General features: G+C 35.2%; 8 protein-coding genes across 14 annotated transcripts in view; 5 read left to right on the top strand and 3 right to left on the bottom strand.

Moving 5' to 3' along the window:
• LOC140979237 (uncharacterized) overlaps positions 1–242 on the bottom strand; it is a 2,125-nt gene extending 1,883 nt beyond the window's left edge. Inside the window, exon 1 of the mRNA XM_073444565.1 lies at positions 102–242. Coding sequence (XP_073300666.1) covers positions 102–169 — 68 coding nt within the window. The 5' untranslated portion in view covers positions 170–242. The remainder of the gene's footprint in view (positions 1–101) is intronic.
• An 11,899-nt stretch (positions 243–12,141) lies between these two features.
• On the top strand, positions 12,142–13,186 carry LOC140978002 (uncharacterized). Its single transcript, XM_073442713.1, has one exon. The coding sequence runs from the start codon at positions 12,144–12,146 to the stop codon at positions 13,002–13,004; it is 861 nt and encodes a 286-aa protein (XP_073298814.1). The 5' UTR covers positions 12,142–12,143; the 3' UTR covers positions 13,005–13,186.
• Positions 13,187–16,292: 3,106 nt separating this feature from the next.
• LOC140979021 (bZIP transcription factor 53-like) lies at positions 16,293–17,612 on the bottom strand. Its single transcript, XM_073444377.1, is given in 2 exon segments — positions 16,293–16,768; positions 16,770–17,612. Coding segments are annotated over 2 exon segments (420 nt in total). The 5' UTR covers positions 17,094–17,612; the 3' UTR covers positions 16,293–16,672.
• Positions 17,613–19,220: 1,608 nt separating this feature from the next.
• LOC140979019 (DNA replication licensing factor MCM7-like) lies at positions 19,221–25,451 on the top strand. The gene is made up of 15 exons (XM_073444370.1): positions 19,221–19,356; positions 19,445–19,512; positions 19,671–19,730; positions 19,825–20,048; positions 20,828–21,005; positions 21,113–21,235; positions 21,314–21,403; positions 21,755–21,897; positions 22,462–22,639; positions 22,907–23,098; positions 23,176–23,348; positions 23,552–23,755; positions 24,073–24,238; positions 24,565–24,786; positions 25,150–25,451. The coding sequence occupies exons 1-15, from the start codon at positions 19,326–19,328 to the stop codon at positions 25,252–25,254; spliced, it is 2,157 nt and encodes a 718-aa protein (XP_073300471.1). The 5' UTR covers positions 19,221–19,325; the 3' UTR covers positions 25,255–25,451.
• LOC140979020 (uncharacterized) lies at positions 25,249–27,589 on the bottom strand. 7 transcript variants are annotated; one of them, XR_012175695.1, is made up of 8 exons: positions 27,269–27,515; positions 27,104–27,175; positions 26,433–26,503; positions 26,202–26,331; positions 26,063–26,149; positions 25,879–25,977; positions 25,533–25,683; positions 25,249–25,384 (listed from the first exon to the last, which is right to left on the bottom strand). XR_012175695.1 is itself a non-coding variant. In XM_073444374.1 (7 exons), exons 1-7 carry the CDS (start codon positions 27,404–27,406, stop codon positions 25,645–25,647), a joined length of 636 nt encoding a protein of 211 aa, XP_073300475.1. In that variant the 5' UTR covers positions 27,407–27,515; the 3' UTR covers positions 25,383–25,644. The 7 variants fall into 7 exon arrangements, 5 of the variants coding, with proteins under 5 accessions (XP_073300475.1, XP_073300477.1, XP_073300473.1 ...); XR_012175696.1 differs by having other exon boundaries at positions 26,063–26,094; XM_073444374.1 differs by having other exon boundaries at positions 25,383–25,683.
• A 4,563-nt stretch (positions 27,590–32,152) lies between these two features.
• On the top strand, positions 32,153–34,153 carry LOC140978435 (small COPII coat GTPase SAR1A-like). Its single transcript, XM_073443453.1, has 3 exons — positions 32,153–32,409; positions 32,495–32,626; positions 33,584–34,153. The coding sequence occupies exons 1-3, from the start codon at positions 32,281–32,283 to the stop codon at positions 33,902–33,904; spliced, it is 582 nt and encodes a 193-aa protein (XP_073299554.1). The 5' UTR covers positions 32,153–32,280; the 3' UTR covers positions 33,905–34,153.
• A 1,722-nt stretch (positions 34,154–35,875) lies between these two features.
• On the top strand, positions 35,876–37,789 carry LOC140979806 (small COPII coat GTPase SAR1A). Its single transcript, XM_073445385.1, has 3 exons — positions 35,876–36,132; positions 36,218–36,349; positions 37,307–37,789. The coding sequence occupies exons 1-3, from the start codon at positions 36,004–36,006 to the stop codon at positions 37,625–37,627; spliced, it is 582 nt and encodes a 193-aa protein (XP_073301486.1). The 5' UTR covers positions 35,876–36,003; the 3' UTR covers positions 37,628–37,789.
• A 7,898-nt stretch (positions 37,790–45,687) lies between these two features.
• LOC140978678 (uncharacterized) lies at positions 45,688–48,213 on the top strand. Its single transcript, XM_073443874.1, has 3 exons — positions 45,688–45,918; positions 45,989–46,407; positions 46,495–48,213. Exons 1-3 carry the CDS (start codon positions 45,877–45,879, stop codon positions 47,735–47,737), a joined length of 1,704 nt encoding a protein of 567 aa, XP_073299975.1. The 5' UTR covers positions 45,688–45,876; the 3' UTR covers positions 47,738–48,213.
• The last annotated feature ends 18,710 nt before the right edge of the window (positions 48,214–66,923 follow it).

Genomic DNA, 66,923 nt, shown 5'->3' with positions numbered 1-66,923 from the left:
AAAAAAAAAAAAAAAAAAAAAAAAATCAACACACACCAAACTCGTAAAACTTGCTCTAGCTAGATCTCTGTGTGTTTGTGTTTGAGAGAGGTCTAAGTCACCTCTTGTTTGATGCATAACTACTCCCTGTTGTTGCGGAATTGGAATCCAAACTGGTAAGCAGATCCATGCTAGTAATTTCTTCTTGTACCTTGAAACTTTTGTTTTCTTGGAAATATTAATATAATATGGATCAAAGCTCTAGTAATGGAGAAGCAGAAATCTCAGAGGTTGAATTGATTACGAAAGAGGAGTGGGTAAGCTATTTAAAAAGAGATGACAAAAATGTTGGATCTCGGTTTTCTCGTGCTCCAAAAGCAGCGGAAGTTTTAAAATTTTTTATTTTATTTTGACAATCAAAATATATTTGATTGGGCGTTCGTATGGTTTTCTGAATCAAACATTCATAAGATGTAAGAAAATTTTACCTTTAGTGAAATTTTCACTTGGCTCCAACTACACCGGTATTAGCGGACGTAGCTCTTGTTGTAAATCCCTACGAACGTTCTTCGATCTCCTTCTTTAAACTTCGAGTCAGATCCACGATCGGATTACTTGTTCCTCTTCTAATTTGCATTAGAAAATCAGAAAATGTTTTGCGTAGAGATAGAACTGGAGAAGAAATCAACTTCTTGCAACATGAAAAATTTTCGAGAGCAGCTTTTTTTACTCATGGGAATAGCCAAAAGTTTTCTTGTAAAACTCAAAGAAAGCTTCGAATCCTGGGTATGCAATAAGAATAAATTATTATTATTGTTATTTGTATCCATCACTAACTTAATTAATCTAATTAATTAAGTTAACTATGTATTCTATTTCCCGAGATGGCCCGAATGAATGCCTTATTGCAATCTCTATTGATTCCCTCAAATGCATGCATTATAATGATAATAAAAAAATCATTATTATATTTTCTAAATCTTTTCTTTGCTTAATTAATCTCATTAATTAAGTTAAATAAAGATTCTAAAAATACATGCCAATCTCATAGCTAATCTCGATTTTATTTTTGCTTTGTGTGTAAGTTTCTAAAATTATGGTATCATGAATATTTTCATATTACATAAATCAATACCATATTTTATAAAAATTTAATGGGCTATATTTTAACTCAATTAAAATATAATTAATTATTAAAGCCCATTTGAACTTTAATAAATTTGCATGATGAGCTTATACTCTTACAAGCCCATGATCCATGCTCCCATTACATTAACCTCATCATAATCCCGATCGACGATCCAAAATCATCGATGTGACAAATTCAACTTATTTATTATTATGATGCACACTTTAATTTCGAGATCACCAATGTCTAAATAAGGTAGATGTACTCCTTTGACTGTCTTAACAGTCATGCTCTCAAAATTTCTATAAGCGTTTATAAACTTTATTTATAAGCTTATCGATTGATCATATCAAACTTATTTCTTATAAATTCAACTCATTGAATTTATTATCTTAACAGGAACAAGATAATCCAGTACTTGTGTGACCCTCAATGGTTCAGAGATACAGCTAGCCGTGGGTTCACAACTCTTTGTGATTCAGGACAATTTCCTTTATTCGGGCTTACCCTAGTTATCCCCATTCTTTTCATCAACACCTTGATCAAGAATGTCAAAACTCATTTCTGATATCACCCATCGGATCATGGTAAGAGAGTCTAGTAGCATCATCCCATGATCCCCTAGGTATCACTGATAGTGCCTGTAAGAACCAGTCGATTATGATTAGGGTACAGTACGGTCCCTTCATCTCATATATCCCGATCGAATCTGTAACCATTGGTTCATCGAGGGTTGCATATCAATTCGATAACTATGTGATACATATAATAGTGGCATCACATGTACTATTGGAGAACTCCTTCTCTAACGCACATCACATACTCTGGCCAGAGATTCCACGCACTATTATTTCATCAGATCACATAGGATATCCACACCCATAGGTGAGCGGTGAATCCCCGACTACAATGCACTGGCTCCTATAAGTGTCGCAACTGTACCCAACCTCGCCACCTGATGACTCTCCTGGAGCCGGTAAACGAGTCAAAGCACAGCTCTAGCATATAGAGTCTCAGTGTTGTCCCAGGTCGTAAGGACTAATGGAGTACAATCATAACCAAGACTTATCCACTCGATGAATGATAACCACTTGGAAAGTCCGAGGGAGGGTTGTTCGGTATAATCATCATATGACTACCAATCTGCATGTTTGGAGATCTCTATGCCCTTACCAAGAAACGTGGTACACCACATCACAGATGCTAGTCTCGAGCTCAAGCGACCTTTATCCATGTTTTAGGCGGCTGAATCGACTAGGAACGCATTTAGATTACACAGTGTTTACAAATGAGTTTCAACATCGAATTACGATTCATTTGTGTTAAAGTATAATCAAGGACTTTATCTATGCTGATTGCATGTGTATACAGATAAAGTAAACTGAAACCATGAAAAGTTAAATTATATTAAAATAAAGATTGTTTATTACACTTGAATCAATAAATTCCCCAGCCAACAGTTGGCTTACAGGACATCTACTCTAACAAAAAACCCACAGTGCAACTTGCTCTCCCTTCCCTCCAAATAGCTAATAGTAATAGTACTAGGTCTTGTCAGTATACAAATTTTGTCCATCATATATTGTGCTGCATGGTTTTTCTATCTATAAATATTGCATAAAACTGGATATATTTATATGCATTTTTTATTTAAAATGCAGAATTAATGGAGGATTTTTGTATTTGGAGACCAGTACAAACACGTTTTGAATATGAACGTATGCCAACTTGTCGTATATATAAAATAAAAACAATTCTCTGCCAATAACGAAATTCCAAAAAAAAAAAATTTGTACGCATCTCCTTCAATTTGCCAACCACTCCTCTAGTGAATTAGTCTTCCCCACTTTGTGAATAAAATTGATCTCTTAATATCACGTGGTGGGCCTGGTGGCAAAATGAATTAATAACCTTAACTCATAGATAATTATTTGTTATTATTTATGATATAGTTGTACATTAATCANGGTAAAATTTGAAATATACACCAGTTACAAGTCATGATTAATCACACTCTATTACTAAATTGCAAGGAAATATACTTTAATATTAAATGTAAATTTTTTACTATATTCAAGTATATATAACATCTATACAAAGTACAGATCATGAATCAGAGTTCAGTTCGATCGAATTAGACATTAATATAATTTGATAATATTAATGCTGCAAAATTAAAACTTATATAGTAAAGAAAATGTTGGATAAGTGGTGAGTAGTGAATGAAGGAAGTTGGAATTGTTCCATATTGGAAAATGAGGCAAGTAGAGTCTTCTTTATTAGCTCTAAGTTTGAGCTAAGGGTTTGGGTCTCAAAGGGCACCAGAAGTTTTTGTAAAGGAGAAGACGCTGCTAGGCTGAGCCTCGGTGAATCACACACGTGTGCCGCCGGCTCGGCCCTGTGCGTCCAAAGTTTGCACCCTCCAATACGAACCAGTGCGTCCAAAAATTCCAAAAGTTTGTGCACCCTCCAATACGAACCAGTGTGTCTCATGTGACTGTCCTTTGGCGTAAAACCGTGCGTCCCTTGGCTTGTGCGCGTCCCATAGCTTATCACAGAAGGGTGCGCTCTTTATGTGGTACCGGTGACTCACTTATATCTTCCTTCCCTCTGCAAGCATTCGATACTTTTTTTTTTAATTCTTCACATACATTTCTGAAACTTGAAAGTTCAGACATATACATTGTTCGCTGACATCCAGAACTTGAGGTGTGCAATTCTGGATCGGAGTTGTTGTATATTGAGGACGATTGTCATTCCGCATAGCACTTAAAAACGGGCAAATTCGTCTTGCGGAAAAAAAAATTTCATTGCCTCAACTCATACTACTCGTTGTGCACCGAAGACCGAGAAGAAAGACCAGTAACAATCGCAAGACGAATTTTTCTTACTGATCTTCATTCTGCCGATATGTCGACTGGATCATTCACTCATGTGCTTATTACCCCTACTGCTCCCGCTCACGACGAAAATCCTCCTAAGTTTTCTGGTGCCGACTTCAAACGTTGGCAGTAGAAAATGCTATTCTATCTGACCACGCTGACTTCCTCTGCCGCAACTATGTCCTGAACGGACTTGACGACATGCTTTACAGTGTCTGCTGCTCTATCAAGACAACCAAGGAGTTTTGGGATTCATTGGAGAAAAAGTACAAGACAGAAGATGTAGGGGTCCAGAAATTCGTTGTTGGTAAATTTATAGATTTCAAACTGGTGGACACCAAATATGTAATAAGCCAGGTACAAAAAATTCAAACTATTATTCATTACTTATTGGCAGAGGGGATGGAAATTAATGAACCATTCCAAATAGCGGCTATTATTGAGAAAATGTCATCAATGTGGAAAGACTTCAAGAACTACCTTAAGCACAAGCGCAAGGAGTNATCATAGATAATTATTTGTTATTATTTATGATATAGTTGTATATTAATCATTTTATATTTAATCCACGCTTACTTTCCTTAGATTTAGAAATATTCTTAGTCACGCCTAATTTTTTAGATGGAAGATTTCACATAATNTCAGAGTTCAGTTCGATCGAATTAGACATTAATATAATTTGATAATATTAATGCTGCAAAATTAAAACTTATATAGTAAAGAAAATGTTGGATAAGTGGTGAGTAGTGAATGAAGGAAGTTGGAATTGTTCCATATTGGAAAATGAGACAAGTAGAGTCTTCTTTATTAGCTCTAAGTTTGAGCTAAGGGTTTGGGTCTCAAAGGGCACCAGAAGTTTTTGTAAGGGAGAAGACGCTGCTAGGCTGAGCCTCGGTGAATCACACACGTGTGCCGCCGGCTCGGCCCTGTGCGTCCAAAGTTTGCACCCTCCAATACGAACCAGTGCGTCCAAAAATTCCAAAAGTTTGTGCACCCTCCAATACGAACCAGTGTGTCTCATGTGACTGTCCTTTGGCGTAAAACCGTGCGTCCCTTGGCTTGTGCGCGTCCCATAGCTTATCACAGAAGGGTGCGCTCTTTATGTGGTACCGATGACTCACTTATATCTTCCTTCCCTCTGCAAGCATTCGATACTTTTTTTTTTAATTCTTCACATACATTTCTGAAACTTGAAAGTTCAGACATATACATTGTTCGCTGACATCCAGAACTTGAGGTGTGCAATTCTGGATCGGAGTTGTTGTATATTGAGGACGATTGTCATTCCGCTTAGCACTTAAAAACGGGCAAATTCGTCTTGCGGAAAAAAAAATTTCATTGCCTCAACTCATACTACTCGTTGTGCACCGAAGACCGAGAAGAAAGACCAGTAACAATCGCAAAACGAATTTTTCTTACTAATCTTCATTCTGCCGATATGTCGACTGGATCATTCACTCATGTGCTTTTTACCCCTACTGCTCCCGCTCACGACGAAAATCCTCCTAAGTTTTCTGGTGCCGACTTCAAACGTTGGCAGTAGAAAATGCTATTCTATCTGACCACGCTGAGCTTGTCTCAGTTCCTGACATAGGCCCATCTTGTCATCTTTGAAGGCGATATAGACTTGCAACGAAGGCTATTGTTGATGCATGGAACTATAGTGACTTCCTCTGCCGCAACTATGTCCTGAACGGACTTGACGACATGCTTTACAGTGTCTGCTGCTCTATCAAGACAACCAAGGAGTTTTGGGATTCATTGGAGAAAAAGTACAAGACAGAAGATGTAGGGGTCAAGAAATTCGTTGTTGGTAAATTTATAGATTTCAAAATGGTGGACACCAAATATGTAATAAGCCAGGTACAAAAAATTCAAACTATTATTCATTACTTATTGGCAGAGGGGATGGAAATTAATGAACCATTCCAAATAGCGGCTATTATTGAGAAAATGTCATCAATGTGGAAAGACTTCAAGAACTACCTTAAGCACAAGCGCAAGGAGTTAAAACTTGAAGATCTGATTGTCAAACTTCGAATTGAGGAAGATAGTCGAAACTCTGAAGCCAAAACATAAAAAAGGGCAATGGAGGCCGAGGTCAAGGCCAATCCGACATAATCAAGCACCAGTCATAAGAGAAAGCGCCCTCAAAATGATAAGAAAAGAGGGCAGACCAAAAAATTCAAAGGATCTTGCTACAACTGTGGCAAAAAGAATCATATGGCCAATGATTGTTGTTTTCCGAAGAAAGACAACAAAAATCAGAAACTAAAGCAAGCCAACATCATCAAGAAAAGACATGTACCAATAGACCTATCGGAACTTGTTCTATCCGCAGTTGTGTTTGAAGCCAATTTGGTGGATAATACAAGGGAACGGTGGGTAAATAATGACCCCACTAGCCACATCTGTGTTGACAAAGAAATGTTCTCATTCTACACTTCTGTAAGTGATAGGAAACTGTTTATGAGAAACTCTACGACTTCTGAAGTCGTAGGGATTGGCATAGTGGTACTGAAGACGACTTTCAAGAAATAGATATCATTGAGGAATGTACTGCATGTGCCATACATTCGAAAGAACTTAGTTTCTGGATCCTTGTTGAGCAAGGCCGGCTTTAGACTTGTGTTTGAATCGGTCTAGTTTGTCCTTACTAAAAATGATAGGCAAATAGTACCAAGATAATGGTCTCTTTAAGATGAATGTAATGAGTGTTATCCGTCTCGAGACGAAGAATAAAGTTAATGATTCTGTTTACATGTTTGAAAGTTCTAATTTATGGCATGAAAGATTAGGACATCTTAACTTCGACAATTTACAAAGACTTGCAAATCTAAATGTACTACATGCATTTAAAATAAATCCACGAGATAAGTGTGAAATTTGTGTTGAAGCAAAGATGGCCAAAACTCCATTATATTATGTGACAAGAAGTACTAAGTCATTTGAATTTATTCACACTAACGTATGTGATTTAAAACATGTGAAAAATCGAGGTGGGAAAAAGTATTTCATAATATTCATTGATGATTGTATAATGTTTTGTTATGTCTATCTATTGAAAAATAAGGATGATGTTTTAGAAGTTTTCAAAAATTATAAAAATATGGTCAAGAATCAGTTCAGTTCAAAAATCAAAACAATTCGAATTGATTGAGGTAGAGAGTATGTCGCTCCATTTGAAGAATTTTGCTCTAATTCTGGCATAATTTATTAAACTAAAGCACCATACTCACATCAATCCAATGGAGTTATAGAACGTAAAAATCGTACTTTTAACAAGATGATGAACGTGTTATTGATAAATTCCAGCTTACTTCAAAACATGTGGGGAGGAAGTAATTTTATATGCAAACCAATTTCTTAATAAAATACCACACAAAGGGAAAGATGAAACTCCATATGAATTATGGAAGGATCGAAAATCATCTTACAAATACATAAAAGTGTGGGGGTGTTTGGCTAAAGTAGAAATATCTAAGCCAAAACAAGTTAAAATTGGACCCGAAACTGTTGACTACATTTTTATTGTATATGCGTATAATAGCAGTACATATCGCTTCTTAGTGCACAAGTCAGCCATTTCTGATATTAATGAAGGAACAATCATGGAATCAAGGAATGCAATATTCATTGAAAGCAACTTTCCTTGTAAGGAAAAGAAAGAAGGTTCCAACGAACGATCCTATAAATCTGCAATTGATTCCATTGAAAGCAATGATGAACCAAGACGTAGTAAGAGAGCAAGAGTTGAAAAGTCTTTTGGTCTTGATTTTCTGACTTGCATGTTAAATGATGAACTAATAACTATTCAAGAAGCTATATCAAATCCAGAAGCTCATTTCTGAAAAGAAGTAATAAAAGATGAAATTGATTCTGTCATGCATAATCATACTTGGGGAACCGAGGAGAACCTATCTCACATATCCGAGTTCATTGATTTAGATAAAGTTGGGGAAGAAGTCGAATGACAGTGAAATTTCCTAGAAGATATTCATTGTTGGAATAAGCCAGTACCTTCTATTATTATTCATTGTGACGATCAATCGGCAATAGGAAGAGCATAGCGCAGTATATACAACAGTAAATCTAGACACATTCGACAAAGACATAATACCATAAGACAATTGATCTCGAACATGGTTATTTCTGTTGAATATGTGAAATCAAAGGAAAACCTAGCGGATCCATTTATTAAAGAAATAAATAGAGATCAAATGTACAAATTGTTAAAAAGAATGAGCTTATGACCCACAAAATAAAATATTTATAATGGTAACCCAACCTCGTGAACTAGAGATCCTAATACCTTAGTTTAATGGGAAAATTAAATATTATTTTGAGTACTTGGAATAAGTAAAAGATCATTCTTATTAAAAAAACCAAGTAGAAAAAACCTGCAACATGTGGTAAGGTTAAATTTTCTTTTAATGATTAATATACCTAAGATGTAAGGTATGGTAGGATACTCTAGATAGTAGATCATCTATATAAGTGAGAAGTAACGGTCGCTTCAATACAAAAACACTTGTGAATCTAAGATATGGTCCAGGGCCGAAATGAAAACAACATGAGAACAATAATATTTTAGAATCATTTTTTTGTAAGTACTATTAACTTGGTTTACATAAATGGTTGGCTAGTTCAAGAAATCATGCCACTAAACAACTAGTAAATCCGATATTATATTACTAAGGAATTTTCAAAGTCAAAAACTACATATTCTGATGCAATAATAATTCACAAGAGCTTTCAAATGAATCTGCGTATATGCATTAATTTTATTCATATGGAGGATTATTGAATAAGTGGTGAGTAGTGAATGAAAGGAAGTGAGAGTTGTCCCACATTAGAAAATGAGGCAAGTATAGTCTTCTTTATTAGCTCCACGTTTGAGCTAAGGGTTTGGGCCCCACCACCAGAAGTTTTTGGAAGAAAGAAAACACTGATAGGTTGAGTTTCGGTGAAACACATGTGCGTGTGGCAAGCCGGCTCGAGCCGGTACGGTGAGGTTTGGAAAATAATTTTTATTTTCAAACCAAAGATTGCATTCGGAAATTTTTTGTGTCCCTTCCGAACTAGTGGTACAAGTGACTCACGACTTATATCTTCCCTCCCTTTGCAAGCATTCGATACTTCTTTTTATTCTTCGGATATATTTCCGGAACTTGAAAGTTCAAACATATACATTGTTTGCTGACATCCAGAACTTGAGGTGCTGCAATTCTGGATCTGAGTTTTTGTATCTTGGAGACGATTGTCAGTCCGTATAGCACTTTCACTGGAAAATTCGTCATATGGAAAAAGATTTTCCTTTTCTCAACTCATGCAACTCGTTGTGCACCCAAGATCAAGAAGAAAGACCAGTAACAGAAAAATATTGAAGAATTAAAAAATAATAATATAATTCTTTTATATAATATGGACTATATTTTTTTAGTTGAATGATATTCTAAATTGTTTTTTATATGTCTGTAGCGATGGTTTTAAGTTCCGTCGCTAAAATCTTTGGTGAAACTCCATTTGAAACTTGAAGCTAAAGAAACTGAAAACATCTCGATCATATCTTGTTCGATTGAATTACTGAAAACACAACCTCTTTGTTGGAAAAACTCTCTAACCCGTCGCAATAGCCCAGAAGCCCTCGAAACTGTAAATATAACCGCAATTGAAAATATATTTCAAACCGAATCGGACATATATCCACAGTATGCCATCGTTCAAAAAAACTAATTAATAAAAATATGCATAATGACGGCATTCAAATATAATTAATTCGATTAGTTCGTTCATTTTGGTTGCATGACTTGACATCTTGGGGTGGTTGCATTGCATGCATACAATGACAGATTATATATTAATATAATTAAATTAAATATATATTTTCGAAGAAGCGAAGAGAAATATAAGTACTCTACTTATATTTTGGAAAACATATAAAATTCTATGTTAATAAAATAAAAATCATGAAATACATAAAATAGAAGCATGTCGGTTGTTAGAGATGAAGGAATTAATATAACTTGATCCTAATTGTATAGAATATTATGATCAAATGGCTAGTTTTTATTGAGTAAACCTCTTGTGATACGTTTTCATAGATTTTTATTCATGAGACGAGTTAACTTTATCCATATTTATGATAAAAAGTAATATTTTTTCATGGTTAATCCAAATAAAATATTTGTCTTACAAAATTGACCGGTAAGACTGTCTCACAGTTTGTTAAAAAAAATGAGTTTTGTACTCATTTAGAATCGATAAAATAATTCAAACGAGCTGCGTAGCGAACATAATTATTTCTTGATTACCAATTAAGGTGAATGAGAAATTAATTGAGTTCAAATTTTATCGAGTAAAAAGATTGAATCGAAATGATTATATATATATATATATATATTAAAAAAAATGAAATCACATGCGTGTGATTTTGTGAAGATTGGCCGAATAGGTAATTGACTTGGCCGAAACAATGTCTTTTTTTTAATAGTGAAATGGTGTATCATTTCATGAAATGACATGTCTCTTGATTCAAGGTTTTTCATCTTCTGTAAATAGGACTCTTTCATTTGCATTCAACACACCAATTTATCTTCTTCTTCTTTCTCTCTAAGTTTAGTTCTATATGCGAATTTTTAAGCATTATCGCTTAAAGTTCAAATTTCCACATACAAAATCTTGAGTTTGATTTTCTAAGCTTATACGTTTAAATTCGAACTTTATAATTAAATTCGAGATTTGTTTTCTAGTTTTGAGTTTTTTAAGCATTTGAACTTAAATCCAAGTTTTGCAAGATTTAGACTCTTGGAATTGGATTTTTAAGTTTAACGCTTAGAATTCAAAATTAGAAAATTTGTATAACATCTTGATAGCATTTAAACATTTTCAAGTTTTCGTGACTTTAAAATTTATAGTGCTACTATTTTGAAGCCGTAGTCGTTGTATCTTGAAAAACGAATTGTCAAGAGCCGTGAGCATCGGGCCGGGCCAATATCATTTTGAGAAAAAATAGTCAAACTCTTGTTTCGACTATTTTCTCATAGCTTTTTGGATCACCAATTTTTTTCTGAGATTTCTCAAGACGAATAAAAGAATACCTACAACAAAATTTTTGTGTTTTTTTATTCATGCATGAGAAGTGTGTACATTTTAAAATTCTTATTGAAAGTGGTTTCATATATATAGAGAGAGAGAGCCCGATCATTATCAAAATTGTTTTTTTATGAAATTGGATGGAGATAACAAACAATATATTCTTTTTATTATTATTATCATTATCATTATTATTATTATTATTATTATTATTATTACAACAAACAATATATTATGGTTGGCAGCGTGTTAGGACGAATTAATAAAACTACATATTGATCAAGTCAAATTCTTTCGGATGTGATAATCGTAAACACGTTTAATCACGAGTTTAATATTGGACCATTTTTAGCTTAGGAAGAATAAATCAATTATCTTGTTTAAATTCTCACATACATTATAATTATATAATTACTCGTTTAATCGATTCGTTTGGTTACGGATCAACTCGAATCGCTAAAAAAATTGACTAAACAATCCTTCTAGAAACTGATATACTTTCTCAGAAAATAATAAAATCTTGAAAAACAATAAAAAGAAAATCCAATATTTTTAGGAAAAATACATAGTGACAAGTTAATCATGTAATAAAAATTTTCTGATAAATCAATCATGAAATAAAATAAAATTATTCAAAATCATTATAATCAACATGTCGGAAAAAAAGATCGATGATTCAAAATTTCCAGTTGCAAGATCGAACCAAGTCTAGCTAAAACCCAATATTTTCAAAATGAAATTAAAAATTACCAGCGAACTGAACTAAATCTTGAAATACATTGGTTTGTCGGGAAAAAGAAGAAGAAGAAAAAGATCTCACCCATCAGAATAACCACTAAAATATACATAAATATCGATGCATGAAATATAAATAAATATATTAAGATATGTATTTCAATGGCGACCATGTCCTATGTCAACTCACTCAACGACCAAACCAGGTCGTGACATCCACTTTAACCTCCATGTTCCTATTCGATCTCATTATTCATCCTTGTATATATATATATATTTATGCAAGCCCAGACCATGTGATCTTGTTCATTCAGGGGCGTTTAATGGAGTTGACGATGAATCAATCACAAACCAATCATATGATCAGTGTCGGCAAGAAAAATGGCGGCGGCGCTGTCATCCGGGATTCTTTCCATATACTCACCAACACCCTCCTCAGTCTTCTCCTCCCTCTCTCGTTCCTCCTCCTCGCCCGAGTCGCCGCCGCACAATATTTCCTCTCCGTATCTAACTACGCCACTCAGCATCCCACTTGTTTACTATGCTCCCTTTTCTTGAACAAGACACACACGATTCTCCATCTTCTCGTCTCTGTGATTAGTGCATCCACTCTCGCCCAAGGACTTACAGGAAAAATCACATTCCTGAGCCACAGCTCCTTGACACGACATCGTCTATACACCGCGTGGATTTTCCTTTGCATGTTACAACTATGTGTCGGGTTAGGTATTGAAGGGAGCATAGCCTCTGGTATAGACGGTTCGAGTTTCGGTCAAGAAAAGGGTCTGCTCTGCAGAGTGGTTTTCTTCTTCGGTCTGCATGAAACGACGCTGTTTTGGTGGAGGACCGTGGTGAAGCCCGTGGTCGATGACACGGTGTTCGGAGTTTACAGGGAGGAGGAAGGATGGTTGGTGAAGGTGGTGATGGGGGTGGGCTTCGGGTGGCTTTGGTGGTGGCGCGTGAGAGAGGAGGTGGAGGCGCTGGCGCTGGCGGCTGATGTGAAGAGGGAGCTGATGATGGGGATTGGGGTGGTGGACTTTGTGGGATGGTGGCTGTATTACACAACGGTGACAATTGGAATGGTTGGAATTGTGAAGGGATTGATTGGGGTATTGATGTTCTTGGCTTGTAATTGTAGGAGAAGGGAGAATTGCAAGCCAACTCCAAATGACGAAAAGGTTTGACTTTGGGATTAGGTATGAATTTTAAGAAAAATTATTCAAAAGTGTTGTATTTTTTAAAAATCAATTTGTTGAGATTCTTTACGTGGTCGTGGATACCAATCAAGAGACCCCGTCGATTTAAATGCTTGTGTTGAATTGTACTCAATCAAGCTATAGAAATAGACAACAAACTAAATATTTGTTCTTCCAATGCGTGGTCATTCTTAGATGAACTAATAATGCATCTGAATAATTAAAGCATAGTTAATTATACTTGGACACAATCCACATTAGTATATGCTATATTGGGAATGTTTTTCTCTATATTATTATATTAAATATGAAAATTGACATATATATATTAATGATCTAAAAGCTAACATTTGACCCTATCATTATAGCAATAAAATTATATGCCTAGTCCGCCAGAGGAAGCCTAAAGATTTATGCTCCACAACATGCGTATTCCATATCCTGCAAATTGTTACGTGTATGCTAACACAAATGCATGTATCCCAACAATAAGCATACATTTACAGTGATAAACAAATCAAGCCAATAAATTTGAATTCAAAGCACATCATTTTTTACAAATAAATAACACATGTTTTGTGTTAGTAAAAAATAGTTGGTTTAATTATGTAAGCAATGAATTCATATTTTTTGTTTTATTTCTATAAACTTCACCTATAAATACTTATTCATTCTCAAATCACACCAAAATACAAAATTATCTCATCTACAATCATAAGTATAGAAGCGAGATAAATGATTTAGTGTGAAATTTCTTAATGACTGTTTATTATTGGAAGTAATAGGATTAGTGGAGAGAATGTGAGTGATAAATCAGAGTGTTCTGAGTGAAATATTTTGTATTCTCAATTCTCTTGTCTTCTTTGTTATTAATAAAGAAGTGATCTATTTGAAATGTTTGGACTGGATGTAGTTTAATTTAGGGGTGAATCACTATAAATATTGATGTCCATCATCGTTTCTTTCCTCAATATCCCAACAATTGATATCAGAGTGAGGTTCTCAAATACTATAGAAAGTTATCGTATGCTATGTGGTTATAGTTTAGTCTGAACTTCCACATCAGAAAAGGTTTTCTAAATAGTATTAAAGAATTTGTTCTTTGGTGTTCAGGCTTTGACAATTAATTTGTTGGTAGCAGTCACAAAAGATTGAGGTACGTACAAGTAAGATGATTAGTCTTAATGACTCTAATTATCAACTTTGGAAAAGTAAGATGCAAGATCTTCTATTCGTCACAAAAATGCATATATCGGTGTTCAGCGAGTCTAAACTAGGTGATAAATCAGATGCCGGATGGAACTTTGAGCACGAGCAAGTATATGGGTATATCCAAAAATTTGTTGATGACATGTACAATCATATTTGTAACGAGACACATGATCGTATGCTTTGGATGAAGTTGGAGACACTATATCTGTCAACCATTGAAGCGTGGTTCATTGCAGCAACTGAGGCATGCAAAGAGCCGTTATGGATGAAAGGGTTTTTGGAGGAATTAAGTTTTGTAGAAAATGAATACTAGTTGTTCTGTGACAGTCATAATGTAATTGATCTTGGAAAGAATCCTTCAATGCATTTAAGATCTAATTATATTGATGTTCGCTATCGTTGGACATGAGATGTATTGGAGAAGAAGTTATAATGGATAAGATTCATGCATACAAAATGAAACTAATATGATGACCAAGATATTGCCGAAATGAAAGTTGGAATGGTGCAGACCTGTTGCAGATCTGATTGAATTCACAACATGTGCTTGAGGAGAAGAATTGCAAAACAAATCAAGCCAACAAATTTGAAATCAAGATACATTGTTTTTTACAAATAATTAACACGTGTTTTTTGTTACTAAAAAATGGTTTGTTTAATTATGTAAGTAATGATGTTTTATTTTTTTTCCCCTAAAATTCAGTTATAAATACCCATTAATTTTTTATTTTCAAATCACACAAAAACAAAAAATCCTCCCATCTACAATCATAAGTGTAGAAGTGAGATAAATGGTTTAGTGTGAGATTTCTTAAGGAGTGTTTATCCTTGGAAGGACATGATTAATGGATAGAAAATGAGTGTTAAAATTAGAGTGTTTTGAGTGAAATACTTTGTACTGTGAGATTTCTTAAGTAGTGTTTATCCTTGGAAGGACTTGATTAGTGGAGATAAAATGAGTATTAAAATCAGAGTGTTTTGAATGAAACATTTTGTATTCTCAATTCTTTTTTCTTCTTTGTTGTTAATAAATAAGTGATATTCTTGAAATGTTTTCAGTGGATGCAGACCAATTAATGGGTGAACCACTGTAAATATTGAAATCTTTTATTTATTGTTAATATTACTTGTGATGTTTCACTACGATATTTTTTTTTTTTTGATACTACAACATGCAGATGCTAGTCAATTTCTGCCAATCAAATCAAATTGGTCGGCCAGAAAAGTTGCAATTCCACTTTAAAATACTCTTTTCGCACCTATTATCAAGATATAAGAACAAGTATGAGTAAGTCATATTTTTCTCGCCCATAAAGATGTAGGAAGCACTCTTCTTTATTTATGTTTCCGATCAGTTACTCACCGGAAAGAGTATTAAAACCAAATTCATTGGCCAAAATTATTGAACGTATCATCATCAATTATTGATCTAAATTACTCCACACANTGGTCTATTTGGTTGTAAGCCCTGGAATGGTAATATTTTTCATGATCTTGGTGTCGGGCCGTAAGATAAATTGAATATTCCTGTCTATATGAGAGGGGTGTTATTCCGATTCTTTCATTGATGACTTTAGCTCGACGAGAGAATCTCAACCGTGATCAAATTCGCTAAAAGCAAATTCCAAAGTACCAGAGATACTTGGTGCGTGGATATGGAGAAATGCCGCTTTTCACTGGATGTATGAATATATACAAACTTTACGAGAACAAGAAGCAATGCAATCATAGCACCAGAAAAGATCCACCGTGAGGCCAAATTCCAAGCATAAGCAACGAAAGATCAAATTTTATTTATTATTTCCTACAAATTGAAATATTACTGTAAAAACAAATTCAAATATAATCAATAACATACGAAAAAGAATGGGATGCAGATACTGGCTAACAAGCATGCCCACGATGAGCAACTCTCTTAGGATCTAGTATCATATCGCTTGGTTTGCCAGCACCGTAGCAAACCAAGCATGAGCTAAAACAATCAAACGAGGTACTGAAAGCATTTCAGAAAATAGTCCCCATGTCCATACTGATGCCATTGATAGATTAATGAAAATGCATTCGTATGTGCTAAAGCATATTAATAAATGATAGAAAATAAAAAGAAAACATAGATCAGACGTTGACAAATATCGGTTTTTCTCTAAAAGATGATAATCGCTTGGCACTAGCAATGAGTATGAGCGCCGAGCAAACAGGAATGAAAATTGATCACTTATTCCAAAGAAAACAGATAACATCGGCACCAAAGAAAATTACATACAACAAGCACATCAACATCAAATTCTAAGAAAGGAACTAAAAGCTTTTCAATATTACAAAACCCAAGGGTCCTGATAGGATCATAGTGAAAACATTACAATAACATAACTACCAATCAAAGTTTGACCAATAGATACAAACAACCATTGGAAAATCGATAGCGCTTCCAACTTCTGCCATTATTAGTACCTGAAGATATCAGCAGAAGCTGGAATAGGCTGAACAGGGCAAGGTAGTTGCCACGGTTCGAGCAAAGCCTCCGGTACACTGGGAATATATATCAAAGGCCATGCCGCTCACCTCAGACGCAATAAACAGAACAGAGTTGAGTGATTGGAGACGACCAGTCAGCTCCGAACCCTGAGCCCTCAGAACATTATTCTCAGATGAAAAATTGAGGTACATCTGAGAGGCACTGTCGATCATCTGCCTAAGCTTTTTGTTCTCCTCATGCACTTGCTTCTCTTGAGCAATCAGCTCATCCAAGTGTTTCTGCTTCCTCATTCGGGATCTACGAGCAGATTCCCGGTTTGAAATCTTCCGCTTCCTTTTCCTTTCATTGGCATCGGAACTAGAACTAGTTGGGAGCTGTTTTGAAGCCATGCTTAGGTCTTTAACCCAATAAAATTCGAAAATGATTGGGTCTTAAGGTTAATATATATAATATATAAATAATGAGTGTGTCTAGGTTGGATCAGTGAATTGGGAGGTTAATTGGTCAAGAGAATTTATCTAACTCAACAAATTTAGGGTGATTTCGTAGGGGCTAATTCATGAAAACACGTAGAACCAGTAGAGAAACACTACGGAGAATGAGTGAAGAATTCTAATTCTACGAATGAGAACAGCGTGTGTCATATATTTTCCGGGAGGAAGAAACGCAAATTCATAGAAACAGAACTAGATATTAACTGTGCAAATTATATGAAAAAAAATGAAACACTGGACCTGTGATGTAACGAGCCAGATTCGATCAACCTGCCGATGAACAAAAAACAACAATAACGAATGAAAATCACGCAATAAATCGAAATCTATCCGAACAAAAACACGACAAAATAACTAGGAAATGAACAAAACAAATTAAACATAAACAATAAAAATCTGAAAAAGTAAAGGAAAAAAAAAAGGACGAAACAGAGAAAGAAAGAGGCTTACCTTTAAGAAAGCAATTGCAAAAGTGAGCGAAAAGAAAGTTACAAGAGAGTTGAGAGGGGGTATTTATAGGGAACACGGAGGGGGGTGGTTTAGAAAGTTAATATTGATATTTTAATTTAGTTTATATCACTTGGCTTTGCGGGTCGGTGAATGACCCATCATCATCATCATCTTTATCTTCTATGTTATATTATTAAATATGTGAATTTTAGATTAACTATACACTAAAGTATAGTTTGGTACAATACATAAGAAACGGATTGATAAATAATCATCTTTATCCCATATTTGGTACATTTTTAGAAAGTCCATGATAATACCATGAGCCCGTGATAAATAATTTTATACAAAGATAAAACATCCTTTTTATGAGATATGATACTTTTAATTTAATGATAAAAACACCACAAATGACTTAATTGCCCTCAATATATAAAAATCCCACCGTCCCATCAAATAAATATTTTTATTTATTTATATATATTATATAATATGATAATTATATAAATGAACTATAGATAATTATATAAATGATTTTTTTATAAATCTCAATAAAATTATTAGTATCACTCAATTAACATTAAAAGTTGATACTTGACTTGACTCACAAAATCAATGGTTCAAGTATCATATTATATAATATATAAAATTAGATAAAAATAAATAAATCATGCAAGTACTGTCGGCGTATGAACAGATAAGAAATATGAACTCAAGGAACAACTTTGAAATTATAAAATTTATTATGATAAGGTTAATTTTGTCATTACAATCTAATATATAAATTTAATCTCTCTTAGTAAAATCATACCAAACATTACATTTAAACAACTTATATTATATATTACATGTTTATCCTATCATGTGTACCAAACTATGCCTAAAATATTTAATTTCATGATTATCTTTTTTATCCTACTAAAAACTTTATCAAGTCACTCCATATTTTACATAGAAAAAAATCTACATAAAACTTTCTTTTTAAATCGAACAACTCTTCTAAATTGAAAATATTTCATGTTAATTGTTTAGTATTATTTGATTAAATTGAAAGTAATAATAACACATGTAACGCGTGTGCATCTTTTACGAGTTATTATTAAGTATGTGAGTATTTTCATGTTGTGTGAGGTGTAACGGGAAGCACATATATGATTGGTATGTAGTATGTAACTTGAAAAAGATAAAAAAAAATTGAAATTTATAATTTGATTTGCAAATCAAAGTTTTTATTTGAAACGAAATATCGAGTTTATGATCTAACTGTAACAAAATTCTTTGTAATTTAAAAATTATATAGATTTTAACTTTCTAGTTATTTAAGCAGTCTTCCTTTTTATTGTTTATAGTTTAACAGTGCTCTCTTCGTTATATTTATATAAAGTGTATAGATTTTTTTTGTTTATGTCAGATATATGGTTCATAAATAAAACCAAGATATTTACAAAAAGAAACCCCACAGGCAGATTGTCGGATGTTTGGAGTATTTTTTCAAATGTTAGAGGTGGGGAAATCATTTTCAGAACCTCGAGGGTCAAATTGTGAAAACGAACACCCGCTCTCTCTTGCACGGAGGCCCCTGTTTCCCGCCAAAAAATCTGATCACCTCTTCTGTTCCACTTCCTTTTTTTTTGCCGCCAATAGCAACCAACACAGCGAGACGCAGAAGGCGGCGCCATGGATGATCTCAACTTCAAGAAAGACATAGGTAATCTACCTCTTCAATGTTCATTACGCTTTTTTGTGTGTTCTAATCTGCACATGTAGTTCACTGGATTTTGTGTCGTGTGTTCCAGAAACCGCGAAGGATTTTCTTTCTAACTTTGCAGATCCGAATGGTGAAGCCAAATACATCAACATCCTTGTGAGTTTCCATAATTTTTCTTCCTTTTTCTCTCTCATTATGGATTCGGGATACCAGAGTATAATATGAGCTTAATGGTGGATATTTGGTGCTTTAGATCTTCATATATTGTGTATTTTTTTAAAAAAAAATTATTTTGCTGATTTGTTGATTTTCAGCAAGATGTAGCTAATCGTAGAGCTAAGGCCGTCCAGATCGAGCTAGAAGACCTAGCTAATGTGACGTTTCTTCCCTTTCAGTTTTATCAAATGCCAACAGTTCAGAATTAAATCTTTTTGATTTAGGGTTTTCATTGTATTTTTTAAAAATTAGTATAAGGACTTGGACGAGGAATTTCTGAGGCGGGTCACCGAAAACACGCGGAGATATGTTGGGGTATTTGCGACTGCAATTGACCAGCTTATGCCGGAGCCAACGGAGGTCTTTCTGGATGACGACCAAGATATTTTGACGACTCAGAGATCTGAGGAAGGAACTGAAAATTCTGATCGATCTGATCCACAGCAAAAGATGCCTATGGAAATCAAGCGAATATTGTAAGATTTATCCAAGAAATTTGGATTTTTTTTAATTCTTATTTGATTGTCATAAAATGCTCGCTGTTTTGATTGTTCGACTGATTTTGCGAGTCCACTATTTATCGGAGAAAGTAGAAAGGAAAGGCAACATTATATTTCGTGTTTCTCCTTTCCAGTAAAACCTATATCTATTATTGAAGCTTATAGTACAACAAACAAAAATATGCTTGCACAACTATGTACTTACATCGTCCTTATTTTTTATATTTGTAATACCAGAGAAGTAAAAGTTTATTTATATTTTCTGCTGAATGAAATCCAACATCTAAAAATTGCTAAACCAATTAACTAGTATTTATTGAGTTGATTGCATAGGAGAGGAATACTTGGAAATGATTATTAGACTAGAGCGGTGATGGTTTAACCTTGAAGCCGAGTGTTAAAAAACAGAGGTTGATTAGGTTGCTTCATTAGATTGTTTTTCAGGGGCTAATATCCGTAGTTATTAGAAGTGGAAGGGGGCACTACACAAGCAAACCGATACTTTTTCATGGTTTAAGGCACATGCTTCATCAAAGTATTTCGCCTTACCTTGTGTCGAGGCTCAAAGGCAGAGTCTCAACGAGCCTTGAGCCTAGGCTCGCTCCTTTTTGGAATTTAACAACTATGCTAATGTCACTGTCACAAGTTTGATTCATTCCATGAACTAGAGGCAGTATAAGAATTGTGACCACGATTATCTGCTAAACTTCTTAAGAAAGGAAGGGGAAGCTAACGAATTATCTTCTGAAAACCAGTGAAGTTTACATTAAAGCATCTTCAAAAGGTCGGAATTTCACCATTAGGGAGGTCAAAGCTGCATATATCGGTCAGCTTGTAAGGATATCTGGTATTGTGACACGCTGTTCGGATGTCAAACCATTAATGCAGGTGGCCGTCTATACTTGCGAAGAGTGTGGATTCGAAATCTACCAGGTTTTGTATTTGCTATGTGCTTGACTTCATCCTTGACTTTGTATGCTCAATAATCTGCTGTTTTTCTCTTAAAAAAAAATAATAATCTGCGGTTTTATTTGACTCAGGAGGTCACTGCCCGAGTATTCATGCCTCTATTTGATTGTCCATCTGCTCAATGCAAAACAAATAGGGCAAAAGGAAATCTTATTCCCCAGCTCAGGGCATCAAAATTTTTGAAGTTTCAGGAGGTTAACACTCACCTTTAGAGTGGCAATTCAATGAACACAATCCTGAGTTCCTTTTTCATAGAATTAAATCGATTGCAGGCCAAACTTCAAGAGCTAGCTGAACATGTTCCAAAAGGGCACATTCCTCGGTCCATGACTGTTCATTTTAGGGGAGAGCTTACACGAAAGGTTGGTGATATCTGTCATCTTTTAAGTGTTTTTCTTAACCTAAATAAAATTGATGCATGTCTACAAGCTAAGGCGTGGAGTCTAGGACCTCGGGTTGTGGAATCTTGATGTCGCAAACTCAAATTATTATGCAAGCTTGGAAAAGTTTTTTTGAAAACAATCAGAAATTATAGGGATTTACCCACTTGAAATAGTTTAGATATAACTAGACCTCTCTGATTTTTGTTTCAGTTTGAAACCTGACAATCAACATAGAAGATAAGATTTTTTTAAGAATTATTGAAGATTAGATTTTACTAGTTAATAAAAGGGTCAAAGCCTTTCAACTTATGATCATTCTCGTTATTGCAGGTGGCTCCAGGTGATATTGTCGAGTTGTCGGGAATATTTCTTCCAATGCCATACACTGGATTTAGGGCTATGCGAGCTGGATTAATTGCAGATACGTACTTGGAAGCCATGTCTGTCACCCATTTCAAAAAAAAATATGAAGAGTAAGATATTTCACTATTTCTTATATGTGTTTTTTTTTTTGCTACATGGGAATAAAATGTCAATGAGATTCTCGACAAGGTTTAGCTAGTTAATTCTGCAGTTCTGGAGAGTGCCACAGCGTACTTACTGATTCATTATAAATGATGTCTTATTTTGGTTTCTGGATCACAAAATTTTGTGGTAAAGCTAAAGAAAACAAGTGTTCATAGATATAGAACGAGGATGCCTTGTCCTGCCATCTTACCTTCACCGGGAGTAAAGTGAAATGTATTGGGTTTTATTATGCCCTTCGTATCAGATTCCTTTCCTAGTGAATCTGGTGTAATCTATTTTTATATTTGGATAGAGTAGAGACAGGAAAACAGTACGACAGATGTACTCTGCTGGTAATACCCAACCCCAAATTATCCTTTTCACCTTTCTTGTCACTCTGTTGAGAAAAATATCCTCAAGTTCCATGAACAGGGTGAATTCATTGTTAGGGTATTCTTTATGGTTACCTGTCCAATTGATTCGTGACAAAGAGCTTATTAGTGAAACTAAATGATTGTTGCTGTTTGTAGGTATGAACTCAGAGGAGATGAGGAAGAGCAAATTGCTCGCTTAGCTGAGGATGGTGACATCTATAACAAATTGGCTCAGTCATTGGCTCCCGAGATATTTGGGCATGGAGATATTAAAAAGGCCCTTCTTCTTCTCCTAGTTGGTGCTCCACATCGAAAATTGAAGGATGGGATGAGGGTACTTTTTTTTTGACATTACCTTTTTTACCCTTGAAGAATCTGATTATGAAAGTTGCCCCTCTTTCTATTTGTTTCTGTTTTATTGCTATAACGCACACATCAGTGCCTATTTTTTTCTGCCCGAGTCAAATGCATCAGTTCTTTGGACATGATAAAACGTACCTGTCTATCAGTTCCACCTTCGAAAGCATCTATCTTTCATTTGGGAATCTTATAGTGCTTCTCATGGTTTTGGCATAATAACATTCTCTTTATCTAAATGCAGATTAGAGGAGACCTACACATATGTTTGATGGGTGATCCAGGAGTTGCAAAAAGTCAGCTTCTCAAACACATAATTAATGTTGCCCCAAGGGGTGTTTATACAACTGGTAAAGGAAGTAGTGGAGTTGGTTTGACTGCTGCTGTTCAGAAGGATCCAGTGACGAATGAAATGGTTTTGGAAGGTGGTGCTCTGGTGAGAGCACTGATTGAAGGTGTCTTTTTCTATCTTCCGAAAGCAAATGGAGTGTTAATAACTGTTGCTTGCATCAGGTACTTGCGGATATGGGTATATGTGCCATTGATGAATTCGACAAGATGGATGAATCTGATCGTACAGCAATACATGAGGTAATGGAGCAGCAAACTGTTAGTATTGCTAAGGCTGGCATCACTACATCTCTGAATGCACGGACTGCTGTCCTTGCTGCGGCTAATCCGGCCTGGTATACTTATCATAAACTCAATGTCACTGTTTTTGTTTTGTGTTTTAGTATGTCACACCACCAATCTCATTTGCATTTTTATACTTATCTGGACTATAATACAGATGCAAGGCTGGTTTAATTCGACCAAGCTACAACTAATTATTAATCAATAACTTTCATTGCCCACTCTGATATTTTTCAGTTTCCATGTTTATGTTAAGGGGAAGATATGATCTTAGGAGAACACCAGCTGAGAATATCAATCTCCCCCCTGCTCTTCTGTCAAGGTTTGATCTCCTGTGGTTGATCCTAGACCGAGCAGATATGGATACGGATCTTGAAATGGCTCGGCATGTTCTCCATGTTCACCAGGCGAAAGAATCTCCTGACCTTGGGTTCACTATCCTTGAACCATCGGTCCTCAGGTAAATCCATCAACAAATATTTCATAGATTTTATCACCCGAAAAAAATAAGAAATTAAATATTTATCTAGAAAAATTAATGCAATTATTTCAATAAGAACTCCAAGAATGTGGGGAGTAAAGTTCTTTGGTTTTTGCATTGATCTGTTGCTAAGGCTTTGTACGAGAATCATTTAGTAACATTGTTATTAACCAAGTTTAAAGAACCCGATATTCTTAAATGGATGACATGGTCCTTGCCGCACAAATTCCATTTGATCGAAAACCTTAAGTGTAAACTGCACTAGTTTGAACCGAAAAATTTATCATGATATCTAGGGCATATATATCAGCTGCAAGAAAATTGTCCCCCGCAGTACCAAAGGAGCTGGAAGAATATATAGCCAGCGCATATTCAAGCATCAGGCAGGAGGAAGCAAAATCAAGTACCCCCCACACTTATACAACTGTTAGAACTCTGCTAAGCATTCTCAGGATATCGGGGGTGAGTACTTTATCGATCATTCAATGTTGACCAATGGAAACTCTTTAATCGTGCTGTACATTGGTCAACAGCATTCTCATGATAACATGATTTTTTTCAAGCGTCTTATTGATCAGTCAATATTTCATTTGTAAAGAATTAGTTATATTTTTTGGACCCTCATTCAACAGCAGTAGAAGGCAATATACCGTGGATGATCTTTTTTCTGGATGGAATTGCAAATCTCAGAAGATAAAAATTCTCTTAATTTGGCCTTTCTAGATTAAGGTTGCATAACTATACTACAGAACTTTAAGTGGGATGGAAACTTATATTGATCTTTTCAGGCTTTAGCAAGGCTAAGATTCTCGGATTACGTTGCTCAGAGTGATGTGGATGAGGCACTTAGGTTAATGCAAATGTCAAAGTTCTCTTTGTATTCGGATGAACGCCAAAGATCAGGGTTGGATGCGATTTCTGATATATATTCAATCTTACGGGACGAAGCTACTCGGATTAACGAGATGAATATAAGCTATGCCCATGCGCTCAACTGGATTTCAAGAAAGGTTAGATTCTGAAAAAATTGAAATACATAGTATCTTACAATTTGGGGAGTACCCATGTGAAAGCAGTACCAGATGAAGTTTATACACTGTTACTGAAACGTTGATTAACCCCTCTGAGTGGGAAATGCTAAGTAACTGAAGGGCGAAATGCACACTGGTTATAAAACCTATGTTGGTCAAAAATTGTTTTGCTTTTGTGATGACAATATATTCGTTATTATCGCTAGTCATGAGACTTGCTCTTGGTTTTAACATTGATACAGTGAAGCCCAGCTTAAAGTTGGTCAAAAATTGTTTTGCTTTTGTGATGACAATATATTCGTTTTTATCGCTAGTCATGAGACTTGCTCCTGGTTTTAACAGGGATACAGTGAAGCCCAGCTTAAAGAATGTTTAGAAGAATATGCAGCCTTAAATGTGTGGCAGATCCATCCGAACACATTTGACATCCGTTTTATTGATGTTTAAGCAAGTTATGCCTGCCATCAAGCATTCCGCCCTAGCCGCATGATGGAGCAAAACAGCTCGCTATTTGAACTAAATGGCTAGGTCAGGCATTACCAGCCTTACTGTTGGTTGGCAAGTGAAGTGAGACATCCTGTAATGACTGCGTATCATCTCGATCTTCCTTGTAAACTTATAGACTTAACTATGCAAAAAATCCACAGCTTTTACTCTTCATTGGAAGAAGATACATTTGCTTCAGTTTATTATTCTATCTCTACCTGTAGAAGAAATTGCTATACCTTTAACCTACAGAGGGAGAAAAAAGAACATAATTGCACACGGCATGTACAAGAGGAATGCACAGATGAGCTTTATTATGGTTGTGATTCGACATTATTATGCTGCCCTTTTTCATCTCTCGTCAGAACTCGGTATGTTGGTGACAGATCTCTGAGATTAGAGGTTAAAAAAAAAAAAAAAGCGATTCATTTGTGTCACAGACATCTCTCAACACTGTAAATATTGGAAGTCTTAATCGAATAAAAAAAATTCTCTAAATTTTAGAGAATATACATGAAATTTCCGGCATCCATAATACAACCAATTTCCCTCTTCCCCCGAATGAATGAACTCGAATAAGTATACCTGTCGATGATGATGCCTGATGCTGTTGTGAATTGCTGCAATAACCCGAAGTAAAACGTACATGGGAAGAAGTATGCCACTAGCTTTAACAATAAGAAGCTGCACAGTTATTTCAAGAATTTTAATTTGGGTTTTTTTGATAATGCATACGAATGAATTATACCAAGAAATGGTAGGGAATTACTGTAGGCAGTGACGATGGGTAACCCCCTGACACTGTTCCCGAGGCAAACACAGCAAAACAATGTCGTATCAGAAGCAATGCGGTTAACTGCAAATTCAGCAAACATACACACAATTTTAGAGTAAAAAAGAAGACTCACAATGAGAGCCACTGATCTGCAGCAAGCAGCACTTCTGTCAGCTGCTGATGCACACTCCGAGTATTCAGTTTCAAGAATCTCTCCCACATTCTCTTGTTCTCGATTAATTCTTGGGATTTCCAACCTTCCCCTAACAGTATTTAAAACATCGACTTGACTTATTTTTCATAAATAATCAGCTCGGCAAATTCCATTTTAAACAAGAATCCCGGCGCAGAGAACACTAAGTACCTTATGGTTACTATCGTCGTGTCGATTAAGTGTGCCTTCTTCGGCTGTGATGTGTACCCCGGTTCAAATTTCTGCAACCAAATATCAAATTAGGACAAACTAAAACATTTGATGCTGGACACCTAAACCCTTTTCACTAATTTTTAATTACTATATTCAATATATATTGAACCTCACAGGCAACAGAAACAAACAGGTAGACGAGAAAGAAGATAGATTCTAATGTCCCACTCATAGCTAAAGGAAAAAAGAGGTGGGGGTACTGATTTTTTATTAAAAAATTGCCAAAGAAATACAGCTGAGTTGCATTCCTTCCAAAAAAAAAACTAATCCGTGGTACAAATACATACATTGAAAATTAAATGAATCAAGAGAAAAGAGTTTTAGAAGAAGGTGAAAACATAAATAAACATAATATTTTATTTAATACACACACACACACACACACTAAAATTTATGAGTTCTTTTTTAGACAAAAACACCTTCAGGAAGAGGCTCCAGCTTTCTCACACAGGGGCAAGAAACACACAGAAACAACAACTAAGGGGAAACAAATCCAATATTTTTATATTAAAAACATGTGAATAATTAGTATTGTTAATATGATCGACAGAATTAATATGGAAAATCCCAGCGATCATATTCTTGATTTGATAGAACAAAATTTGCACCTGCAAGCAAATTTCACAAATAGTGTTTCGCTTTTCATTGCACCATCTCTGTATGCAATCTCTGTGAGCAAACTGAAAACAGAGCAAAACCAGAAACAATCATATTCAATATCATGAAGGACATAAATTTCCCAATAATAATAATAATTATCACGAAACACAAACCTTGACAGTTCCGGTGCAAGCGCAAGGAGCCTCCAAGCTTTTACAGCTTTCGGACTCTTCTTCATGGCATATTCTGCATATAGATTTTGTAGAACATGATCTTAAATCATCTATATTCACTAAAACATCAACACCCATGATTTTCTTTCTGCTGAATTGTAAATTTTTTCCTGAACCAGGGGATTTGTGATTTCAAAAATTTGTTCTTGGAGAATGTTTCTGCCTTCTGGGGTAGCTCACCTATGTGGAGTTCTTGGGGAGCTTAAATGATTAGAAAGCAAATGACCAGATTAGGATCTATTTATTGTATTACTATCATAATTCGTGGAAAGGAAAAAGGCCCCCCAAGTTTTCATGAAATAATAGAAGGGACCAATAAAAATATGTTTCAAAAGTAAAAATAGAATTTTCATGCCTTGACATACAATAATAAATAACACTGTTTGTCAGTGTTATATTTGAAGAGAGATTTATGTCCAAAAAAAACAGTTCGATTCTCAGGAGTATTTTTGTGAATTTTCCACGTGTTTGATTAGAGACAAAAAGATTTAGATGAACCATAAACTGTTAGATTTTTTTATATATATAACACGTGCTGACATTTGTGTATATTCCCTTCGCACACCTCAAGCGATTTGACTCGAGCAATTAGCCATATGTCGACACGACGCCAGTCCAAATTTGTCGAAATACCAAAATGGGCCCAATTCAGACGGGGTCTAATCGGCACACTAAAACCAAAAACTTCATCAAATCCTTATAAGAAAACATGTGAGATAAAAAAGTCATGAAAACAAAATTGCATCCGATATCAAATAAATTAGCACATTAGTTAGTTCTACTAAAATACTAATGATTCAAATAACTATTTAATGTTTGTGTTCACATGATATCATCTTGTGGACATCACACCATATGAGATAAATTTAAAAAGTTGTCATATTAAACGACATAATCATGTGATCATCTCAGGTAAAAAGTGTGTTAGGTAAGGTGGGGCCCGTTGAATAAAAAATTAAGAAAATTGGTATCCCACATCGATTTTTTCTGAAAGCTGGACGAGGGAATTAGTTATAAATAGAGCTCAATTCCTTCAATTATATTATCCCAAAATCAAAAGCTTTTTAGTTTCGATAAAAAGATATTGCATAGAATTTAAATCAGCCTTTCACCTCGAAGATTGAAGATGAATAAACAACCTTAGACCTCAGAACGACAAGGAAAAATTTAAAGTTGGTACTAACGAGCCTTTAATTTCTCAATTTCAAGAATATCAACATATTTGGGAAAAATTTAAAACATGAGTATGTATCAAACCAACCATAATCTGGGTTGATATAGCAAGAAAGTTTCTCAGGATATGGATGAAACTAAATTCCTATTCTAAAGAGGTTAAGACATGATATGAATTTGGGGTGATTGTCTCGGTTTATACTACATCACATAGCTTTTCAGAAATTTCAACACTATCTAAGTTGATTCAGGACGCTGTTAATGAAACATGGGAAAACAATGATTATTTGTACATGAAAGTTATTTTAGAGCTTTATTTTTTTAGTGCACCGCCAGAACCAGCGAGAAAGGGATCACACGAAGTATTTCAATTCATCAAGCTAAGGAAACAAACATGAACATTCAAAAGTTAATCAAATTTCACCAGAAAATGAAACACCTTTGTTACGTCACTCACTGAAGACGGCATTTCCACTAGACGAACATGAGGATTATGGTACTGTCTTACAGAGATAGACAAATTCAAGTTTCTATTTAATTTTTATCAAAATTCTATAAATGAATCTTTTTAAAATACTATGACATGAAAAACTACTAGTTTTGTAGAAAACATAATTGAAAATAAAAAATCTTCAGTGAACAATAAGCTGCTGATGAGTAAAAAAACTCGGCGAAAATTCTGTAATATGAATCATGTGGGAAGATGGTCAAAAGAAATCTACCCAGAGTGCTTGAACCAGAAAGAGCTAGAATTCGAGAAACGTTTTCGGCCAAGATCTGACCGAAAACATACAACAGAGACAAGTACAAATGATAAATGTCTACACAAGTCACGTTTTCTTCGGGGAGCATACAAAAGAAAAGATTTTCTGACAAAAGTAAACAAGACATGTGATTCAACAACTCTAATGATGGAACATGGATCACTCAGCCACCGCAAAAGGACGAACCACTAGATTAGTGGTTTGACGAGACCACCTACAATTTACTCATATAAATAATTCGAATTTCAATGGCATCATCTTCAAACCGTGGTGGTGCTGGAGGCGAATACGCTTCCGACTTTGTGAACATTTTGGCTACATCCCCGACTTTGATGAAGTCGAACCTAGCCACGAGGATGAAGAAGCCATGGAACTCCCCAACAAACCTGTGGGGACGCCATCGTCTACCCGAGCAAGCAACACAATGTCAACGAGCACGACGACAGCCCATGCAAAGCTAAGCAAAGTTTGGGATAACTTCGATATTGAACAACGAGGTACGAATAACTCTTTTGTCGTATATAAAATTTGCAAAACAAGATATTCTTACAAAACGGATGGTGGTTTCGGTGGTACCGGCACTTTGAAAACACATTTAGTTTAAGGTACATAAACTTGATCCTGATACGTTACAACCATTCAGTAGGAAACCAACACAACAACAAATTAATCCTTCAAGTGGTAAAGCTTTCACGATTACAAAAGAAATATCTCGAAAAGCTATCGTTAAATTTGTTACGAAATGTTGTCAACCTTTTATAATAGTTGAACAATAAGGTTTTTTTGAATTTACTAGTACTATTCAACCTGATTTTCAAAATATTTCTAGACACACACTTAAGAAATATTGTTTGGATATGTATAAGGAATATAAAGAAATATTAATATCACATCTTTCAAATATTTCTTGTAGAGTTAGTTTAACAATTGATATTTGGACTAATTTAAAATATGAATCTTATATTGTTGTTACATGTCATTGGATAGATGAAACTTGGACTATGAAAAAAAGAATTTTGGCGTTAGATCATTTAGAATCAACACACAACGCATACACTATAGCTAGATATGTGTTAATTGTTGTTAAGATTTATGGGATACAAAATAAAATAATGTCGATCACATTAGATAATGCTAGCGCCAATACTCTTGCGATTAAATATCTTAAAGATTCATTAAAACCAATTTTATATGGTAATTTGCTTCATGTTTGATATGCATGTCATATTATTAACTTATGTGTAAAATGTGCATGTGATGAACACATGGCTATTGTAATAGAAAAATTCAAATTATGGGGAAATTTATTACGTGAAAGAAGACATGAACGTGATTGGAAAACACTATTCGAAACAAATGAGATTAAATTTAAAAAATGTTCGTTCCCTGTTGAAACTATATGGAATTCTTTATATCATTTGCTTTTCACTTTGTTACGTTTTCAAGATTTAGTTACTCCATATTATAATAATATTTCGGTAGAGTCTTTAATTTTGACTGACGATGATTGGAATATTTTGAGTAAATGTGTTTCTTTGTTAGAAATTTTTAAAGAAGAAACAGAAATTTTTTTTGGTATTAACTATCCTACTTCAACTATGTTTCTACCTTTAATTTTCAATATGCTTTATAGATTTATTGAATTTCGTGGTGATGTTGTTATGCATGACTTTGTTTCGAATATGGAAAACAAAATTTTAAAATATTGGGAGAAAAGGTATAGCAACATTATTTGATCCTAGTCAAAGTCAAGGTGGGGTTAGACATGTTTTTTTTGTATATTACTTTAAAATTTTGGAGAATAATGTTGACGATCAAAAGAAGTCAATAATGCATTCTATTCAAGAATTGCTTGACTTGTATGGCAGTAAACAGTGTGAACCAAGTCGACAGCCGGAGGAGACACCCGCATAGAAAGGCAAAAGTAGAGCACTAAACTTTTTTCAAAGTTTAAAACGACAAAAGTTTAAAAGAAAATCGGTGACAACGACAAATTACAATGAGATCCAAATTTTCCTAGGCCAATATATTGAGACTACAAAGAATTTTGATGTTCTAGATTGGTGGAAAGTAAATTCTCAACTGTATCCAGTGTTAGCGACAATTGCAAGAGATGTCCTAGCCTTTCAAAGTTCAAGTGTTGCTTCTGAATCAGTATTTTCAGTATATGGAAGAATCATCGATGAACAAAGAACTAATTTAAAACAGAAACACTTAACATGCTAACATGCCTACAAGATTGGTTTGCAGTAGAAAAAAAGAATAGGACCGCTGGGACGATCGACGAATTTCAAAGCTCAAGCTTCGACGAAAATCCAGAATATTCAAAATATATTTTACTAAATCGTGATGAATTTTAGATGTTCAATTTTAAAAATAAATGTTTAAGTTATTTTGTTATAGTTTTTTATGTAATCACAATTATTTGCAAGCTTAATACTAAATAAAAAATTGTCTATTAATATTACTAATTTTAGTTATATATTGAAATATAATACATTAGAGTTCAGAACCGGTTCGATCCGAACCAGAACCGGTTTATTAACAGTCGAATCGGTCTTAGGTTTGGATCGGTTCCAAGTCGGTTCCGAACTCATCGGACGCAGAACCAGTAAGAACAGATCCGAAACCGGTTCGATAGAACCGATAAGCATGCCTCGCGAATGAGGATGAAGACTTAGTCTCATAAGTACATGGATGAAGAATCTTCAATTATGACGGGGGAGGAGATAGGACGGGTTTTAGATTCAGGGACGAGACTAGCTCACTCCATTGTCATCCCTAAACCTGATCCATCTTATCATCTTACTACCAAAAAAAATTATTTGATATATAATATTGATTTTGGTAAATTTATAGTATATATATTTTTTATTAAATTAAATATAAAAACCCGTTCGAAAAGCGTCGAAGAAAGGTAGCGTATCAAATCTTGAAAAAGTCCCTTCTCGAATTCAAGCTCTGCACAGAAGGGGAAAATCCAGTCCAGATCTGTAGGAATCGCGATCTGGCGAAATGTTCCTGTTGGACTGGTTTTACGGCGTGTTGGCATCCCTAGGATTATTGCAAAAGGAGGCCAAGATCTTGTTTCTTGGCCTCGATAATGCCGGCAAAACCACCCTTCTCCACATGCTCAAGGACGAAGTATCTCTATTATGATTACAATGATTATTTAATTTATCTTGTTTCTTTATGCTTAGTAATTGGATTCGGTGATTGATTGATGCAGAGATTAGTTCAGCATCAGCCGACCCAATATCCGACATCGGAAGAGCTGAGTATTGGGAAGATAAAGTTCAAGGCTTTTGATTTGGGAGGGCATCAGATCGCCCGTAGAGTTTGGAAGGATTACTATGCCAAGGTAGGTTAAATTTGTTGTATGCTGTAGTTTTGTGGTGATTTCATATTTTGTGCTTGTGAAGTTTAATGAAATTGTGACTTTTAGGGGAAGCCTTGAATTTAAGTGTATACATAGATGAATTGATCTAGGCAGGGGAAGAACTAGAAATTTAACTTGGAAGGGAGGTGAGGGAAGATGAGGTGTAGCGACTGTGTATTTTTGATGACTCTCATACACCTGCATTTGTGTTTGTCCCCACCTTGCGTTTGGCTTGTCCAGCTTTTGCTAATGTTTCCAGTGATCTATGCGATTCCGTGGTGCACAATTGGTTGGTAATCGTTTGTGGAGTGGTATTTTACTATTTTTACTTCATAGGTTTGAGTGTTGGGTATTCTTTTTTTTAGACCTGTAGTTGTAGTGTTAGCATTTTTGGCTGAAAGATGTAAGGTGATATAGCTCCTGGAATTGGTCGCATTTATTCTCTCGTCTGTTTGTATTCCAGCAAATATTATTGCATGCTTGAACTGTTATTGGGGTTGGCTGCAATTTTGATTTTCTTGTTTGGCTGTATCTGTGTGATATTTTTCATTTTATCTATGCACCGTGACATGTTTTTGGTAACAGCAAGCGTCACATCCAAATGGTTATTAACTTGTACGACCACATAGTTTTGGGTTAGCCAACTCTTGCATCCACCAATTCTTTTTCCCTGAGTTATTATCCAACACTTTCCTGTATATATACGAGTGCATTTCAATAAATGTGTCTCTGGTGTATGAATGTCAATGAAGTGACTCGTGATATGAGATAGAAACCTGAGGTCCACTAATATTGTTGTGTTTTTATAGTGTTGAATGCGAAGAACTGGTTTGGCTTCAAACGTTTGCTACCATTAAAGTTTCTAGCAAATTTCCCCATGTCTTTGTCACCGGGAGCATTTTGAAATATTGAAATTCTTTCCTTGATTTATTACAACAGGTTGATGCTGTAGTGTATCTGGTGGATGCTTATGACAAAGAACGTTTTGCAGAATCCAAAAAGGAATTAGACGCTCTTCTCTCTGATGAGTCCCTTGCCAGTGTCCCTTTTCTCATTTTGGGGAACAAGATCGACATACCATACGCTGCCTCAGAAGATGAGCTTCGATATCACCTTGGCCTTACTGGCATAACCACAGGAAAAGGGATGGTAAATCTTGCGGATTCTAATGTGAGGCCATTGGAAGTTTTCATGTGCAGTATCGTGCGCAAAATGGGGTATGGTGACGGCTTCAAATGGGTATCTCAATACATAAAATAAGATAATTATCCGTAGGATGTCTTATAACTATTGTTTCGAGACCGATAAAGATATGATGATGACAAGGCGAGAAGAATCATTCATTTTATGTTTTTGTAGTTGATAAAACTATGTATGCTTGTGGTTTGCGTTTGTGATATGAAGGTGAAAATTTGATCGGTACCGCTGCTGTGCTACAAATAATTTAACTGGAGCAAAACATCTCGTGGCCTGGGCGTCGACCAAATTTATCAAGATCCCTGTCCGCCGCCGCCGATGACTAATGTTTTGCTTCATTATCCAGAAACCATGTCTCGTTTTCAATACAATGACAAAACATAGCATTAAGGCTATTGATATATAATTTTTTCACGGAATTTTTACGGCATGATTTATATGCTATTGGTCTAAAAAGCTTTTTAACATGATAATAATTAATAGCAAGTGTTTGCATGTTATTTTGGAATCACAAAATCTTTTCCTCACAAATAAGCACACGCTACCACTTAACTTATCTGCAAAATAGGAGCATATTTCTCCTATGAATAGTATCAAATGGCCCTTACTTTTAGCAAGAAAATAACGTAAATTCATGTGCAGATCCCATAAAATATTAATGTGAAGCATACATATGGTTGTTGTCGGAGACACTATATATATATATATATATATATTTAAGCGCGTATTGTTTGTAGACTGTTTAAAACGATAGTTTCTCCACTATCGGTCAATTGTCTTTATTGTTGGTAATCTTTGCAATATTTTTCCCCTCGAACCAGATGAAATGGGTGGTAAGCTTTCCTTTCCTTTAAAATAAACCAAATTTGTACTACTAATTTACTTTCAAATGACAGAAGATGCACCACTTAATTCACACACTATATATAATATTGTAGTAAATTCAAATTAATAATTTATTCAAGCTAACAACATATCATAGTAGTGGTAACGACACGACCTTTTTATAATCACTTTGTTAATAACCATTTATTTATCAAGCTGGTCTTCAAAATACATTAATATATTAGCAGGTGACAGCTAAGATTCACAGCGATGGGTCATTTCTATTTCCTCATATATATATATATATATATAGTCAAAGACTTTAGAGAAAGATCGAAAACATGGAGGGACAATGTTGGATTTGTTTGACAAATAATTGTGTGAATAAAAATTGAATCCAAATACAAACAGCATGCAGTTTCTCAGATTTCGTTGACTTTGGCGTCCATTATATTAACGTATATGATCATGTGATGAGACCAGAAAGACGATAAGAGTGGATATACTGGCATATATATATATACTAGAAATAATGCACGTGCGTTGCACGTGAGAAACATATGTTGAAGTAATTAAAATTTGAAATAAAATTAGTTAACTCAACAAAAAAACAATGATAATAGTATTGTAAATTTTGACAATTCGTGTTAATTAGCATATGTAACTAATTTGGAAAAAACATATTTTTTTAATTTTAAAAAAAGATTTGGACTACTAAAATTTTTATCATATCTTTTTTATCATATTGTTTTCTTTTGTTATTTGTCATATTCTCTCAATAATGTATATATTTTATTATAATATTCAATTATTAGAATCTTTTTTGACAATCAACGATATGCAATTTTTTATTTACAATGTTGTTTGATTATTATTCTCTTTCATGTAAATTGACAACAATTTCTACTGGATGTTTTTACTTTCCTAGTCACTTTTAATTTATTAGACACTTATACTTGATAACATATAANAGCATGCCTCGCGAATGAGGATGAAGACTTAGTCTCATAAGTACATCGATGAAGAATCTTCAATTATGACGGGGGAGGAGATAGGACGGGTTTTAGATTCAAGGACGAGACTAGCTCACTCCATTGTCATCCCTACACCTGATCCATCTTATCATCTTACTACCAAAAAAAATTATTTGATATATAATATTGATTTTGGTAAATTTATAGTATATATATTTTTTATTAAATTAAATATAAAAACCCGTTCGAAAAGCGTCGAAGAAAGGTAGCGTATCAAATCTTGAAAAAGTCCCTTCTCGAATTCAAGCTCTGCACAGAAGGGGAAAATCCAGTCCAGATCTGTAGGAATCGCGATCTGGCGAAATGTTCCTGTTGGACTGGTTTTACGGCGTGTTGGCATCCCTAGGATTATTGCAAAAGGAGGCCAAGATCTTGTTTCTTGGCCTCGATAATGCCGGCAAAACCACCCTTCTCCACATGCTCAAGGACGAAGTATCTCTATTATGATTACAATGATTATTTAATTTATCTTGTTTCTTTATGCTTAGTAATTGGATTCGGTGATTGATTGATGCAGAGATTAGTTCAGCATCAGCCGACCCAATATCCGACATCGGAAGAGCTGAGTATTGGGAAGATAAAGTTCAAGGCTTTTGATTTGGGAGGGCATCAGATCGCCCGTAGAGTTTGGAAGGATTACTATGCCAAGGTAGGTTAAATTTGTTGTATGCTGTAGTTTTGTGGTGATTTCATATTTTGTGCTTGTGAAGTTTAATGAAATTGTGACTTTTAGGGGAAGCCTTGAATTTAAGTGTATACATAGATGAATTGATCTAGGCAGGGGAAGAACTAGAAATTTAACTTGGAAGGGAGGTGAGGGAAGATGAGGTGTAGCGACTGTGTATTTTTGATGACTCTCATACACCTGCATTTGTGTTTGTCCCCACCTTGCGTTTGGCTTGTCCAGCTTTTGCTAATGTTTCCAGTGATCTATGCGATTCCGTGGTGCACAATTGGTTGGTAATCGTTTGTGGAGTGGTATTTTACTATTTTTACTTCATAGGTTTGAGTGTTGGGTATTCTTTTTTTTAGACCTGTAGTTGTAGTGTTAGCATTTTTGGCTGAAAGATGTAAGGTGATATAGCTCCTGGAATTGGTCGCATTTATTCTCTCGTCTGTTTGTATTCCAGCAAATATTATTGCATGCTTGAACTGTTATTGGGGTTGGCTGCAATTTTGATTTTCTTGTTTGGCTGTATCTGTGTGATATTTTTCATTTTATCTATGCACCGTGACATGTTTTTGGTAACAGCAAGCGTCACATCCAAATGGTTATTAACTTGTACGACCACATAGTTTTGGGTTAGCCAACTCTTGCATCCACCAATTCTTTTTCCCTGAGTTATTATCCAACACTTTCCTGTATATATACGAGTGCATTTCAATAAATGTGTCTCTGGTGTATGAATGTCAATGAAGTGACTCGTGATATGAGATAGAAACCTGAGGTCCACTAATATTGTTGTGTTTTTATAGTGTTGAATGCGAAGAACTGGTTTGGCTTCAAACGTTTGCTACCATTAAAGTTTCTAGCAAATTTCCCCATGTCTTTGTCACCGGGAGCATTTTGAAATATTGAAATTCTTTCCTTGATTTATTACAACAGGTTGATGCTGTAGTGTATCTGGTGGATGCTTATGACAAAGAACGTTTTGCAGAATCCAAAAAGGAATTAGACGCTCTTCTCTCTGATGAGTCCCTTGCCAGTGTCCCTTTTCTCATTTTGGGGAACAAGATCGACATACCATACGCTGCCTCAGAAGATGAGCTTCGATATCACCTTGGCCTTACTGGCATAACCACAGGAAAAGGGAAGGTAAATCTTGCGGATTCTAATGTGAGGCCATTGGAAGTTTTCATGTGCAGTATCGTGCGCAAAATGGGGTATGGTGACGGCTTCAAATGGGTATCTCAATACATAAAATAAGATAATTATCCGTAGGATGTCTTATAACTATTGTTTCGAGACCGATAAAGATATGATGATGACAAGGCGAGAAGAATCATTCATTTTATGTTTTTGTAGTTGATAAAACTATGTATGCTTGTGGTTTGCGTTTGTGATATGAAGGTGAAAATTTGATCGGTACCGCTGCTGTGCTACAAATAATTTAACTGGAGCAAAACATCTCGTGGCCTGGGCGTCGACCAAATTTATCAAGATCCCTGTCCGCCGCCGCCGATGACTAATGTTTTGCTTCATTATCCAGAAACCATGTCTCGTTTTCAATACAATGACAAAACATAGCATTAAGGCTATTGATATATAATTTTTTCACGGAATTTTTACGGCATGATTTATATGCTATTGGTCTAAAAAGCTTTTTAACATGATAATAATTAATAGCAAGTGTTTGCATGTTATTTTGGAATCACAAAATCTTTTCCTCACAAATAAGCACACGCTACCACTTAACTTATCTGCAAAATAGGAGCATATTTCTCCTATGAATAGTATCAAATGGCCCTTACTTTTAGCAAGAAAATAACGTAAATTCATGTGCAGATCCCATAAAATATTAATGTGAAGCATACATATGGTTGTTGTCGGAGACACTATATATATATATATATATATATTTAAGCGCGTATTGTTTGTAGACTGTTTAAAACGATAGTTTCTCCACTATCGGTCAATTGTCTTTATTGTTGGTAATCTTTGCAATATTTTTCCCCTCGAACCAGATGAAATGGGTGGTAAGCTTTCCTTTCCTTTAAAATAAACCAAATTTGTACTACTAATTTACTTTCAAATGACAGAAGATGCACCACTTAATTCACACACTATATATAATATTGTAGTAAATTCAAATTAATAATTTATTCAAGCTAACAACATATCATAGTAGTGGTAACGACACGACCTTTTTATAATCACTTTGTTAATAACCATTTATTTATCAAGCTGGTCTTCAAAATACATTAATATATTAGCAGGTGACAGCTAAGATTCACAGCGATGGGTCATTTCTATTTCCTCATATATATATATATATATATAGTCAAAGACTTTAGAGAAAGATCGAAAACATGGAGGGACAATGTTGGATTTGTTTGACAAATAATTGTGTGAATAAAAATTGAATCCAAATACAAACAGCATGCAGTTTCTCAGATTTCGTTGACTTTGGCGTCCATTATATTAACGTATATGATCATGTGATGAGACCAGAAAGACGATAAGAGTGGATATACTGGCATATATATATATATATATATATATCAGGCACAAAAATTTGAAACTTTGCATTCACATTTGGATCAAATGCCAAACACTTTCCATATATATACTCCACCAAGTCATCAATTTAAAAAAAAATTAATAATTATTTTTATTATAGATTTATTTGATAATCTATTATGAAACTTATTTTTAAAAAAACTATTAATTAATTTATGTAATGCATTTTGTTCTTGTACGTTATATGGAAATGATAGATAACAAGTTAAAAGATTGTCTAAAAGTGCAAGTTCTGTATGTATGTATATCTATCAACAATATCACTATCCCTAAGATAATTAACATTCTTAACTTCGAGATGGTGTTTGTCAAAAGGAGTTCATGCGTTTGCGCTACAGTAAAAATATACTCTGTATCGTGTAATAAATTAAATTATGTCAAATCTTTTTCTTCATCCATAATTTAATACATATCATAAATAAAATTTGTGATTTAGTCCTGTAAGTTCTATAATTTGTCCAAGTTTGATTTCATCCGCTAGATTGGATTTTTTTTTCCGACCCTTTAATGTTGCTTGAAACAACTAAATCCATTGAATATTGTTTATTGACACCGACACTCTCCTACTTGTTTTATTTGGTAATAATTAATTCTATATTATATTCATTAAAATCTAGCTAAGCAAAAATAACAACAAATTTTTTCCCCACATTTTAAATATTGAGTGATGTTTTGCTTTATTTCTCTTTTATTTTAACTTAGATTAATTTTAATCTGTATAGCATATGTTTTATTCGTAGATCACATAAACCATATATAAGAGGATCGATATCAAATAAATAATATTCGGCAAAAAAGGACAAAAAAGTCCAAGTTAGTGAATGAAAACCAAACTTCAACAAGTTACAAGACTAAAATTTAAAACATGTCAAATTACAGGACTAAATTAAAATTTTTTACATTTCAACCATATGACGAAAAAAATAGCTTGTTTGATTGATAGCATTGAAAGTATTCTATTTAACATAATAGTAAAGACCGTGTGTATCAGATAAATGTTATCTCGAATATTGTAGCACCTTGTAAAAATAAGTAGCGGAACAATATAACACACAAATAATTAAAGTAATACATAGATATTTATACACAAGTGAACACATTTATGCGATGTCTCATGACAAAATAATCAATAGAAAAGAAATCGAGTTTACAAAACTTACTAGTGAAGAAATAAAAAATTGTCTGTAAATTGTATTATAAAATATCAATAACAAAAATAACCAAAACAAAAGAATGCAAATCTAGGTAGCTAAAATTCGGAGCAACTAACCAATTCTCCAATAAACACTTTGTATGAGTTTTGTCTTCAAATGTCTCCAATATGTCACGAAAACACAGTAAACAACGATGCTTAGTCTTTGCGAGTTCATTAGAAAACTCTCTCGTATCTGGCTCGTCTCGCCTCTCTAGCACTTTCAACAATTGTGCATCAGTTATTCTTTAGTATATATAGATTTGTGTTGATTTTGATAGGCTTGAATAGATTCCTACAAAATAAAGAAAAATAGTCTTCCATTAGAAAAAAATTCTTTCAAATAATAAAGATCAAATCTAATGAAGAACATCAATGTCTAGACTTATATTGATCGGACAGTTGTTTATCAACGTCTCTAATGAATTCTTGAGACTCAAGAATCCCATAAATCAATGAGGGAAAATGTAGTTTTGAATATTTGAATCATCCCTTAGCAAATTGAAGCATTGTTTTGAAGAACAATTTCTCAAAATTAAAGGTACCTTGAGTACCAATGGAAAATTGAACTAAGACTTGTAGTCTTGTCATCACTGTAGAGTTTGTTAAAGGAGTCCAATTGCGTATTGCAATTTTGTGAAGAACATAGTAAAACGACGTCAAATTCACAGCAGACAAATGGTTTGGATGTGCTGGAAATCGATTGATCAAACCCCAGGTTAATACTGAAGTAACCTCATGAATGTCCAATTGGAGGCCTTCTTCTGCATCAGCAGGAGCAGGGTAGAGGTTGTTAATGATCACGAGATAGAACTCGTACTCTATCGCGAACAAAAAGTTTACCAAATTTACTTGACCATTCATCACCAACACCGGGTGAGAGATTGGTGTAGAACTCAAGAACACGCTTACAACAATATGACACCACTGTAAAAATTAGTCAAGAATAATCTGTGGAGTTTGAGAAAAGCCACCAGATTCTGCCTAGGAACTCTTTGTTGGCATTCACAGACCACTGAGCCAGAGATTTTGCAGTGTAGGACTTAGTTGAAAAGGCTTTGCTCAAATCATAGTGTTTGTCCGGAATGTCATCAAAATCAGCTGCAACTTCGTCATTGTCAGCTTCATTATCAAACTATCATCAAATTCTTCATCGGTAAATGTGGAAGATGATCTGCTGGAAGGCTCAGGCATGTTTTCTGCAAATTCCTGTTGCATCTATGCATCAGGTTCATCTTCAGAGACTTCAAGAGCAGATACGGAGACAGTGCCCTTGTCTTTCTTCAAATGTTTAGAAATTGAGCAAGAGAGACCTCGTCCTTATTAGAAAAAGTTGGTTCCTTGGAACCAGACTGTGCAATAGTAGTTTGAGGAACATGGTGTTCATCACCCGAAGAACTGCTGACTTCGGGTGATGAACACCATGTTCAGTAGTTGGTGTGAACTTCTCGCGGGCCACCAACTCATAAAAAACATCGTTTGAATCATCACCAGACGTGTATACTAGGTCAGCCAGTGACAGTCTCCTAGATGTTTTGCCCTTGTGACTAAATTTCTTGGACGGAGTGAAATCAGGATTATATACTTGTTGCTTTGAATGGCAGACATGAGGTGGTGGAAGAAACACCTGGTTCATTACAGAAAATCAGGCATATTTTCAACATCAATCTCATTCTTGGTTTCACCTAAGAATGGTTTCGAAATGCTGTTGTAATGCTCTCGAAAATAGTTGTTGTAAGGCTTCAAAATGCTGGTTGAACTCTCGAGACTTGGGACCGCAACCGAGTTCGAAATAGAAAGAAATTATCAGAATTCAAACTTTGAAAGAACACTATGGGAGCTTCAAAATTTGGATAGAAATCCGCCTCGAAAGGACGTTGCAATGGCTCAATTTTTGGACAGAAGATTGGTTACAGTATGGATTCGAATATGGGCAGAAATGGAATTAAAAAACCGGTATAGGTATCAGGATGAATTTCGAGATTTTTGGGCAGCACCTAAACTTGACAATTCTGAGCTTTTGTGATCAGTTTGTGGTGTGATTTCCTCATCAACTTAGTTTGTGTTTATATGGAGTTTGGATCAGCTGAATGGTCAAGGTCATTTACTCATCTTTAAAGCCATATTCATTCTTCCATTGAGCTGTTACAATTCTTCAGATTTAATGGGATGTTAATCTCAGTTTTAATGGCAATTAATAGCTGCTATTGGTGTCAAATGACTATAATTCTTCCTTAATTGTGTAGTTACCATACCATTGAACTGATTATCTTTTCTCACTTTTTGAAATTTTGAAATTAAGAGCTTACATGCAATGCATTCGATTTTCACACACCCGAGTTTGCTTACGCTTTTGACAAGCTCCGCAAACATATGGTACCACTGAGGTATACCTTGTACAACATCATATTACTAATGTTCTTCAAGTTTTCATGCCCCAACTTTTGATGCCATAGATTAAGTTCACACACTTTTGTATGTTCTCATGTAAGTTCTCCTAATTGATAGCAATTATAATCTGTAGATCTTATACTTGTTATGACAAAAGTGTTAGCCTTTTAAAAAAATTCACAAGTATTTTTATCAAACTTAAAATACAAGTCATCATCACACAATTGACTAATAATTATTAATTTTGAATTAAGTCCATCAACATGAAGTACATTGTGAAGCTCGGGAAGTCCTTCTACATTCAGTGTTCATTTTCCAACCATCATTCTTTTTGCACCACCTCCTTAGGTAACTCTTCCATTCTTTTGTTCAACATAGTTTGTGATATATTCTCTTGAACCTGTCTTGTGGTTTGAGCTTTCATGATCAAAGTACCAGAAACCTGCAATATTATTTCTCAAAGAAGTATAAATAACATGACAATTACTTTTAGCCTTAGGTACCCAAACTTTCATCAATGAAGTTTGTTTGTTGGAGGTGTTGTGGTAGGTGTTATGGGATACTTTGGACAACATTCGATTAACTTTCCATTACGTGTAGTCTTGTCTCAACTTAAAACAATACATTTTGATATGACCAGGTTTGAGACAATAATGACAAATAAAGTGGTGTCTCTTTTGTTTCGGCTTCTAAGTGAAGACTTTCTTCTTTGGTGGGAAAACTTTGGCAGCAGGAGTGATTTTAAGTTTATTTGATGTGTTACTACTTTATCTTACAAATACATTTGGTTTGGATTATTCTCTAACTTCAAACACACTATTTTTGAAACATAGATCGTCCTCACCATCATTTCCCATCATCAATATAGAGTCAAACTTTGTTGTGCTTGTGTTAAACTTAGCAAGAGTTTTAGTTGTTCTTTCAAGTTCACCCTTGATCTTGCACAATTCCAAATTTATCTTGCTTAGGATTATTTCAAGTTTGGCCACAACACCTTCTAGCTCATTATTTTCCTTTGAGATCCATCCAAGACAGGTGGTCTTAGTGCGGCGTTGGCAAGTGACACGTCCATTGAATTTTACATGTTAAGAGTTGGCTCTGATACCAAGTGAAAGTATTATGTTTAACATAACTGTAAGAATTGTGTGTATCAGATAAGTGTTGTTTCAGATGTTGTAACACCATGTGATAACATCCAGAAAAATAATATAACATAAAGCTATTTATGCACAAGTGAACACACTTGTACGATGTCTCATGAAAAAATAATCACTAGAAAAGAAATCGAATTTGCAAAACCAATATTAACGAAGAAACAAAAAACTATTTTAACAAGTCAATTAAGTAAATTGTATTCTAAAATATTAATAATAAAAATAACCAAAACACACTGACACAAATCTATGTAGACGAAATTCGAAATAAAAAAAAACAATTCTTTAATCAACATTGTGTGTTGCAAAGCAATTGTAATTAATATTCAAGTAACTGTATGTATGGTAATGTGAAAATGGATAATATGGGGGAATATTTGGGAACCGAATTCACATCACTCAATTGTTTCCTTTCCTTGGATTCCGACATGTCTACAGACTGGGATCTCGTCAAATTCTTATTATTTTAAAAGCATACAACTATTTAAATGGAATTCCATGTTTTAATTAGGAATCTTGTGATCTCATGCGTCACCAGGATCATGGTTATTTAACTCCCACATGACGACCCTTTTAATAATTTCAATATTTCATAACGATTAAATACAGAAGAAAATTATAATTTAATTTTATTTATTTGTCTTTTTATTATTTTGATGATCTATATTGTCAAATTTATTAATTTTAGTTCATTTTCTGACGTAACGACAGTTAGAAGTTGACTTGACGTTGAAATAATGTTGTTGTCTGCAGTGTTACATAAGCACTCCCTCAGAAAAAAATATAAAAAATTCCAAAAATAGAAATATACAAAACTAAAGGTCAAAACTTGAAAATATAGATGACAGAAATAACAAATAAGGAAATAAACATATCAAAATTATATTTTCCCTAAAACATTACATTGATCTCTTAGACATATCTTGTAAAAAAACCATGCCCATATAAATACTTCTAACGGCATGGGTGGAGCACCATTTTTGTTCATGTTTTTTATGCATTAAATTTAGTCAAATTTGTCAATAGTTCTGTAACCTGATTTTAAAAATAAAAAGGATAGTCATCTCAATCCATAAAAAAAGACAGAACTTAGAAATTCCAACACTGGTAGAAGCAAAAACATGGCTATGCCAATCTGATCATATATAGGAGGTCATTGGAAGATTCTAAATTTGAGATGATTCCAAATTTTTTGTTTTACCATTAAATTGTTGTATTAATGTTGGTCCTTCTAAAAATAATAAAATAAACGAGATGTGCGTCATTGGTCTAGTTAGTTCATCTAATATTTCTCAGTACAATTTAATTTATTATTTAGTTTTTTTGGTAAAATAAGAAAAAATAGACGAGTCCCCATTCAGTTGACTTAGTTCTTGGTCGAGAATTGGGGACATGTAATAAATTTTATGTTTGGTTGGTTTTCCGATAACTTGCAAAAAAATAATAATTAGAATTATGATGCAAAAAATGAGTGGTTACAAAGGGATGGATGAAAATATCGACATTGGAAGAACGGCAAATTGCTCAAAAATCTTAAAAACAAAAAAAATTTGTTATCAGTCTTTATGTCAAGAAAAATGTGTTTGAACTATTTGAGCTTAAGTGTTTTTTTTTTTTTAATAAAAATCGATACAAAAAATTAAAAATATGATATTTGAGTATCAATTGTTTCAGATATGATATTATATGATTTTTGAGTAATAAGTGTTCTATATCAATATGAAAGAAGACAAAGACAAGAATGTGCTTGCTAAACTCATTTATCCATCCTTCATTCCTAATTGTATATTATTGTAATACTCAATCAAATCACATAATTTTGGGGTATATTAATTAACATATATTGTAGCTAGTACTGATGATGAATTAATTATGGGATTAGGAGTGATTGGGTGTGGGAGCTTCGAAAGGAAAAATGTGAAGTTCATACTATTTTCGAGCTTAGAAAAGTGATTTAGCTAATACAATTTATTGTTAATGAGCTTGCAACAGTATTTGTGTGGATAGAAATGTAAGGCATAAGAGACGATCACCGAAATGAATCTGATGCCAGCCAGCCAGCCAGCCAGCGTATCAAAGCTGGCATTCTTTTTTGTTTAAAGGTTTCTTGCATTATACATTTTGACATGATACCCTCTCTGTCTCGCTTCTCTCATATGTTAAAAATCCGACACAGAGAATGAAAATTGCTGTTAGCAATGGCTGCATCTAAACACTGCTGGTGGCTCACTAATAAAAGGGTACTCCTCCTTTTGTTTCACTTCTTCTTTATTTTGGGTCATCATATCATATTTATGATGTATAACGCAGGTCGTCCATACATATGTGAAGGAAGCGAAAATGTTGATCGCCACTCAAGACCATCGAGAGATTGTTGCCGCATTGGGTCTTCTGGATGCCGCGCTCGCCGTCTCACCGCGGGCGGAGCCGGTGCTTGAGCTCAAGGCCCGCTGTCTGTTGCACCTCCGGAGGTTTAAGGAGGTGGGGGATATGCTGCAGGATTATATTCCGAGCTTGAAAATGCTTGTATCCGACGATGCGTCATCGTCAGCTTCGTCCGATAATTCTTCCTCTCAGGCGAGGGAGCAGGTCAAGCTTCTTCCCTCCTCCGGTGATGACTCCGTCGACCGCGAAGAGGCGGCGCCTTTCAAATGCTTTTCTGTTTGGGATTTGAAAAGGAAGGTGATGGCTGGATTATGTAAAAACGCGGAGAAAGAAGCGCAATGGAGGTAATTTTGGATCGTCGACCACTTTTTTTTTCTTGTATGTTCATTGTAAGCTCAAATTGTTCAACGAACTGCCATTTCATCAAACAGGTACTCGGTTTTAGGCCAAGCATGTTGCCACTTGGGGTTGATGGAAGATGCGATAGTGCTACTCCAGTCGGGAAAGCGCATAGCTACCGCCGCTTTCCGCCGCGAAAGCATTTCTCTGTCGGAAGACAGTTTTTCTTCTAGCAAATTTCCGCTCTCTAGCGACAATTTTACAGAATGCCAGCAAGAAGCACCTCCAAAGACCGAGTCCGAGACAATTTCACAGCTTCTCTGCCATACTAAACTCCTCGTCCGTCGCAAAACAGCTGCCATCGCTTCCCTTGATGCTGGTCTTTACTCCGAAGCGATCCGACATTTTTCCAAAATCTTAGACGGCCGTCGCGGAGCCCCACAAGGATTTTTATCCGAGTGTTATGTGCACCGAGCTTCAGCTTATCAATCAGTTGGTCGATTAGCTGAGGCTATAGCTGATTGCAACCGGGCTTTAGCGTTGGACACTTGTTGCATCGAGGCTCTTACGATAAGAGCCACCGTATACGAAACTATTATGTGTTTGCCAGATAGTCTTCACGATCTGGAGCATTTAAAACTCCTTTATAACTCAATCTTGCGGGATAGGAAACTGCTGGGCCCTGTTTGGAAGCGCCAAAACGTTCAGTACAGGGAAATTCCAGCGAAACTATGTTCATTGGCATCCAAAATGCAGCAATTGAAGCAAAGGGTTGCGGCCGGTGAAACTCGGAATGTAGATTACTATTCGCTCATCGGATTAAAAAGGGGATGCTCGAGATCAGAATTAGAAAGAGGACATTTGTTGTTGACCCTGAAACACAGGCCTGATAAGTCCCTGAGTTTCGTGGACAGGTGCGAGTTCGCTGATGAGAAGAACATGGATTCAGTTCGAGAGCGTGCAAAAACGTCAGCCTTAATGCTGTATAGATTGATACAAAAGGGGTACACGAGTGTGATGGCATCAATATTGGAAGAAGCTGCGGCAGAGAAACAAAGAAAGAAGGTTGTTGCTGTGTTGCAGGCCGTGGCAATTCAAGTTCAACAGGCACACGAGCAACCCTCCGCCGGCAAAATCGAGCTAATTACCGATGTTTTGTCCAATGGACACAACGGCAGCAGCACAACAATGGAGAAAAAGTCCACCAACACAACACCTCCCCAATCTGTTTTTCAAGGAGTTTTCTGCAGGGACATAGGTGTTGTTGGGAACTTGATTTCTCAGGCAGGATTTAACCGTCCCATTTCAGTGAAATACGAAGCTTTGAGCTGCTAATTGATGGTTGTTTTGGGATGGACTCATCGAAAGAAACTGGCGGGAGTTTGTGATAAATGGTGGCGTTACAAATCTCCCCCACTTGGAGTTCATCCACGGGATAGTCACTATGGGTTTTCACGTGAAAAATTTTGTTACCACCATTAATTACTTGCGCTACTTCCTTGTTTGTTTAAGGTGTCTGTACAGATTTGGTTTTAATTGCAGAACTCTTGTTTGCTTTGGAATTCTTCAATGAAGATGAAATATAATAATAATTACAATCTCAAAATTGGTTGGTTGCCATTTTGTTGCAGTTTAATTCGTAATAATTCATTGCAACTGGGACGGAAGTAAATGCATTCATGGAGAAAGCATGGGGAGATGGGGTTGGGTTAAGGCTCATGCCAAATTTATCCAAACAACTAACTTTTCTCATTGAAAGATCTTTTCAGAGTATTCGATGCATCCCGTGGAGTTGTGTGTCTTAACAAAAATACCACAGGCTAGACTCAATACATGCTATTTGCCGCAAGTTCGTGTGGCCAACTAAACGTCCACCTATTGCTTGGAACACATTGTGTAAACCACTATCGGAGGGAGGAATGGGTCTAAAGAATCTGAAAGCTTGGAACCGTGCGCTGATAGCGAAAAGCTTATGGAAGATTCACGTGGGGAATGAGAACTTATGGATTAGGTGGGTAAATCACAACTATAGTTGCTTTGGAGGGGTTTGGAAATGGAGAAGGCACAAGGATGCCTCACCATTAATTAAGCAAATTCTTGACATTAGAGATGAATTGATTGGAAGACTTGGCTCTGAGGAAGCTGCTTCATTGTGCTTACAGAAATGGTTTGGTAATAAGGAGGGTATCGCTCATGCATATCAGTTCTTCGTTGGAACGACAGGAAATTGGCCTTGGAAACCTCTACTGTCTAGGACATTCATACTACCCAAGCATCGGTTCATACTTTGGTTATTTGCACACCGTAAACTCATGACTCGAGACAGACTAGAATTTATCAATGATCGGAGATGTGTCTTGTGCGAACTTAAAGATGAAACTGTTGATAATTTGTTCTTCGATTGCAGTGTTACAAATCCCATTCGGAAGAGTGTTCGTCATTGGCTTGATATGAAGAAAATAATGAGATCTCCGACAGCTATATTGCGAGCTTTCAGAAGGCAGTATAGAGGTACCTCGATGTTGACAAGAATGAGAATAACAGCACTGGCTGCAAAAGTGTACCACGTTTGGAATATGCGAAATAGAGTAATGTTTGACCAAGAAAAATTCAGCTGTTAAGATATCCTAATGAAGATTAAGATTCACACGTATCGGTCCATTCCTGAAGCAATTGAAGTAGCAACCAAGTACACGTGATTATTGTGGCATTTGATTTGTATTTTCGTATTATGATGTTTCTTGGTTTTTGATTTTCTTTGGGGATGCCCAATGTATTTGTAACATTAACTTTTTACCCATTTTAATGAAATGAGTTTCATAAAAAAAAAAAAAATACCACAGGCTATGCTTGTAATATAAAACTCTTTAAAATACACTTTATTTCTCTTTAGACTCTGAGCCTAATTAGCATAAATCCAAATAACAATAAATGTTGTTCTGAATCATATGAAATTATAAACTCACGATTAAATGTATCACTGAATCATTAAGTGTCACACATGTATTGGATTCTGTGTTCCGGTTGAGATAGTCGAATTCAAGGAGTTAAATTTGACTACTTTAGTTTGTTGGAGCCACTGTACATCAAGAAAATGGGCCAATTAAAAAAGTAGGAGTGAGAGAGAAAATATTTAAAAAACAAGGACTCTGACTTTTTTTTTAAGAAACAAGGAGTTGACTTTTGATTATTATATTAACTTCAATTAAACTCTTTAACTTAATTACTTCTCTTTTTTTTTTCTTCTCGATCGACACACATATTTCCCCAATTAAAATTTACGAGTCATCTATCATTTTTTCCCCAAATCGGGATCTGTCGACCCAAAATCAATTTAGTCGACCAAAAATCTATTTTGAGAAACAATAAGAGTCCACCCAGAAGAATTGGTCGACCAAAATTAAGTTGGTCGACTAAGTATTATGGGTCGACCAAGATTAATTTTCTTGGTCGACCAAGAATTCTTGTTGGTCGACCAAGATGAATTCTTGGTCGACCAAACAAAGAAGAAATTCTTCTTGGTCAACTAATTTTGGTTGACCAAGAAGAATGATAGGATCGATTAACGTATCAGGAGTGTTTAGAAAGGGGGTTGAATAAACACTCACAATTAAAATGAATCTTTTCGAATTTTGAATTCAGTTTGGTGACAAACTGTTTCTCGGAATCTTGTTGGTCAATGACAATCAGTTAAACTAAGAGTAGTTGCGGAAAATAACTGACTGAAAGATATAATACAAAACTGAAATAAAGTACGCAAGGATTGTTTCTGGATGTTCGGAGATTTCAATCACTCCTACGTCACCCCTTCTATATCAAGGATAGGATTTCCACTAAAAGACTTTGATCGAATACAAGACTTGTACTGACCCACTTCAGTTTGGACTTAACACTGCCAAAACTGAAACTCTTAGCATATAACAGCTTTTATCAGTTCGTGACTGATCTTAGCACAACTGATATATTCTTGATTGAATTACAAAGTGCTAACACGCTCAAAGTGTAGCTTTAGATGCTACTGATATATCTGATATGCGTGAGCTGTGAATTGTGATTTTAGCAGCGTAACAGCAAGCTTCACTAATGCGTTGATGGTTCTTCTTCTCAGCTGCTTTGTTCACTTCTTTATATGCTTCCTTTCCAACGGTAACTTGAGATGAATTTGAATCTTTTTATCCGTTGATTTTTTACTTGATTATTCCTTGGATAGTGTTTCCTTCATTTATTGTGATGCGGCGTCTTAACTGCTTTCGCCGAAATGCGTTGTTATAAGCTGTATTTATTTAAGTGCGGCGTTGCAATCTTCTATGTCTCTTTGTCGGTTGATCGTTCTTTCACGAGACATGTTCAGTTGAAGGAAGCATACGGCTGAATATATCAATTGATCGGTTGCCAACTGATCAGTCAGCTGTCTTCGAGAATTCAATTGAGTTCAACAGATCAGTTGGTTTTCTTCGAAAGTTCAGTTCAGCTGGGTTCGGTTGCCTTAGATAATATGCGCGATACTCTTCAGTTAGGCAAGCTGTATAGATCGAATATTTGATCACTTAGTTCCAATAAATAATCGGTTTGTCAAACATCCGAAATTAAGTTTCCACAATTTCCCCCTTTTTGGTGTTTGACAGAACTAAGCAACTAATAACTGATCAATGAAGCTTATATGATCTTCAAGTTCGTTGTAGATAAAATAATCAACTGTTGATCTGAATGAAATAATCTGTAGCTACATTGTATCAAATCTATTGAGCTGATCTCCATTGAACTGCTGATCTGATGTAGCTACATTGTATCAAATCTATTGAGCTGATCTCCATTGAACTGCTGATCTGATGATCTATTCCCCATTTTTGTCAAACGCTTCCATTCTGACAGATAATCTTTTAACATCAGTTGAAAGAATCTTGACAGAAGTGGCTACGTCTGCGACTGCATTGAGCACAGTGGTTTGCATGAAGTCTATCTTTCTTCATATGAGTGTCTCCACCGCATCAACTCTTTTGCTGATAGTGTCTTGAGTCGCTGAGAGACTTTCTGCTATACCTCTATTCTTTTTTATTTCAGCAATTGCAAAGGAAAGAGAGGTCACGGTAGCTTGAACTGCCTTCAGTTTCTCTGAGTTAAATACTTCTGCATGTTCCAGTTTCAGAGAATGGGCGAGTTGAGTATGCTGAATGTTAGAGATGACAGAGAGAATTTTATGCATATTATTCTGAATATCTTGAATTTCTTCAAGAACTAATTCAAGATCATTAGATGAATGAGGTGGTGAATGTCCAGAAGTTCCAGGTGCTTGTCCTTCGGAGACTGGATCAAAGACCACTAAGGTCCTGTCAGTTATAACTGTCTCTGCAATGGTCTGTTCTGGAACAATTATTTCAGCAACTCCAATTTGATCTGGGGGATGAGAAGATAGATCCTGAGTAGCAACTGAATTGTCCGGCTGAATAGGCAAATTTGTGGTATCTTCAGTCGGAGCATCAAGAACTGGTGCTTCTGCTGGAGATTCAGCTGAAACGAGGACTGGCTCGTCAATTGGAATATTTTCAGAATATAGCAACTAAGCCTCCACATTTCAGTAGTTTCTTGACCAGGTGACTGAGCTGGCACATCAGTAGGCTGAACAAGCTCTTCAGGTAAGACGGGATCCTCTAGAACTGCTCGATCAGTTGAGTGATCAACTGAGACAAAAACAAGTTACTCTGTTTGAGATTCTTGAATCACTGACCGAATAATTTCATCAATATTGGCGAGTGTCAAGTCAGCTTCTGAGTACATTTGAAGATCATCAGCAGTAGGTTTAGGCACATTCTGAACTGGCTCGTCAGTTGTAGCAGCTTGTTCAGGAGATGGTTCACGGTGCCGAGAAGGTGAATCAGCTTCTTCATCTTCTGAAGTGCCTTCATGAATAACAAGTTCCTGATCCGTCTCCCAAAATTTTATTTGGGATTGCAGAGTTAATAGATCAGTTTCTAGCTGAGTGATCACAGCTCGATCATTGTATGAAGTTGGACTTGTGGGAATATAGTTGGCTTTCAATTTTTCGATCAGTTGGTCCAACTTTTTAGCTCGGACTTGATCAAAGAAGTAGTTCTTGCGCTCCAAGGCCTGAGTTATTGTTGCAGTCTTGACCACTCTCAGAACAGTTGTCTCCAATTTGATAAATGTGTTCAGCTTGGACTTCTTCTTCAGCCGCTTGGCAAAAGTATGTGTTCTAAATTTCGTCCAAGCTTAAAAAATGTTCATTTTTGATGCACCAAAGGCATTGACCTATTCCCATATGAGGTCAATATGAGTTTGAATAGCATTTGAGGGCCTTGGTTCTTTGATCATCTTGCCCTTTCCTTTCTCCTCAGTAAGAATATGTGGAATGTTTAGTCCAGAGTGAGTAGAGTCCACTCTTTCCTGAATAACAATTCCCTTAGATTGAGCAGGAGCAAGAATTGAAGGTCGTTTGATTTGAGTCAAGGGAGCTGAAGCTTTTGCTGATTTTTTTCTCCTTATCAGCAGGAATTTCTGTCAAGGGAACAGCCTGAATAGGCTGTTGAGTATCTGATGTCTTTGGTTTATCAGGAACAGCTGTCAGCGAAGCCACTGGCTTTGTTTTCTAAGTCCTTTGCTTCTTGGTGATCAGCTGAAAAGGTGTTTCCTCAGAATCTGATCCACTGACAATCAATTTCCTCTTGGTAGATTTCAGTTGGGCCTGAGACCTAGCCTTTTTAACTGATTTGGGAGCAGCCTGCTGCGTCCCAATCTCTTTCTTGATCTTCACGAATTGATCAGGAGACAGTTCCAGTTTGGTTTTTGGTGTCAATATGTTCTTGGCAGAGAATACCTTAAACTTGGATAGATTTTCAGCATTGTCAGCCAATAAACCTTTTGTTTTCAGTAGATAACTGATTTGAACTGCATAACCTATGGACTGCTTGGTAGATTGAAGCATATTTCGCAAAATACTGAAAATAATATGCCTCTAGTTCATTTTCTTCTATGCCATTATCACGGTTATGGCTTGAAATTTTTCAAGAGTAAGGGCTGCAAATGAACCAGCCTTAGCCAGAATGCCCTTAGCAACAATATCAGCCATCAATTGAATTTCTAGCTTCAGTTCTTTCTTAGGATCGGAGACTTTGATTTTACGTCCATCAGCAGATAACAGAGATTGCATTTCTTCAATATCAGCAGTTTGTACCTCAGAGAAGCTGATAAATCATTCAGTTGGTAGAGAGAAGATTTCTCCGAAAGTTTCTTCAGATATGATCATAAGCTGATTATTGATAGTAATAGAGATATTTCCATCAATAGTAACGAACCCCTTCATATAGAATTCATTTACTTCCTTGGGGTAGATCTCCTGCGAAGATTGTCTCAAAAACATCCTGAGACCAGCCGATTCAATCTTCAGAAAAACATTCTTAACATCAGCTTCTTGAACTGATAAAACTGAGTCAAAATCAATAGCCATAGCGTTCAACATGTGAGCTGGGATTTGATTCTCCATTTCAAAAAGTAAACTGATCTGAAATTCGTAAAAGATAAGCTTTGGAATTAGTATGCTCTTAGGAACTGATTGTATGCGTAAGACAGAAAACTGAATTGAGGCGGGCATAGTACATTTGTTCGTGACTGTTCAAATTCGGGACACGTGCCAGTCCAAAAAAAAATTTGAATGAAAATATGTGTACGTGTGCTGTAAGCGTGTGTGCAAAAAGTGAGTGGTTTTAAAATAGGCCACGTTATGAAACTGCAGTCACTTCAGTTGATTTGGAATATAATAAGTTTTTTTTTTTAATTTGTTAACTTATGTGAGAAGATTTGTAAAACATCCAACTGAACAATCAGTTGGGAAACTGATTCATTTCAGTTGAGTATTCACAAACAATTGTCCTCTCAGTTAACATTTTCAAAAACTGATATTCCTCCTTAATTGGTGCATAGAATAATTAAAATGATATAAAATAAATTTAAGGGTCAGAAAGATTATCGTTTGCTGGAACGTTGACGGCCCTTCAGCTTCCATGATATTCGGCTATAAATAGAAGTAACACAGTTAGTTTCAGTCATATTGGTGAAAATATTTAAGACAAAAAGAATGGCAGATACGAGTAGCTCGAGTGCTTCGCCATTTTCTCTGGAGACCAGGAAGGCTGCTATAGAAGATGAGGTCTTTTATGAGAGTCTTCATTACTGGGAAAAGTTACAGAAGCTTGAGTTTCTGTATAATACTGGAGAGGCTACCAATCCTGAACTGATGGCAGAGTTGAACAAATTGCGGGAGCACTTGAACATAGCTGTGTGGGTGGACGTCTTTAAGGATGGTAATATCTATCAGCTAATGCTTCGAAAGGAACTGAAAATCCTTAAGCGCATAGCTGGTTCTCATAGCTTTGTCAAGACATCTTCCGCACCTTTATCCGCTTGGTTGAAAATGTGGATAATTGTTGTAGAGGAAAAATATGATGATGTAATCCGTGCAAAAGTTTATGATTGAATGAAGTATTTATTAGCTTAACTTTGTTTTTCTCTTTCCTGCAATTGATAAACTTCATCAGTTGTTATATATATATGAATTGCGAACTTTAAACAGATGAACTGATGAAAGACTATCTTTTATCAGTTGACTATGAACTGAAATCAGTTAAGCATTAAGTAATAAATAACAAACTGATATCAGTTGATAATGAACAACTGATAATTAAGAAGCTTGGGTAAATGAGAAAAACGCTTTGGTTGACTCGAGACTCTTTAGCTTCTTCAACATATAATGTCATCTGTCTATAAGAAAGACGAAAGAGATACAATGTGAGATAATATCATTTTCAGTTTATTGTTGTGTCCTTATTTTCTGCAGACAATTTCATTAGTAAAGTAGCATTAACAATTTTCTTATGATAAATCAATTAAACCAAGAATATTGCGTAAGTAAGAAAACTTAGTCTCGGGTAATGGTTTGATGAAGATGTCAGCTGCTTGTTGCTCAGTTGATATATACTCCAGTCGAATGTCCTTCTTCAAAGCATGATCTCTAATGAAGTGGTGTCTGACATCTATATGCTTTGTCCTTGAGTGAAGAACTGGATTATAGGTAATGGCAATTGTGCTTGTATTGTCACAAAATATAGGCGATTCATTTGTAATTACTCCATAATCTCTCAGTTGTTGCTGGATCCAGATCAGTTGTGCACAGCAACTACCAGCAGCTAGATATTCTGCTTCAGTTGTTGAGGTAGCTATAGATGTCTGCTTCTTGCTGAACCAAGAAATCAGTCGGTCTCCAAGAAACTGACATGATCCACTTGTGCTTTTACGATCTAGCTTACATCCTGCATAATCTGCATCTGAATATCCAACTAAATTGAAAGAAGAATCTTTAGGATACCATAATCCGACATTTTGTGTGCCCTTAAGATATTTCAAAATTCTTTTGGCAGCTGAGAAATGTGATTGCTTAGGATTTGCTTGAAATCTGGCACACATACAAACTGCAAAAACAATATCAGGACGACTAGCAGTTAGGTATAATAATGAACCTATTAAACCTCGGTACAGCGTCGCCTCAACTGATATTCCCCCTTGATCAGTGTCCATTTTAACTGATGAGCTCATGGGAGTGGTTGCAGCTGAACATGATTCCATTCCAAATTTCTTTAGCAATTCCTTTGTATATTTAGTCTGACTGATGAATATACCAGTCTCCAGTTGCTTCACTTGCAGTCCAAGAAAGAATGTCAGTTCACCCATCATGCTCATTTCAAACTTGTCCTGCATTAACTTAGCAAACTTTTCGCACAATTTGGGTTTAGTTGACCCAAATATAATGTCATCAACATAAATTTGAACAAGTAAGATATGATTATTTTTAGAAAATTTAAACAAAGTCTTATCAACTGATCCTACGGAAAAATCATGATCAGTTAGAAATTTTGAAAGGGTTTCATACCAAGCTCTGGGAGCTTGTTTAAGACCATACAGGGCTTTGTTCAAATGATAAACATAATCAGGTAAACTATGATTTACAAAACCTGGAGGTTGTTCAACATATACTTCTTCCTGCAGCTGACCATTTAAGAAAGCACTCTTCACATCCATCTGGTATACTTTGAAGTTCTTGTGTGATGCATAAGCAAGAAAGATTCTTATTGCCTCCAGTCTTGCAACTGGTGCATAAGTTTCATCATAGTCAATTCCTTCTTCTTGCCTATATCATTGTGCCACAAGTCTTGCTTTGTTGCGTACAACTGAGCCGTCTTCATTCAGTTTGTTCCTGTACACCCATTTTGTACCTATAATAGTTTTTGAAATTGGTCTTGGAACTAAGTTCCAGACATTGTTATGAGTGAACTGAATCAGCTCTTCTTGCATTGCATTTACCCAGTTAGGATTAGCAAGAGCTTCATCAGTTTTCTTCGGTTCTAGTTGTGAAACAAAATTTGAAAGGATAAATAAATTTAGCATTTGATTTCGAGTTCTTACTGGATCTGATGGATTTCCTATTACCAGTTCATGTGGGTGTGATTTTTTCCATCTGTACTCAATATTTGTTGTATCAGCAATTTCTGCAGTTGGTAACTGAACACAATTTTCAGTCTCAGTTGGTGCTTCGTCAACTTGTATTTGAGTGTTATCATTATGCTCTATCAACTGATCATCAGCAACGACTTTATGTACATCTGATTGGTCCAGTACTTCTGGTTCAGGTGTTTGAAGTCTGTTTTGATTGCTGTGACTTTCATTTTGCTCTCATCTTCCAAACTGATATATGTAAATCGATCAGCTAGCTCAACTTGATCAGTTGGCTTATCAGTTAGTTCAGATTCATCGAAATCAACATGAGCTGATTCTTCAACATTTAGGGTTTTCTTGTTGAAGACTCTATAGGCTATACTAACTGATGAGTATCCAAGAAATATTCCCTCTGCAGATTTAGCATCAAACGTTTTTAAATAATTTTTACCATTATCAAGAATAAAACATCTGCAGCCGAATATTTTGAAATAAGTAATTATACTTTTTCTTCCATGCCAGATTTCATATGGTGTTTTCATATGATTCTTATTAATCATTGATCTATTCTGAGTATAACACGCAGTGTTTACTGCCTCTGCCCAAAACCTTTGAGAAATACTTGAATCAGAAAGCATTGTTCTAGCAGTTTCTTTAAGGGTCCGATTTCTTCTCTCAGCTACACCATTTTGCTGAGGAGTTCTGGCTGCTGAGAGCTCATGCTTAATTCCAGCATTTTCTAGAAAATTTGAAAGAGTTTGATTGATGAATTCAATTCCTAGATCAGATCTGATTCGATTAATTTGAACTGATTTTTCATTTAAAAGTCTTTTGAAGAGCTTTATCAGTTGTGAAGCAGTATGATCCTTAGATTTGAGAAAAATAACCCAAGTAAATCTTGAAAAGTCATCTACGACCACCAAGGTGTATTTCATTCTCCCTAAGCTCATGACTGGTATAGGACCAAAAAGATCCATGCGCAACAGTTCTAAGCATCGGGATGAAGATTTACAACCCTTGTTTTTAAAAGAGGATCGTACTTGTTTATCATACTGACATGCTGAGCAAAGTTTTTCATTTGAAAAATCTATTTTGGGCAAACCAGTTACAAGTTCATGTTTACTCAGATAGGCAATGGTTTTAAAGTTTAAATGATTTAGTCTCTTATGCCACAACCAGTTTTTAAATGATTTGGAAGCAATAAAACAAACTGGTGCATAAGTTTGATCATTCCAACTGACTTTATATGTGTTTCCACAACGTTTGCCAGTTAGTATAATTTCATCAGTTGAAGTTTTGACTGAACATGAATTTTTGTCAAATTGTACTGAGAATCCATTGTCGCATAACTGACTGATACTAATCAAGTTATACTTCAGGTTTTCTACTAATAGAACATCTTTAAAAGTAAAGTTACCATGGATAAGCTTACCCTTACCCACAGTTCTACCTTTGGAATTGTCCCCGAAACTGATGTTTGGACCACTGTATTTGGTCAGTTGAGATAGCACACTTGCATCTCCAATCATGTGTCGCGAACATCCACTGTCCAAATACCATATTGAGTTCTTGTTTGTACTTGTTATCTGCAATCACACACATAATAAAACTTGGTACCCATACTTATTTGGGTCCTGAGCTGATTAGTCTCTTAGGAACCCACACTTGGATTAGTCTAACATACTTTCCAGTAGTTGTATTCCAAATTGTTTTTCTCGGCTTTTGTGTGCATGGTGTGTAGTGTACAGATGATACATTATGTATTTTAGGTTTATTCAACTGATTGTTTAGTCTGTATCTCTTCTGAACTGGCTTGCAGTTATAGTAATTGAAGTAGCTATTTGAATAGTTTTTGTGAAACCTCTTTGATGACTGACTTTGTGAATCAGTTGAGGATTTTTGACTATAACCAATCCCATATCTTCTAGCCTTGTTCATATTTACAGTAGGTTGCTCAATCAGCTTACTAGGCTCAATTTGTTCTTGTACTACTGCTGAGTTAACAAAGTGAATATATTTCCCTTTGTCTATTTTTAGCTTTGGTTGAGTGTCATTTGGACACATTTCTCCTTGAGTGTTGAACCCTAAACCAGTTTTATCAGAAACTGATTTTTGTGAATTCTGCATTTCATTTAGTGCAGTAGATGACTTGTTCCAAGATTGAATGAGCTCAGTCTGTTTTGAGTTTTCAAGAATCAACTTTTGGATTAATAACTGATCTTTGTTTCTTTCTGCTTTTAACTCAGCAATTTCCCTTTTCAGACTCAACCCGTCAACTGATTCATCAGTTTTGGTTTTATTGTCTGTGGGATCAGTTTGCTTTGCTTTGATTTTTTCGAATAATGATGCAAGCTTTTGATATTCATTTACCATATCATGTAGTGTTAGAATGAGTTCTTCTCGTGTAAAGTCAGTTGAGCTGAAATCAAATACCTGTTGACTAGATGATTCTTCTTCTGCATCATTAGCCATCAGGCACTTGTCTTCCTCATCATCACTAGAGCTGCATGAGCTTTCTGGTTCTGACTCCTCACTGTCAGTTTCTGCCCATTTAGATTTGCTTTCTTCGGCTAAGAGTACCTCATGTTTCTTTCTGAAGGACTTCTTATCATCCTTGGGTTTTCTTTTGTTCTCATATGATTTCTTTCTTCTATCAGTTGAGCCTTGACTGTCCTTCTTGGGTTTAGGACAGTCAGCAATGAAGTGACCTGATTTGCCACAATTGTAACAAGCATTTGTTTCATCTTTGGAGTTGTTTCTTTGGTATGACTTCTGAAAGTTTCATTGATTCTTTCTCATGAACCTTCCAAACTTTTTGATGAATAGTGACATAGCATCATTGCTTAACTGATCAGCAGATTTCTCAACTGAACTAGTTGGTTCTGTTCTGACAGCAGCTAGAGCAGTTGTGGCTGCTGGTGTGGATGGTTATCCTTATCTGGTTTGCAGTTCGAACTCATAAGCTTTAAGATCAGCAAATAGATCATGAAGTTCAATCTGGTTCAGGTCTTTGGATTCTCTCATTGCCATAGTTTTGACATCCCATTCTTTGGGAAGACCTCTCATTACCTTCAGTGCAACCTCTTTGTTTGTATACACTTTTCCAAGTGCATTTAACTCATTGATGATACTGCTTACTCTTTCATCATACTCGTGCATTGATTCTCCTGCTTTCATTTTGATATTATCAAACTTCTGAACTGCAACTGAAAGTTTATTTTCCTTGGTTTGATCATTTCCTTCACAAAGCTGGATCAGCTTTTCCCAAATTTCTTTGGCTGTCTTACACATCTTTATTTTGCTGAAAGTTATTTTGTCCAGCGTCTTGTACAGAATGTCTTTAGCCACATTATCAAGATTGGCTTTTCTTTTATCTTCAGTTGTCCATTCTTCTCTGGGCTTTTCTATTCTTTGTGGTGCCCCTTCTGTTATGGCAACTGCTGTATTAGTTTTCAGAATCTTCATGGGTCCATCAGTTATGACATACCACATGTCATCATCTTGTGCAGCTAAATGAGCCTGCATTCTGATTTTCCAATCATCAAATTCTTCTCTGGAGAACATAGGGATTTTGTTGAATGAAGTCATGCTAGCAAGTTTATAGATCAAAAGTATTCAAGAACAAGATTCAACTGCTCTGATACCACTTGATAGGATCGATTAACGTATCAAGAGTGTTTAGAAGGGGGGTTGAATAAACACTCACAATTAAAATGAATCTTTTCGAATTTTGAATTCAGTTTGGTGACAAACTGATTCTCGGAATCTTGTTGGTCAATGACAATCAGTTAAACTAAGAGTAGTTGCGGAAAATAACTGACTGAAAGATAGAATACAAAACTGAAATAAAGTACGCAAGGATTGTTTCTGGATGTTCGGAGATTTCAATCACTCCTACGTCACCCCTTCTATCTCAAGGATAGGATTTCCACTAAAAGACTTTGATCGAATACAAGACTTGTACTGACCCACTTCAGTTTGGACTTAACACTGCCAAAACTGAAACTCTTAGCATACAACAGCTTTTATCAGTTCGTGACTGATCTTAGCACAACTGATATATTCTTGATTGAATTACAAAGTGCTAACACGCTCAAAGTGTAGCTTTAGATGCTACTGATATATCTGATATACGTGAGCTGTGAATTGTGATTTTAGCAGCGTAACAGCAAGCTTCAATAATGCGTTGATGGTTTTTCTTCTCAGCTGCTTTGTTCACTTATTTATATGCTTCCTTTCCAACGGTAACTTGAGATGAATTTGAATCTTTGTATCCGTTGATTTTTTACTTGATTATTCCTTGGATATTGTTTCCTTCATTTATTGTGATGCGGAGTCTTAACTGCTTTCGCCGAAATGCGTTGTTCTAAGCTGTATTGATTTAAGTGCAGCGTTGCAATCTTCTATGTCTCTTTGTCGGTTGATCGTTCTTTCCCGAGACATGTTCAGTTGAAGGAAGCATACGGCTGAATATATCAACTGATCGGTTTCCAACTGATCAGTTAGCTGTCTTCGAGAATTCAATTAAGTTCAACTGATCAGTTGGTTTTCTTCGAAAGTTCAGTTCAGCTGGGTTCGGTTGCCTTAGATAATATGCGTGATACTCTTCAGTTAGGCAAGCTGTATAGATCGATTATTTGATCACTTAGTTCCAATAAATAATCGGTTTGTCAAACATCCGAAATTAAGTTTCCAACAAAGAATCTATAATTATGTCATGTTTATTTATTTTTTATTATTTCATCTTGGTCGACCAAACCAAGAAGAAATTTTTTTGGTCAACTAATTTTTGTTGACTAAGAAAATCCACAATTATGTCAAGTTTGTTTGTTTTTTTAATTATTAGTATTAATTTTTGTCTATTCTAATTATCTTATTCTCTTAATTTTTGTTGAATTTTGTAGGATATACCTTTGGGTCGACCCAAAAGCAAAGAAACAAGGTCGACCCAAAAACAACAAGGTCTACTTTGTGTCGACCCAGCTAAATATGTGATTCATATGTTAAAACATGTAATATTATATAACATACTTGTGAAATTGTGATTCATATGCTAAAATATGTAACATAGTTGTGAAATTGTGATTAATATATTAAAACAACATGTAACATAGTTGGTTGTGAACTTGTGATTCATATGTTAAAACATATAACATAATTGTGAAATTGTGGCTCATATGTCAAAACACATGTAACATAGTTGTGAAATTGTGACTCATATATCATAACATGTAACATTATAGAACATACTTGTAAAATTATATGATTCATATGTTGAAAACATGCAACATTGGTCAAAATTGTGTAATTATCCGTCAAAATTAAGTAATTATCGGTCATATTTGTCAAATATATGGATTCATATGTTAGAAAAATGGTCGACCCAAAAGCAACCTTGATCGACCCAAAATCAACATGGGTCGACCCAGAGATTAACATGGTCGAACCAACAGAGATTAACATGGTCGAACCAAATATCAACAAGGTCGACCCAGAAATAACCTGGCCGACCCAGAAATCACCATGATCGACCCAACAACTGATCAACAAGCACTAGGTCGACCCAAGTTGGGTCGATGTTGGATAGACCAAATTTTAGGTCTACCCAAACAAAAACTTTGGTCGACCAAATCTTGGTCTACCCATGGTCTACCCACCATGGGTAGACCAAGCTTGGTCGACCAAATATTTTTGGTCGATCAAGAGGTAGACCAAGCTTATGGTCTACCCAAAATAGTTAGGCCAAAGCTTGGTCGACCAAATATTTTTGATCGACCAAGCTCTTTGGTCGACCAAGAGGTAGACCAAGCTTATGGTCTACCCACAAAGCTTGGTCGACCAAATATTTTTGGTCGAGCAAAAATACTTCAACCCCAGCTATTGGTCGATCGACCAAGAACAAATCTTGGTCGACTCAAATAAAATGTTGGGTATATCAAAATTTTGGTCTACGGCTTGCCCGTCGACTCTTTCTTCTTCAAGCGAGTCGAAGAAACAAAAGCAATAAATCGAAATAAACGTTAATATTATCATATTTTTGTCAGTCATTTGTTCGGTTGAGTTTGCTTAGATTGGAAGGATCTGTATCGAGAATTGATGGGAAGAAAAAGACGATTTGCATTGAGAATCGTCGTCGGAAAGGGAATGAAAGGAGATCGACGGAAGAAAAACCTAGTTTGAAGTCGACTGAATGAGATAGATGGATTTAATGTTAATAATTTAAGTTAATGGTATATTTACAGTTAAACAAAAGGACATTTTTGTAAATTAACTTGTGAATCCTTTTTTTAAAATAAGGTACGATCCAGTCTCTTTTCCCTAAATTTCCCTCAAGAAAATCAAGTCTAAATTTTCTCTCTCCAATAAATAAAATCGGCCACCACCTTTCAAGGAAGGTCACAGCCGAGCTCCTCCTCTCTACCATCATGCACCGCCGTCGATCCACAGTTGTGCTGCTGTCAGATTTTTGAAATTCCGAAGATCTAAATCTTGACGCAAATTTCGTGTAGATTTCTAGTGCAATCTACATGATGAACAAATTTTCTGATTGTGGACCTGATTAGGACATTGAAGAAAGTTAGAGGGGATTTTGCAAGAAAAACAAACTTCACTAATCTCGTACTGGTTTGGCATCCAGCGTTCTTAAACGTAAAGTAAATTAAACTAAACACCCTATGAATGATTTATTAATCGTACGATGTTCAATAACATTTTGAATGTCAAAAGAAAAATATTGTTTATATTGTTTCAAAGCCAACGTTTCTCAAGCGTATGATTTTATATTGTTTATTGTTTGAATTATATTGAGTAATTTATTTCTAATCGCTTAAGAAAATCTTTCGGAAATTGCAGCGCCTAGAAAAAATTATTTTTAGAAAAAAATTTATTTTTCGCTGCCCTGAATAGTTCCAGGCAGTGGGTAGCGGGCAACACTGTCTAGCACATGCATCATAGTTTTTTAAAAAAATTAATTTTTTTGGGTTTTCGGCAGGACAGTGTGCAGCCCTGCGCGAACTTGGACAACCACTGACAGGCACACAAGTAAGGTTCTCATATCGAGCATCCATGCCTTTCCCATGGGATGTTTCTGAATTAGGCATATGGGGTGATTTTCTGATTTTTTTCAAACATTTGGGCTAATTGAAATTTTATGAAAATATAGTTGAATTTACCATTGGATAAATTTTTGATAAAATTATAAATTGTTCTTATAAAATAAATAATTAACAATTAGATTCTTAATTATTTATAAAAGTTTTTATAAGAAATTTAATTATTGATAAATTAACTGGATAATCGAGTAAATGTGTTTAGTCAATTTATTAATTTATTTTAACTATGACAGTTAATGATAAATTTACAAGAAATATGATTTTATGATAATATGAGATATTATGTTTTTAATATAATATTTGATATTATATGGTAAAAAAGATGATCGAGAAGCATGATCAATTTGCTAGGTGTATGTTATGATATTTTAGATGTTGTCATTTTTAATTATTTAATAACGATTTAAAGTAAGTTTGGTTTATAGCTCGTTCTCACCCCTTAAACTTGTATCTCAATCTGTCATGAAAATTTAATGTAAATATTAGATTTAGTGGAAGATTAAGATTTGAAGATAGTGAGCTCAGATCCTAAAATATTTTGAAGATCGAAGACATGTAAATATTAGAAACTAATGTATTATTGCATGTGCATCCTTGCATTTACTTAGGTTTTGGACTTGGATCCATATTTGGCTCATATGGATCAATTAACTCTCGATTATCGATCTTTTATTATTATATTGCATGTGATATATTATAAATAATCAGCATGTGCATTATTATTAATATAATAACAAGATTTTCATGAATCCGACAAACATACAAACAAATATGACATTAGATTTTAAAATTAATGATGAGACAAATTTTCAAAATTAAAATAAATCATTTTAGATAAGATTAAAAATTTATATCAAGCTCATATAAGAAAAATTAAACAAAGCTTAAATTTTCCTTGCCTTCCATCAATGGTGGTTTAACGATGAACGCTAGCTGTGTTCAGTGTCTGGGTCGTATTATTGGGGAGGCCTGGATGTCTGAAAGTTGTGACTTATACTGACATACTTGATGTGAATCACATGGAACTCCCGTGACTTCGGTTCCTATTATTGATAGATCTCAGTGACGACCGTCCACTAAGATTCGATATTGATAGGTCGAGCTCGACACATGAAGAGAAAGTGTATCATATTATTGGCTTTTCATCAAACGTGAGGCAAAATACGTGAGGATTGAAAGAGGTTGCAATTGAGCTCTATCTTTTGTAAATTATAATTTGATGATATTATTTAGGATCATAATTTAGCAATTGGGTATTGCATACTCACAAAAAATTGGATTACCCTTTTTCATCAAAGAGCGGTGAAAATGTCAAAATAATGAGAGACAATTCATAAAAAAATCCATTTTTTATCTCATAAAATATTTAAAATATTCGACAATGATTATTTGTTTCATATTCAATATATTTATGATTTTGTCACGTAATCCATTTATGTTATTCTCGATCAAAACAAGCTAACAAGCTTATTTCTGATAATGTTTTACAAGGTCTATAAATAAAAAAATTACAACCAAATCACGATCTAGGGTTTCCATACATGAAATCTGAGATGCGGCGCTGATCAAATATCGCTTAGGCGCTGAAGGTACGGAAGAAGTAGCGCCTAGGTGCCTTTCTGTAACTCCTAGGCGCTACAGATTCGAATTATGTAGCGCCTAGGCGCTAGGCAGCTTTGCCTGGCGCATCAACGCTTGACCCTTGGCGCTGTGGCGCTAATCCATCCACATTGTTCCACACTTAATAGCATTAATTTCGCCTTCAAGCTCACACCTATGCATCGCGACTCCTTCAAGGCTTGGAACCTTGCTTGCAAGCTCTTCTCGATTGCTCATGAGTCTATGCAATGCTTCATTGAGTCTCTTCCCAACCATTTGCACGCCACGCCCGATCAAATTCATATCAATAAACCTCGACCCATGAGCATGGTGTATATGTGATTGGGCTTATTAAAGAGATAGTGGACCCGAAATCGATGATTCCAAATGAGTTCCATGATGACGTTGCCTTGTTATCACTCATTCCTCGTTTGACGGTCGCTTCGTTTGGAACAAAAGTATGTTTCAAAATAAGGGAAAATATCGTTATGCACCTTTAAAGAAAAACAAGCGCAATAAGAAGCGTGATCCGAAGAATACTTAAAAGTTCCCCAAAGCCTTTTGAAAAGATATTTCATCACTTGCACATACCGCGTCACTTTTATTACTTAAAGATATTACATCGTTATCGAATTCATTTGCAACTCTCGATGTACTAATAGTTGTATATTCGATCATGATATATGAGTAGAAGGAGTTTATAAGTAGATTCCATTATTGAAAGTTGTAGAAGTTAGCTTAACTGTTAATTAAGTGAGTAGAGTAAAACTGATTTTTTAGTGAAAAAGTTCACAATACTAGCATTTTCCAAAAATGGATCAGTGGTTAATTCGAAATTTTCATTTTTCATTATGTGAACGAGATTTGTATCATCAATATATTTGCGGTGTCTTATCATCGATCATGGTTAAAATGAGTTCACAATCATTTATTTTGTAAATTTAGAATATAGTAATTAAATATTAAATTAGCAATAGTGACTCCTAAGTATAAGATTATCCTATAATATTCTAGAGGTGTCTAGAATTAATTAGTTAATTGACTAAGTTATTAAATAATGGTTCTTTAATTATATATATAATAGGTGAGTGTCACCTCTTTAGTAGGCACTGAGGTTGTCATGGTTGGTGGGCAACATAGAAAAATTATATGTATATATATATGTATATTATCCATTATCGAAAGTTTATAATAATTTAATATAAGTATATTATTTTTCAAAAGTGAAAAATACTAGATGAGAATTTTAAATAATGAAAATATAGAATTTCGATAAGGTTAGAATCTTGAGAATGATTGAAATATTATAT

Source organism: Primulina huaijiensis, chromosome 6 (genome assembly GCF_012295235.1).
Source record: "Primulina huaijiensis isolate GDHJ02 chromosome 6, ASM1229523v2, whole genome shotgun sequence".
NCBI lineage: Eukaryota > Viridiplantae > Streptophyta > Magnoliopsida > Lamiales > Gesneriaceae > Primulina > Primulina huaijiensis.
This window is presented reverse-complemented; position numbering and strand designations above follow the sequence as displayed.

Bases quoted from the DNA above. Each gene is read 5' to 3' on its own strand.
- LOC140979020 (XM_073444372.1), bottom strand. From the start codon at position 27,406: ATGGGTGTTGATGTTTTAGTGAATATAGATGATTTAAGATCATGTTCT. The intron at 26,332-26,432 runs GTACTTAGTGTT...AAATACTGTTAG, and splicing joins ACGACGATAGTAACCATAAG to GGGAAGGTTGGAAATCCCAA. The intron at 26,150-26,201 runs GTGAGTCTTCTT...CTGAATTTGCAG, and splicing joins GCAGATCAGTGGCTCTCATT to TTAACCGCATTGCTTCTGAT.
- LOC140979019 (XM_073444370.1), top strand. From the start codon at position 19,326: ATGGATGATCTCAACTTCAAGAAAGACATAG. The intron at 19,731-19,824 runs GTGACGTTTCTT...TTTAAAAATTAG, and splicing joins AGCTAGAAGACCTAGCTAAT to TATAAGGACTTGGACGAGGA. The intron at 21,898-22,461 runs GTAAGATATTTC...TGCTGTTTGTAG, and splicing joins TTCAAAAAAAAATATGAAGA to GTATGAACTCAGAGGAGATG.
- LOC140978435 (XM_073443453.1), top strand. From the start codon at position 32,281: ATGTTCCTGTTGGACTGGTTTTACGGCGTGTTGGCATCCCTAGGATTA. The intron at 32,410-32,494 runs GTATCTCTATTA...TGATTGATGCAG, and splicing joins TCCACATGCTCAAGGACGAA to AGATTAGTTCAGCATCAGCC. The intron at 32,627-33,583 runs GTAGGTTAAATT...TTATTACAACAG, and splicing joins GGAAGGATTACTATGCCAAG to GTTGATGCTGTAGTGTATCT.
- LOC140978002 (XM_073442713.1), top strand. From the start codon at position 12,144: ATGGAGTTGACGATGAATCAATCACAAACCAATCATATGATCAGTGTC.
- LOC140978678 (XM_073443874.1), top strand. From the start codon at position 45,877: ATGGCTGCATCTAAACACTGCTGGTGGCTCACTAATAAAAGG. The intron at 45,919-45,988 runs GTACTCCTCCTT...TGTATAACGCAG, and splicing joins GGTGGCTCACTAATAAAAGG to GTCGTCCATACATATGTGAA. The intron at 46,408-46,494 runs GTAATTTTGGAT...TTCATCAAACAG, and splicing joins GAGAAAGAAGCGCAATGGAG to GTACTCGGTTTTAGGCCAAG.
- LOC140979806 (XM_073445385.1), top strand. From the start codon at position 36,004: ATGTTCCTGTTGGACTGGTTTTACGGCGTGTTGGCATCCCTAGGATTA. The intron at 36,133-36,217 runs GTATCTCTATTA...TGATTGATGCAG, and splicing joins TCCACATGCTCAAGGACGAA to AGATTAGTTCAGCATCAGCC. The intron at 36,350-37,306 runs GTAGGTTAAATT...TTATTACAACAG, and splicing joins GGAAGGATTACTATGCCAAG to GTTGATGCTGTAGTGTATCT.